Here is a 72,089-nt window from a genome sequence, read left to right as displayed (position 1 = left end):
CCTGGACTTGACTATCACGTCGTCCACGTACACCTCTATTTCCTGATGCATCATGTCATGAAAAATGGCAGTCATGGCCCTCATGTAAGTAGCCCCAGCATTCTTCAAACCAAATGGCATGACCCGATAACAGTAGGTGCCCCAAGGCGTGGTGAAGGCAGTTTTCTCGGCGTCCTCTTCATCCATCAATACCTGATGATACCCAGCGTAACAATCTACAAAAGACTGTATCTCGTGTTTGGCACAATTATCAACGAGGATGTGGATGTTGGGCAGCGGGAAATTATCTTTAGGACTTGCTCTGTTCAGATCTCGGTAATCTACACATACTCGAGTTTTCCCGTCCTTTTTTGGTACTGGAACCACATTCTCCAACCATGTTGTATATTGGACTACCCGAATCACTCCCGTTTTCAGTTGTTTGGTGATCTCCTCCTTGATCTTGTCACTGACCTCAGTTTTGAACTTTCGTTGCTTTTGTTGAACTGGAGGACAATCAGGATGAATCGGCAATTTATGAACCACTAGATCAACACCTAGTCCCGGCATGTCATCGTATGACCAAGCAAACACGTCTTTAAATTCAAAAAGAAGTTGAATTATCGCCTCTCGCATTTTCTTGTCCGTGTGAATGCTTATCTTGGTCTCCCGGATTTTTTCAGGAGTTCCTAAATTAACCGGTTCAGTGTCATTCAGATTTGGCTTAGGTTTATTCTCAAAATATTCCAACTCTCGGTTTATTTCCCTAAAAGCTTCTTCCGCATCATATTCTGGTTCTGGGTTCATTAATTCGCATTTAAATAGCTCATTGTGATCTGGGCGTGAAATCCGCAAGCATGTCATATTTAAAGCCGCATTATTATAACTGAAAGGAAAGATAAAAGGAAAAATAACAAAAATCAGAACAAAAGAAAAAATGGGAAAAACAACGATGATGATTTTTTTTTTCTTTGGGAAGTTGGAAAACAACACTGTTCACAACTTAGGAATTCAAAACAACAATTGAAAGGAAGAAAACGTTCAAGTTATGTCCTGGAGATAACTTGCGACACAGGAAAGGTGGCAGGACAGGTCTACCCGGACTTCCGTCTAGTCGGGAATGGCGTGGCCTCCCAGTTTTGAAGTTTGGCGTTCGGCCCTACGTACATCATCTCAGCAATGCTTGTGCCTTCACCTGGTTGAACCATGTGGACCTCGTAGAGCATCTCTCTCATCGCCCCACATATCTCCTCGATTTCCTCAGCTGTGAAGACCTCATCATCTTCTTCTTCAATGCACCTTGGCCTGATGAAAGTTGCATATAAATCCGGCAATGGTCGAGGTAACTTCCAACCCTCATTTTTCCTTTTCTTTGCCCACTCTTCGTCTGCTGGAGTAGGTTTGAAGCCTAGTCCAAAAGATTTCTTGGTGACTGGCAAGGTAATGGGTTCTGTTATTCCCTGAAGGGTTCGTCCAAGCCCTTTCCCTGGCCTAAATCCGTGCCGGATCATCTCTTTGGCCACCATAACCGAGGCGTTAGACAAGAAAGGCTGGGGGCAGGGTATTCCCTCTTCGTGCTGCTCTGCCAGTACAATCTCGAAAGCTTGATAGACCGTATGTTCGCTCCCTTCTCTCGGTTCAAGATATGGGATGGATGGGTCCCGATAGATAGCATGCTCGTCTTCCCCATGGACCACGATCTCTCGGTCTTCATACTCGAACTTCACCATCTGGTGAAGAGTGGAAGGCACAGCTCCTGCCGCATGGATCCAAGGTCTGCCGAGGAGGAAATTGTAGGATGTATCCATGTCGAGCACCTGAAAGGTTACTTCAAACTCGACTGGTCCTATGACCAACAACATGTCTATTTCCCCCATGGTATCTCTCTTGATGCCGTCGAAAGCCCTTACGCAGACATTGTTGGGTCGGATTCTTCCGGTCCCAATTTCCATTCTTTGTAGCGTGGAGAGCGGGCAAATGTCAACACCTGATCCCCCATCCAGCATTACCCGCTTGACATAGTAGTCCTCGCATTTAACTGTTAAGTGCAAGGCCTTGTTGTGTGCTGCTCCTTCCGGGGGTAAATCGTTTCTGTTGAAAGAGATTTGATTGACGACGAAGAATCTTTCTGTCATCCGCTCTAGTTGCTCCACCGAGGTTTTGACCGGTACATATGCTTCATTCAGGGTTTTCAGCAGGATCTTTTGATGCTCGGTTGACCTCATTAATAATGACAGCATGGATACTTGCTCAGGGTGCTTGCGCAACTGATCTATCACTTCGTAATCCGGCATCTTCATCTGTTGGAAGAACACTTCCGCTTCTTCAACACTCACGGGCTCCTTTGGAGGGAAGCGCCTTTGTGTGGCGTTGTTCAGTTCTTGGGTTTTTGAGTACCCTCCAACGAAAGTATTTTCTGGAAGTTCTTCCATGACCTCCTTACCTTTGTACGTTACCAAAGTCTTTTGATAATTCCACGGCACTGTGGATGGGTTGGTCATTGGCTTTTGTGGCACGCGTCCGATAACCACTGGCTCATTCAGCCGAGGTGGTTGAATCGTCCCCCGGACCACATAGGCCCCTTTTGGCACGTACATAGGTTTTGTCTTTTTGATCCCGAAGTTCTGCGTCTTCTTGGCTTGACCTCGCGGTATGTAAAGAACTCCACCCTTTGCTGGTACCACTTTCTTCTCCACCTTCTTTTCAGGCTTGCTTTCTGCAGCCTTGGCCTCCTCCCCCCTTTCTGATTTCTGGTCTATTTCAGGCCTCCTCCCCGTGTCGACAATGGCGATTATAGCTTTTAAAGCAGGATCGAACTCTTTGTCTTCACAAATCATTCCGATCAGCGGCCCATTATTGTGAGCAGGTAATGGGTTGTTAGTTACGTTCGGGACTTCCTCGTCCCTTAGCACTATTTTCCCTTGCTCGATCAAATTTTCGACCACTCTCTTCAATGACCAGCAGTCATTTGTATCATGTCCCTCGGCCCCTGAATGATAGGCGCATCTGACTCCGGCTTTGTAAGAAGGAGATGTCGGGTTTTGCCTCGTTTGGGGAATTGGTTGCAAAAAACCCAACTGGACTAGCTTAGGGAACAATGTAGAGTATTGTTCACCGATGGGCGTGAAAGTCCGCCGTCGAGGTGGCTCCTGGGGGCGGTAGTTATTCTGCGGGGGTTGTGGGTTATAGTGGTTGCGGTAAGGAGGCTGATTTCTGGGAGGTGGAGCTGGGCCTCGGTTGGTTTGTTGTGGTGGATGGTTATAAGGTTGGGCATTCATGACCATGTAAGGTTGATGAGGATATGCCAAATTTGAGTGGGGGTAGTAGTGGCGCGGGGCTCTTTCCGGAAAATGGGGCCTGGGATGACGATACTCCCTTGCTTCAGAGGCTGCCATAGTCGTTTCTTCTTTCTTCTTCCCCCTTGTCGTTTCTCCAGACCCGCTTTGGACGGCCTGAGAGGTTGCCCTTATGGCTGCTTGACTCAAAATCCTTCCCGTCTTCAAACCATTTTCCACCATCTCTCCAATCTTGATCGCTTCCGCGAATGGCTTACCCATGGCCGACATCATGTTTTGGAAATAGTCAGACTCTTGAGCCTGGAGAAAGGTAGTGACCATTTCCACTTCATCCATGGGAGGCTTCACTCTCGACGCCTGTTCACGCCACTTAATAGCATACTCTCTAAAGCTTTCCGAAGGCTTCTTCTTCAAATTAGACAGAGAGTTTCGGTCTGGCGCAATGTCGATGTTATACTGGAATTGCTTTACAAAATCTCGGGCGAGATCATCCCATATATGCCATCGGGACATTTCCTGATCCATATACCATTCCGAAGCTATCCCTACTAAGCTTTCCCCAAAATATGCCATTAGCAGTTCTTCTTTTCCGCCGGCTCCCCGCAATTGGTTGCAGTATTTCTTAAGATGTGCGATGGGGTCACCGTGCCCATCGTATTTCTCAAACTTGGGGGTCTTGAAACCCATTGGCAGGTGCACGTGAGGAAACATGCACAGGTCGGCGTAAGAGGCGCTCTTTTGCCCGCTCAATCCTTGCATATTCTTCAGACTTTGTTCAAGGCTTCTCATCCTTTTGGCAATCTCATTTTGTTCTGCAAATTTGGAGTTCTGATCCTGCCCGGGTGCAAGCTCGCACTGAGGCGGTAGAGGATTAGTGTTGGTAAGGAACCTGGTTGGTTCCATTGAGAACGATGGTGCTTGGAATGTAAAAGAGGATGAGTCAAAGCTTGGCTTGTATGTGGCAGGCTGTGCCGTAGCTGGGCAAGGCGATGCAGTAAAGATGTTCATGCTTGCATCAGTGGCCGACATTCGGGGATGAGGCTCAGAAGGCGATCCTGCGGAGAAGGCGGAGGTGGTTGGGTACCCAAATGGGTAGCAGGGTAATTTATGGGGACATTAGAAGTCCCACTTGACCTGGAGAATAATTCAGGGAATCCGGGGACGACACTTGGCAGCTCTTTCCCATTGTTCTAGTCATCCAGCATTTCCAACATGCGGAGCCGTAGGATTCTATTTTCTTCCGCAGTCGTGGATTCAGGTGTGAGGATGGCTGAGATTGAGCTTTCCTCGGAGACGGGGACTGTTTGCAATGGAATTTCCGAAGACATTTCCACACTTCCTTTTGACCTGGTGAAGTAAGTGTGAGTACTGCTTCTGGTCCTAACAACAGGTAGTTGAACACCTTTCCTTGACCTTGTGAAGTATGAGTGCGAGGCCAGACTTTCACCAAACCAAACCGTCTTTTCAAAAACCCTGGAAAAATGCTCAGTGACAAACGCACGGTTAATTTGCAGCAAATAACAGATAGTTAATCTCACGTTGGGCATGATGCACCTATACAGTTAAGTGGATTACTATATGTCTGCTACGAGAGCATGCATCATTCCGGTATTTTTCCTCTTATTTCCCTCTTTTTCTTTTCTTTTCTTTTCTTTTTCTCTTTTGTTTTCCTTTTATTTTATTTATTATTTTTTTTTGTAGTAAAAGAAAATGCGACCGGATCCGATGAGGATTGCCTACGAATCACGATGCTTACGTGAATCAGATCATTACGTAGTTCGAAAAACACAAATGAGCGTAAAAGAAACAAACTCTTTATTATTGAAGCAGTCTATTACAAACTACATTTTGCAAAAGAAAAAAGTAAACTTTGAAAATAAACCTAGACTCAAAAAAATAGACTAAGAATCACCCTGATGAAAAAACAGGCAGAAGATGCTAAAATACAGATTTGACCTATGAATGCATTATGGTTTTAAAAATTGGTTTCCGCGGGGCATCGTTCGGCCTCGCCGCGGTCCTAGGCGTGAGATCCCTCTCAAGTTGCTCCAGCTCGTGCATAGTCTGCTTGACATAACCCATTACTGTTGAGAGGACGGTAGTGCTGGGCATGTTCTCACATCGTAGACATCGTCTGGTGATGGCACGGGCAATGGTCTTGATCCTATCTCTGGTTTGCTTCTTCTCTATGAGTAGGTGCCTTATCTGATCACTGCTCGTCTTGAATACCTGTGAGTCCTGTATGTGCTGATCCCTCAGCTGCCGCACTTCTTCCTTCATTTGGGCCAACAAGTCGTAACAGTATCTACTCTCCATTTGGAAATCCCTGGCCTGCTTAACTGCTTTAAACTCAAGTGTAGCCATCTCCCTCTTTATTTTAGAGACAGCCTTCTCGTGGTCATGTTTCAATTGGTTCAAACATCGGCGATGCTTATCTACTCTTGTTTCCCACCGTGCCTTGAACCCTGTCATGACCTTTTCGGATTCTTCTAACCTTTCTCGCCATTCCGTGATATCTCTTTTCAAACCCTTTATCAACCGCTGGTCTGATTGACTTCTGGGTTGCTCATCAAGAGACAATCTCAATTTTTGGACTTGGGCCTTAAGTTCTTCATTCTCTTGGATCAACCTATTCTTTTCGCTTCGATCCGCCGCGATTTGTACGCTGTTATCGAATTTCAAACTATCTATTTGTAGCTTCAAATAGCCAATCTCTGCTCGATAACCCTTCTCTTTTGCTAACCAGTTCCATTGCCCTTGGGATGATTCTACGAAATCTTTGAGATGCGGCCTCTTAGCCGGTCTTTCGTAAGACAGGCTACCTCTAAACCAAGCGTGATATCCTGGGGCGACTTCCCCTTTTGCCGTATCGATCACACAAGTGTTTGCTGTCAGATGTTGGCATTCACTCCAGATTTGGCGAACTTCTTCTTCAGGTAACTGGCCGTTCGGACTGATTTCAATCACCTGGGTACTCAAATCTTCATCTTTCGGTACCACTTGGTACCTCCCAAGTTGCCTCAAAACTCGATACGGTGCATAGAGTTGGATACTTTTCAGTCCCATCAATAGAAAGTGAGGCCGGGTTGCCGGCATGTATATGATTTCCTCGATAGGTGACCATCCGAGCGTCCATTGGATTTGGCTGGCAGTGAGAGTTCGGAGAAATGAGGTCCATGATGTGACTCCCTCAGGTAAATTGAGCCCTTTGATTCTCGTGTAGAACTCTCCAATACAAGTCTTCTCTGGCGAACCATAACCCAAAAGTGAGGAGCGATGACATAAATGATCGGTCATCCACACTTGCAACAGTAGGTTACATCCTTCGAAAAAGTCACCCCTGGCTCGACAAACAGTGAGAGCCCGGAAAATGTCAGCCATAATCATAGGTGCCAGAGTACTTTTTTTCTTGGGCAAGCAAAGTACTGACAACCGCAGTTATTCTTAGATCGATGTGGTCGTCCTTCCTTGGGAACACTATAAGACCTAAGAAGGCCGTCATGAAAGCCGACTGCCTGTGTTCGTCCCATTTTTGTCGGTTGCCTTTACTACATAGTTTGAAATCCGGCTTATTGAACCCGCCCTCATGACCGTATCTAGCATACATGAGATGGAGACTGCAGAAACCTTTGGCAAGATCTGGATGGTGAAATGTTCGGGGTATTTTCAGAAAATCCAAAAATCGGTGTACCGTGACGGCCCTAGGTGCAATCAAGTACTTGAATCTTAACGGAGCTTCATCATTCCCAATGTATCCCTCTATTTCCTCCAACGTCGGGGTGAGTTCGAAGTCTAAAAAATGGAATACATTGTGCGCCGAATCCCAGTAAGTGACCAATGATCTGATAATATCACCCCGCGGTTGAATGTCTAGTAAATCCGGGAGATTTTTCAGATATTTCCTCACTTTGCCTTGCCCTTCTTTGCCTAAGTCGTTCCACCATAATCGCAACTCAAAAGGGATCTTGGTCATTATTGAAAACGATTCATTTTGTATCGTGCTCATCCTGCACATTTATTTAAGGCGATAAACTTTATTAGACTCAAAAATTAAAATTATCTAGAGATTTTTTTTTTATATATATAAAAACGGGAGGTTGGACCCGCCGAGGGTTGCCTACGTATCTCACCCCGCGCGAGAATCAAACCGGCGTAGTTCGGTCATATCGTGAATAGAGAAAATCAAATAAACCTAGCAATCAAGAATAAGTGTTATTTTTGGAGAAAGATAAATACTAAAAAAATATATATATTTTTTTTTTGTTTTTTGCAATATTTGGACTATTAGTCCGAAATTTATAAAAGGGTACTACAAAAGAGACAACACATTTTTTGAATTATGAGTTTTCCATTTTTTTTTAAAAATAAATACCCCCTTTTTCTTAAAAAGAAAAGAACAATTTTTATATGTTTTTTTTTAATGAATCAAACTAGAAGACAACTTTTGGTTTTATATATTTTTTATTTTTTTTAGAAAAATTCCGACGAGGTTTCGACACTACTTGGACATTGGTTTTATTTTTCCAAAATAAGTAATTATCTTCCTACTCTGCTATTTTTCCCTTTTTTTTTAGAAACCGGTCAGCATGCGGAACCGAAGCAAATAAATGCGCAAAACAAATAGGATGCAGCAGGGTGGTCTTTTCATTTCAGGTTGCTTGTCCTAGACGGACCCAACCCCTGTGTTGAGCCCCCTAAGTCAAATGCAACATGATGCAAATAAGCGTTCCTACTAGGGATCCGGCATGAAGTCGAGTTATACTAGGTTTAAACCTTGGTATTTGTTCTAGACTGTGTACCCGAGCGGACAACTCGAGTCGAGGAGGGGCAACTTACCGGGAACCAAAAGGCCGTCCGGCTTCGTAACTTATCCGTCCTCTTTCTTATTTCGGGCATTGACACTAACAGAATAGGGAGTCTCGACCAGCGAGCTTCTCCCCGGAGGTAAGAAGAGAAGGGTTTCGGCACAGTTTATATACAGTTCAGATAATATCAAAGCGGTAAAAGACAACATTTAGCAGGTTATGCAAAAACATGTAATAAAGATCAGATAATAAAGCCAAATATAACAATTATTCTAAGCTCGAATTCTTGAACCCTGAACCATGTGGTCGTGGGTTCGCTCCCCAGCGGAGTCACCAGTGCTGTCACACCTCCTTTTTGCGCGCCCCGCCCCGAAGGGTTAGATGCGCGGGTGGAGTTTTTCCAATTTAAGTGACAATATTCGAAATGGGATTACTTATTTAATTCAGAGTCGCCACTTGGGAAAGGTTTGGCTTTTGGTGTCCCAAGTCACCGGTTTATCTTGAATCCCAAATCGAGGAAATTTTCGACTTTTCCAAATGAAGTCTGCGAACCAGAAATTCTAAGTAAGGAATTCTGTTGACCCGAGGGAAGGTGTTAGGAACCCTCGAATCCCATGGTTCTAGCACGGTCGCTTAAATTGTTATAATGGCTAAATATCTGATTTAAATACATGTTGTGACTTATGTGCTTTTATTAAGTTTAAACCGCTTTTATTATTATCACTTATTTTTTATAGAATTGCAACGTCGGAAAAATGCATCTCGAACCACGTCACAATCAATGCACCCGTGATCGTCGACACATTTGGACTTCGTTGAGATTCGAATTTGGGTCACATCAATGTGCACCCGAATTTAAGAATGTGATTTAATTAAGCCGCGCCAACAGAGTCTAACACGTTATTATCTTTGTAGAAGGCCATGAAATTTATTAAATGGCCTATCTTGAATTCTAAATAATTATCATTAGTTGTTGAGGGCCCCGCAATTGGTATTTTTTTTATTTGGCGAGGCTCGTCTCATTATTTTTAGAAGGGTATCCTACAGTGACTACATTTCTATTATTTTTATTTCCAGAGATAGAAGAAAGGAAAGTGTGTGTGCTAATTGAAGTATATACTTCAACTTAAACCAAACTCCTAACAATTTTTGATTGATTACTTTTAAAGTAAAAAAAACGTCATGCCTTTTACGAAAATGATTTGGTCGAATAAAAGATTACATATGAGATAGATGAAATGCAATACTTAATCCGAACATTTCTTAATTTGAACTTAACTGAACTTATTTGAACTAGGTTAAAGGATAACTGGCGAAGTAAAATGCTTTAATTTGACAAGGAATCATATACGAGTTAGCGAAATACAACGTTTAGTCTGAGCATTTCTTGTATTGAACTTAACTAAACTTGTATGGACTAGTCTTACTAAAAAACTAAATGAAACAGAAAACAGTATTGTGTAAAGTCGAAATATGCATGCTTATACTAACAGACAATTGTCGAGCTCAAATACAAAGGGGTGAAACTCAGTCGGCTATCAGTACACTCTTTTGAACTATTGAAACATAAACTAAATCAATTTCCACAAGGCCTGTTAATGTACTATGAATATCACAACGAATGCTTGAACATCTTCACCCTTTTTCATTTCATGCTTTCAAACTATTTCAGTTACATCAATATGGGACTTGAAATGTGTACCTGGAAATGCTGAAAATGCAAAGGAGAAGAAGAGGAAGATGTGGGAATCAGCAGCCAAAAGAAACAGGACTAGCAAATAGCAGCAGGACAAGGCAGCAGCAAACAAAGCGAACAGCAGAAAAGGCTCAAGTGCAGAAATGTAACTATGGCCAATAGAAAGAAATAGCCAAATGAGAGCAACACCCAGTGGAGTAGAATCAGAACTCCAAAGCAGACCAAACCAGTAGTAAATCAATGGAAAACACTTGACTAAATAGACACCACTGGAACTTCAAAGAATCAGAATCGATTTCAACAAGTTGAAACAACTGAAAACCCAAATAACAAATAGGAAGAAGCAATTTCTGATTGTTGGTTGTATAGTTTCTATCCCTTAAACTCTCTCTATCTGTGTTTGTGTTTTTCCTTTTCAGCTCTCAAGGTTCCCTTCTCTTTCTGTATGTCTATCCCCCTTTTTATAAGCCTCTATCCTACTCTTTTTAACAGCCTGTTTTCAGAAATCACAGTACCCTTCCCATGTGCCTTCTATTTTCAATTCCAAACTTTAGCTAATTAAGTATTAAACCCCATCAACATTCCCTGGCAGATTTCACTTTTAAAAGGTTTAAATACTTCTTTAAACTAAAGCCAAGTATGGGCAGTGGAATGTATCTGACAGCATATGCTGTCAAATTGTTTAAAACTTAACAAAAGCCTTTATGCAGGCCACCGGCTGTGCACAAAGAACATGAGATGCACCAATGCACATGCTGTGCACGAGTGCACATGCCTTCCAATTCAGAATCTAAACACAAACAATCCAACAGCTATAAGTGAACTAAACTGGCTCTTAATTGATTTAGGCAAATATTCAATAGAAGCAAATCGATTTAACTTTGTTCAGACAGTTGAGACTAATTGACGACACATGTCGACTCGACTATATTAGCATTAACATACACAAACGTAGCCAAATCAGTCATTCAAAAGCATGGGACACATGACTCGACTTATACTGATTAAGCAGGATTATACTTTGAGGAATCAGTTAGTCAGTACAAATTTGGAATACAACCAATACACATGTCTTATCAGAATAGGAGGGGTTCAAACAAAGTGGACAAACAAAAGTTGATAAAATTAAAACAAATATGAACAGTCTTTTAAAACAAATCACACGGGCTAAAAACAAATAAAGGAAAAGAAAGCAGACTCACCTTAAACTTGAAAAGTTAAAAGTTTGAACCCGGATTTGGACAGACCTATCTTAAGGCTGAACGGACTTTAATCGAAGTGTTTCTCAGATGAGAAACACTTCGATTAAGGTCCATTAGACCTTAATCTCTTTGGTTTGAATCGTTTTGAACCAATGACGAGGGACCTTGTGGTTTCAAAACTCAGATCTAATATTCGTGCTTCCCTGGTTAGATTCGGACCAAACCAAGTATGGTTTGGTCACGAGGAGGGTCCGGGGAGTGTATGGTATGAAGATGGGGTTGGTTGGTGTAGATCGAGTTTTGACTCGAATCTTCAAATGAAGATTCGAGGACCTGGGGGTGATTCGAAGTGTGTGGTTGGTAGATTTAGGTTCAGGATGGCATGGGGGTTCTATGGTGTTCAGGGGAAGGTCACTGGCATCCATGCCGCCGGCTTTCATGGCGGAAATACGCAGGGGCGGCTAGGGTTTTAGGGTTGTTTGTTTGGAGACGAAGGCTGGGGTTCAGATAGGGGGGCAAGGTATGGTGAAGGGCTTATATAGTTAGTGGGTGGGTGAACCTCGACCGTTAGATCAATCTAGATCTACGGTCTGGATCTGAAGGCTTAAATGGAACAGTGTCGTTTTGAGGGTTTGGGTTTGGTCCGGGTGAGATGGGTCGGGTTTGTTAGTGGGTACGGGGTGTGAGATCTTGGCCGTTGGATCAGTTTGATTTGAATGGTTGAGATGGATCGGCCTTGAAACGACGTAGTTTTGGTGTTAAACTACGTCGTTTTGTGTCCTGGGGGTGGGCTGTTCGGACTGGGGGTTTGGGCTGTTCAATTGGGCTCCAAATTTTGAAATGGACACGGCCCAAATTCATTTTACAACAAATTTTGTCTTCTTTTTCTTTATTTCTAATTTCCTAAATACACAAACTAATTAAATAAAACCAAGCACCACTAATTAACACTTAACATATTTATTTCACGTGGATAAAATGTTAAAGGTAGGCAAAAATTAAACACAGCAACAAATCAGAAAAAAAAAAGAAAAAATGCGTATTTTTTGTAATTTTCCATCTAACAAACGGGTCATGGTTTAAATTACGCATGACACATACATTTTTTAATTCTTTTGGAGCGATTGTCGCGTAAAACAAAAATCACGTGCTCACAGTGTGTTTGTCCATACCCTGATGGTGTGATTACTCTTTATTACGCATGTACTATCTTCTACCTTTTCTTTTCTGCTATGCATGTTACTCCTATTAATCCCTGCTTAGTTTTCTTTACTCTTTTACTATGTGTGTTTACCGTTAAGTTATTTGATCTTGTTTACTGGACTCTGTTCATGTTCTTACATGCTTCATCTACTTGTGTTCACGTTTGTATTATCTCCTTCTTCTGAACTTGTTTAGCTTCCGAGTTTTCTCAAATATGTTCTTCATGATTTTTCTTCCTTTGTCATTCAAACATGCTATCATATCTGTTTTTTTGAGACTCTGAAACAAATGACTTGCTTTCTCACTTCCATGTCTGATTCAATTTTGAAACCCTAGGATATGGGGGGTTTCCTTTGACAATTTTAATTTTTGTGTTCGAGTTAAGGCTCCACTTTGGGACCCTGAACTCTCAGACTCACTATGAGTCTGCTAATTGAACCTGTATCTTTTTGCTTATGATTCTGAACTTCTCTTCGATTAAACTCTCTTCTAAATAATTTGACAGCCTCTTCTTGATTCATATATTTGTGTGCTTTATATATAAGAACTCTTCTTTCAAAAGGTTTTTCCAACTACTAATTGATTCCGAATTCCTTTAATGGTGTTTACTTGATTGTTACTGATTTTCCCTAATTGAACCTTTCTTTACCCTTTTTCTGACTTGGTTCATTCGAACAAAGCTTGCAGCTTTGATTTTACTGGCTATTTGATTGATTCCCTTTCCTTATTTTTCACAAACCATGTACCATTGGACTTTTGCCTTAAATAAACCCTGTGTATTTACCCTTATTATGTTACTTTGGAAAAGGTTTTAATCAAATTCTTTCCTTAATTGTCTTATGCCCGTTCGAAATCAGAATCCCTTAACCAAAGGGAGACTTTATGTGATTGATTGCAAACTATTTCCTTACCTTTTCTTACTTGTTTTCTGCACTATAAAAGGGGACTACCCTTCTGCACTTGAACACACTTTGAATTGCATACTCTTACACATACACTCTCAATTACAATACTCTTTCAATTCTCTACTCTCTTCTGAGATCTTTTGTACTGCTTGCTTGCAATTTGGCTTACAAGACTTCTTCTTTCACTTATTTGTTTCCCTGAAACTGGTATGTCCTAATTTTGATTCCAGCATCATCCCTATGTGTTTACTTTACAGTTGCTACACTCTTGGCTACTTTCCTGTCCATGTTCTGTATTGAATATGCTACTCTCTCTTTGCATCTGCTGTTTGTTGTGAATTCCCCATACCTCTACTCCATTTTATGTGTTTGAGTTAAGGTTTATGGCCTGGCAGTATCCAAATTGCTGCTCAGGTCTGAACCTGATCCTCAATGGATCTTAACTCCTAAAATGTGGCCTAGTAGACTGGTTAGGGTATGTCAGCACTCCTTATTGTTGGGTATGACCACCAGTTTACGCTGGACTTCCCCTAATTCCCCTCTATTGCACTTGCACTTACTCATAGCCTCTAAGTTCTGCCCCCTCCTATGAGCCTTGCCTTGGGACTTTGAGTTCCATCTGAGCTTGGACTTTTGAAGGCTGGCCCTTCCACACTGCACTATAATCTGATTCTGCAATGATATTTGGGGGTGTAAGCATTGCCTGGAGTTCTTGAAGCTCCTTGGAACTTTGACACATCCCAAATAAGAGAAAGGCTTTAGAAATCTGATCTTTGGCAGTTGGTTTATTTCATATTTCAGACCTGGGGTCTGAATTAGGCTCTCCTTGGTAAGAATCTTTAATTTCTGATATATTTATTATCTTTTTCTTATTCATTCTAGTCTGTAATAATCTTGTAATAAACTGCTGGGGTGTTAGTGAAAAAGGGAGGGTCAGTCCTGCATGCAAAGGGGTAGATACCATGTTCATAAGGAATTACTATACTTCTGAAATTCTGCATCTCATGTAGATACCATGTTCATAGGGAATTCCTATACTTCTGAAATTCTGCATTTCATGTAGATACCATGTTCATAGGTTTTTCTGCACTTCATATAGATACCATGTCTATAAGTCATTTTTGAAATTCTGCATATCATATAGATAATATGCCTATAGGACTTCCTGCATTTTGCATATGCATCTGTCACTAGGCAAACCTGTTTATAAGATTTAAATAACTAACTGCATATAGATGACCTGCCTATATTATTTCTGCATGACAATAACAACGCTTAAAACCAGTAACGCCTAGAAAGCATGCCTATAGGAGCTATCAACCAAACCTGAATCGTCAACTCGCTTATAAGCCTAAAATCAGTAGCAATAATGTTTAACGCCTGCAGATCTTATGTCCCTGTAATTGACAATTCTTTTTTCTGCAATCAGTTTACTTCTTTATTTCTGAAACTAATAGATATCATGCCTATAGGTTCCGTTTAGCACCTAGGCAAGTTTTACGGTAAAAACTATAATTGCATCAGTCTTTGATAATTACAACCAGCAGGCAAGCCTAATTCGGACTTCTTATCTGAAAATATGTGATAAATCAGCCTGCCTTAATGTTTAAGTTTAATTCAGACCTAAGCAGTACGTGTAAGACATGCTAAACTATATGATTTTCTCTGATTTAAAAGGTTTATTTGAGCCATATCTGCTTACTTGCTTTCCCAATACTTGCTGTATATGTTTTGAATGTCGCCTTAGAATTTTTTACTTTTTAAAAAAATGCAAAAGCCCCAGATCCCTCCCCTTTAGGATTAATAGTCCCATATGCCTCCGAGACTGATAGGATTGGGACGGGTAATAGCATGCAATAAGTAATGATACTATTCCGCGCTTTAATACCTTAATGGGGTGGGAATGGTAGATATGGAGATGATGACCGATGTGCTAATATCACGTGCGACCCCTCTTTTTTGAGGAGTGATTGCTGGGTATTGCATTGAAGTGATCCATATTAATCGTAAACTTAGGACCCCCTCCCCTTATTTGCTTTCATCTTTTCTCGTGAAACCATTCAAATCTTTTTTTTCATAAATTTCTATCCTCTCTACTTACCTTCAAAAATTTTCAACCTAATTGCAATGTTGTATGCAAGTCCTTATTTGAGCCTTGATTGTTTACTTGTAAAGTCACAATTGTAACATGGCCGAGACCACACTAGTGGATCTTGAGGGGTGCATAACACCTTTCCCTCAAGATAATTTCTAGCCCTTACCCGAACTCTGGTTTTCCCCAACTCAAACCTTTCTTAAAGTGTCCTAATGCACTATAATCATTAGGTGGCGACTCTTCAAAATTCCAAAACCCAATTCTCGAAAGGGAATAGAGTTGTCCTCCCAATGTTGTATACCCGATTTCGACCCATAGAAAAAGGGGGCGTCGACAGCATGGCAACTCTGCTGGGGAACGTCTTTAGGCTTTTACCATTGCATGTTGCTTGTGACTTTACTATCTCATTAATTGCTTTATTTACTGTCTTTTATTCTTTCACTACGAAACTGACTTGGCTCTTCATGTCTTTTCTTTCCTTTAACTGCTTTCCTTTACTCCTTTATTTCAATACTGTTGTGATTACTGCAATTATTGTAATCATTTATCTTATGAACGTGGAAATACATGCCAATTTGTTTCATTCTTGTAAACTGCATCTTCAACATCATATTCCACTCGTGCCAAACAAATACCATAGCGACGCTTATAATGAGTGGTTGCGCTCTTCCAATATTATCACCCTTTAAAGTTGGCAAAGGCGTATTTGCGGTAAAACCAGTCGATCAGCGGTGCAGTCGACGGTTCCGTGCCTTTCCCTCTTGAGTTGTCCGCTCAAGGGTACCTGTCTAATACCCCAGTAGAAACCTTACTCTGTTTAATTATACATGCATCATGGTCAAACCTAGCCGAGTCAGTTATGTTGTCCGCATAACGACTCATTAAGATAACCTTGTCCAAAGTCCATCGGGTTTCCCTGAAACCCAAACGGACACCACCATATTCTGTACATTTATTTGGAGAACTAAATGCTTTTTATGCTGATTATTGGTATTAAATAGTCGAGTCCGGTGGGGGTGAGGTTTTAACCCTTTTATTTTGCAGAAAATGAATGACAAAGTTCCTGACTTCGGTATGGTAAACATACCTTCACTCTTGCAGACTTGGTGGAGAAACCTCCCACCGAGCAACAAAATCAACGAATGGAAAGAGAGAGTCATCAAGGCTAGTGAGAAGCTAGAATACCTGGAGTACAACTTGCTGGAATTGGAAGGGAAAGTGAGGAAAAGAGTTATCGACTGTCAAAATGCTGAGGAAGGCAAAGGAGAACGTCTGGCGATAGCATTTTTACTGGAAAATCTGCGCGAACTGGAGGACTTGATCAACGAGAACATTCAACCTGAAGAAGGTCCTTCTGGGACCAAGTAGTTAGGAGTCTTTCTTTTCGCTTTTAATGTAATAAGGCCAGTGGCCATTATTGACATTTTTACTTCCCGCTATTTTTGTGTCGTTTTGGGATTCGTCTTATTTTTGTTAATAAAATGAGCCATTTAGCATTATAAGTTCTTAAAATTAACTTGTCGCTAGGCCTACCTCGGGCACAACGAGGCACCCAAATTAGGACACGATTTATATTCTTGCACAATATGTTTAAATATTACAACATTTTTCTTCATAATCCGCACTAACTTGTTACCTTTTTTGCTTTTCTTTTCTTTTATTCTTCCCCTCCCTAAAGGTTAGTTCGTGTATTCTGGCACCATTATCATACAGTACAAGATCCAAGGGACCTCTACCTCCTCCTCCTCTGAGTCCTATCCGGAGCAAGAACAAAGGTAGAATGGGAGATTCAAGCGCCAGAAAGGAAATTAAAAGAATTGAGATTCCTCAGGGTACCCCAATTTCTAAGGAAACTGTTGCCCAACTTGAGTAGAAATTATTGAGGTTTCGAGAAGAACTGGACCAAGTTCGGAACTTGGAAAATTTATCATTCTCTCTCACCGCTCCTGATGTCAACTTTCCAAATGTTTAAAATCCCGCACCTCCATAGAACACCCAACAACCACAGATGCAACCCACTCATGCTCAACACTGCAACACATGCCACACTCCAAAAAACACTCCATTAATTCCTGAACCACTGAACACCACAAATGACCACCTCCACAACACTCCCATCTACGTATATACCGTACCATATTACACTTAACCAATCTCAAGTGCACCTGAGTCTGATGACAAGGACTCTCTTATCAGAAACTTGGCAGCATAACTCAAGAAGTTGACCAGCCGAGTCCAGGGCATGGAAGGAAACAAAGGTATAGAGGGGCTAAATTATGAGGACCTCTGCATTCAGCCAGATGTTGAACTTCCGGAAGGGTACAAACCTCCCAAGTTCGAAATGTTCGATGGCATAGGAGATCCCAGAGTCCATTTGAGGACATATTGTGATAAGCTGGTCGGAGTCGGAATGAATGAGAAAATCCGTATGAAACTCTTCATGAGAAATCTGAAGGGGGATGTTTTATCCTGGTACATCAGTCAGGACCCCAAGAAATGGACAAGCTGGGTAGGTATGGCATCAGATTTGGATAGGTTCCGATTCAATACAGAGAATGCATCGGATGTATTCTACATCCAGATTTGAAGAAGAAGACTACCAAGACATTCCGCGAGTATGCTACTCGTTGGAGATCAGAGGCTTCTAAGGTCAGGCCAGCCTTAGAAGAGGAATAGATGAACAGATTCTTCGTCTGGGCTCAGGATCCACAATATTATGAGAGGTTGATGTTGATCGAGGGAGATCAAGCTGGGAGAAAGAATTAAGGAAGACATTAAGAATGGTATGGTTACTAATCTTGAAGCATTGCAGGCCACCAACAAGTCTTTACAGTCTGGTGGCACATCTAAGAAGAAGGATGTGAGTGTCGTCATGGTCGCACAAGGAGCCAAATCACCACTAAAATACCACAATTACCCATCACCTCCACTTACATATCAGCCTATCCCGAATTACCAAACACCCGCACCCTCTTACCAAAATTCACCACCCGTTTATCAATCATCTCCACCTCCCACATATCAACCCACTTCACCCAGATAGTCTCAACTTGCACCTATTTACCAAGCTTATAATGCCCAACCCTCTCACTACCAATCACCTCCCACTCGCCAAAAGTTCCCTAGACCCAGACCAAATTTTGACCGCAGACCTCCCAAACAATATACAACCATCACTGAGCCAATTGACCAGCTGTATGAGAAACTTAAAGCTGCTGGTTACGTCTCCCCTATCCCTGCCATAACTTTAGAAAATCCTTCCCAGTGGGTCAACCCTAATAAGACTTGTGCATACCACTCCGACATGAAGGGACATACCATTGATGCGTGCCGCTCGTTGAAGGACAAGATTCAAACTCTGATCGACAATAAAGTTATCGTAGCAAAGGAGCCTGCTCCTAATGTTCGCAACAACCCTCTACCTGATCACAAAGGTGGAGACATTCACATGATCGAGATCGAAGATGACTGGGACCCCAAGGGGTCAATAGGATTGATTGCTGAGGGCGATGAGCCAAAGAAACCGGCGGTCACACTTAACCCAATTGTTGTGCAGAATCATCCCTCTAAAGGCAATAAAGTAAATATGTCTATACCTATCAAATTTGAAGCACCTTCTTCTACAAAGGTGCCCGGACCAATTAAGGTTGAGTTTGGAGTCCTGAAGGTACCTGCACCTTTCGAAGTTGCTGTGTTACCACCAAGGGTACCTATTCCTGTAGCAATGTCAGACATAACACCATTCCACTCAAATGCCATACCATGGGGTTACACAGCTGAAACAAGGAGGAAAGAGAAGACCAGGACGGGAGAAGTAATTGCTGCGCAGGGTATGACCAGAATAGGCAGGGTTTACACTCCAAAGCACCTAGCTGAGTCCAGTAAGCAAGCCTCTGTACGAACTACTGAAACTTGGCCCGATGATCTTTGGAGGAAAATACAAGCTAAGGAGTATTCGACCGTTGAGCAGTTGAACAAAGCACCAGCGCAGATCTCCATCCTAGCTCTTCTGCAGAGCTCTGACGCACACAAAAATGCCTTGATGAAGATATTGAGCGAAGCTTATATGCCCAGCAACATAACTGGAGGCGAAATGGCAAATATGGTAGGGCAAATACTGGAAAGCCAGAAAATCACCTTCCACGAAGATGAGCTGCCACCGGAAGGACTGAGTCACAACAAGGCTCTGCACATCACCGTGCAATACGAGGATTACTTCATCACTAGAGTCCTGATCGACAGAGGATCCAGCCTCAACATCTATCTGATGTTCACTCTTAGAACATTGGGAAAGAGCTTGCACGAGATCAAAGATGGAACCATCAATGTCAAAGCCTTCGATGGGTCCCAAAGGTATACTATTGGAGAGATTAGCCTATGCCTGCAAATGGGACCAACTTGGTTCGACGTTGACTTTCAAGTGATAGATGTCCCAGCATCCTACAACTTGCTGTTGGGACGACCATGGATCCATGCCGCTGGAGCTGTAGCATCGACCCTGCATCAGGCAGTGAAGTTCGAATGAAATCACCAAAAGGTGATTATTCATGGCGATGGTAGCAACCCCATATATAGTCACCAGACCATCCCAATAATTGGAGGCAGAAGGAGAATAGGCGGAGAAACATACCACCACATTGAAAGGGTCAACGCTGTAGACAAGGATAAATGGTGGGATAACAAGATTGAAAGTATCTTGAATTGGTGTGGGTACGAACCTGGAAAGGGACTCGGCAAAAACCTCCAGGGAATCACCAAACCCATCAAGCTGAAGAAACATGGTACTACATTTGGATTGGGGTATGAATACACTTGGAAGGAGTTCAATGACTGGTCGCCACCATGGCGTGGTCCCTACTATCCACTGGAGCATCCGATACCTCGCCTGGAGCAGACTTTCCAACCAGCAGACATCATATATGGATCAAAGGAAGATGAAGCATTGGTAGCCATGAAGAATCTGTTTCTGGAAGACGATGATATGGACTGATGTGTTATTTTCGAGGAGAAAGGGGAGGAAGACCCTTCTATACAAGCTGTGAACCAAGGAGAATGCCTCAGCAATTGGTAAATCAGAACCACCAGGGCCCGGAAAGCTTCGGGGTAGCAAGGCTGAACAAAAGCACCATGCATCACATTTTTACTTTTTACTAGCTGATTTTATTTCCGCATTGTCTTTAATTTTGAAAAGAGCTCTGATATTCAAAACAATTATGAATTCAATCGAAGTATTTCAGTTTATTATATATCTCGCTCTTATTATTTTTTCTATCATTCACTTTATTTTACACAACATTTCTATTACTTACCTTGACGTTGAACCAACGATTGTGACTTGCAATGAGACAACGCAACAAACGGATATGGATTCAGAAGAGGATGATATACCAGAAGAGGTCGTCAGAGAGGTTGAGAATTTTGAGAATATGCCTAAGTCTAACTTGGACAAAACTGAGGTCGTTAATCTGGGAGATACAGAGAATGTCAAAGAAATGCGCATTAGTGTTCACCTGTCACCATTAGAAAAGAAAGAGTACACGGAATTCCTAAAGGAATATGAAGACATATTCACCTGGTCGAATGATGATATGACTGGTCTCAATACATCCATTGTAGCTTACAAACTGCCAACAGATCCAACATGTCCGCCGATAAAGCAGAAGCTCAGGAAATTCAAACCCGACATGAGTTTGAAAATCAAAGAAGAGGTTACCAAGCAAGTCAAAGCCAAGGTTCTCAGGGTAGTAGAGTATCCGACATGGTTAGCCAACATCGTGCCAGTGCCAAAAAAGGATGGGAAAGTTAGAGTTTGTGTTGACTACCGTGATCTTAACAGGGCCAGTCCTAAAGACGACTTCCCCTTGCCGAACATACACATTATAATTGGCAACTGCGCCAAGCATAAGTTACAGACTTTCATTGATTGTTTCGCTGGGCATCATCAGATATGGATGGACGAGGAAGATGCAGAGAAAACGGCTTTCATCACGCCATGGGGAATGTACTGTTACAAAATGATGCCATTCGGTTTGAAGAATGCTGGTGCCACCTACATGAGAGCCATGACTACCATCTTTCATGGCATGATACACAAGGAGATCAAGGTATATGTGGATGACATCATCATCAAATCCAAGAAAGCGAGGGATCACATGGAAGACCTAAGAAAGTTCTTCAATAGACTGAGGAGGTACAATCTGAAACTGAATCCCGCCAAGTGTGCATGCGGGGTTCCTGCTGGTAAATTATTGGGTTTCATCGTGAGTCGTCGAGGAATAGAATTGGATCTGTCAAAGGTCAAAGCTATTCAACAATTGCCACCGCCAAAGAATAAGAAGGACGTGATGAGTTTCCTGGGGAGACTCAACTATATCAGCCGGTTCATAGCTCAGTCCATGGTCATTTATGAACCTATCTTTAAAATGTTGAAAAAGGACGCTGCCACCAAGTGGACTGATGATTGTCAGAAAGCTTTTCACAGAATTAAGGAATACCTATCAACGCCACCGGTCTTGGTTCCACCTGAGCCAGGAAGACCCCTATTGCTTTACCTTGCGGTGTTGGATGGAGCATTCAGTTGTGTTCTAGAACAACATGATGAAACAGGGAGAAAGGAGCAAGCCATCTACTATCTCAGTAAGAGGTTCACACCGTACGAGGCCCGGTATTCTCTTTTAGAACGCACTTGTTGTGCTCTAACTTGGGTCGCGCAGAAGTTGAGGCATTACTTCTATGCTTACACTACTTATCTCATATCCAAAATGGACCATTTGAAGTATATCTTCCAGAAACCCATGCCCACCGGCAAGCTCGCCAAGTGGAAAATCTTGCTAAGTGAATTCGACATTGTTTATGTGATCTAGAAAGCAATCAAAGGGCAAGCCTTGGTGGACCATCTCGCCGAAAATCCCATAGACGAAGAATACGAGCCCCTAAAAACGTATTTTCCCGATGAAGAGGTATCTTTCATAGGAGAAGATATTGCAGAATCCTATGATAGTTGGAGGTTGTTTTTCGACGGAGCTGCAAATTTCAAAGGAGTTGGCATAGGAGCAATCCTAGTATTAGAAACCGGCCAGCACTACCCGGTATCCGCCAAGTTCAGGTTCCCTTGCACCAATAATATGGCCGAATATGAAGCCTGCATCTTGGGGCTCAAAATGGCCATTGACATGAACGTTCAGGAGTTGCTAGTGATCGGAGATTCAGACTTGCTCATACATCAGGTTCGAGAAGAGTGGACAACCAAGAACTCTAAGATATTTCCCTACTTGCATCACATACAGGAGTTGAGGAAAAGGTTCACAAAGACAGAATTTCAGCACGTCCCTAGAGTCCAGAACGAGTTTGCTGATGCATTAACTACTTTATCCTCCATCATCCAGCATCCAGATACAAATTTCATTGATCCCATCCTAGTAAAGATTCATGATCAGCCAACTTATTGCGCCCACATTGAGGAAGAAGCGGATGGAAAACCATGGTTCCATGACATCAAGGAGAACCTGACAACAGGGGAATATCCAGAACTTGCCAACGCTACTCAGAAGCGCACACTTCGTAGGTTATCCAGCAACTTCTTTCACAATGGAGGAATCCTATATAGGAGGACTCCCGATTTGGGTTTACTAAGGTGTGTCGAAGAAAAAGAAGCATCCCAGCTATAGGACAAAGTACATGTAGGGACCTGCGGGCCGCACATGAATGGTTTTGTCTTACCAAAGAAGATACTCCAAGTAATGTATTTTTGGATGACTATGGAAACATACTGTATCCGGTATGTTCGAAAATTCCATCGCTGTCAGATACATGTAGATATGATAAAGGTGCCTCCAAATGAGCTTACTGCAACAAGCTCACCATGGTCATTCGCCGGTTGGTGAATGGATGTTATCGGACCTATCGAGCCTACCGCATCAAATGGGCACAGGTTCATCTTAGTGGCAATCGATTATTTTACAAAATGGGTCGAAGCAGCATCATACAAGGCGGTCACTAAGAAGGTTATGGCAGATTTTGTCCACGGCCGCATTGTTTGTCGGTTCAGAATTCCGGAATCAATCATCACCGATAATGGTTCCAATATCAACAGCGACTTGATGAAAGCAATGTGTGAAACATTCAAGATCAAACACAAAAACTCTACAGCCTACAGGCATCAGATGAATGGAGTTGTGGAGGCAGCCAACATGAATATCAAGAAGATACCAAGGAAGATGGTCGAAAGGCACAAACAATGGCATGAGAAATTATCATTTGCCTTATTGGGATACCGCACCACAGTCCGCACATCGACTGGAGCAACTCCCTACATGCTGGTTTATGGTACAGAGGCGGTCATCCCCGCCGAGGTAGAAATTCCCTCCTTAAGGATCATACAAGAAGCAGTGTTGGATGATGCAGAATGGGTAAAAGGTCGCTACAAGCAGTTAGCCCTTATAGATGGGAAAAGAATGAATGCAGTTTGCCACGGTCAGTTGTATCAGAACAGAATGTCCAGAGCCTTCAACAAAAGAGTTAAGCCAAGGAGGTTTACACCGGGGTAGCTGGTGTTGAAGAAAATATTCCCACATCAAGATGAAGCCAAGGGGAAGTTCTCTCCCAATTGGCAGGGTCCGTACATGGTTCACCGGGTTCTAACTGGAGGAGCCCTTATTCTTGCAGAAATGGACGGAGAAGTCTGGCCAAAGCCGATCAATTCAGATACAGTAAAACGATATTATGTGTAACCACTTATGATTCCCTCTATGATGTAATTTGAACTACACCTGACCTGATTCCCGTTTAAGAGGGGATACGTAGGCAGCCCTATGGTTTCGGTCACAATTTAATAAAAATTCCATTTTTCCCGCTATTGGAACTGGGGCAGAATTTTGAGAAGGACCCTTAAAATTCCGAAGTTGATTTTAGTCCATGCATCGCTAGAAGCGCCAGCCCAGTAAACTGGGGCAGATTTTTGAAAAGGACCCTCAAAATTCCGAAGAAGATTTTTTTAGTCATTCAGCATAGCCGTCAGAAATGTCCGCTCAGCAAACTGGGGCAGAATTTTGAGGAGGACCCTCAAAATTCCGGAGCGAAAGAGGTTGAAATGTTTTGAACCACGTCGCAGTCGTTGGTTCATCTAAAGAAAACTATTTTCGATTATATACTTAAGTTATATTTACTAAATCATGCATAACTATTATCTGAATTGCTGTTGTTTAGCGACGCTACCCCAATGACACACAACGTCAAGAGCTCGGGGAAGACGAACTAACCTTTTCCCCTTACAGAACTCACGATTTTTCTTTGGATGCAGGCACTCGACTTTTAGTATCGTTAAGTATATTTATGTACGCATACATTCCCAAGAATGAAACTTCTCAGAATCATCACTTACCCGCAATTGCTATCCGTACACAATCTCCCCAGCAGTCATATTGTCATAATCGGCTATCAGCTAAGAGATCTTACTACTAATCGTCCTTTTACATTCTTGCACTGCATAAGGCTACTTATTTGCCTTTCGATACTAAGCTCTGTCTCCATCTGCATTTTGCCTAAGGCTAATTTTCTGCCTTCCAAGGTTAAGCTCTACCTCCATCATCATCTGCATAAGGCTACTTATCTGCCTTTCGAGACTAAGCCCTGTCTCCATCTGCATTTTGCATAAGGCTACTTTTCTGCCTTCCAAGGTTAAGCTCTACCTCCATCATCATCTGCATAAGGCTACTTTTATGCCTTCTGAAGTTAAGCTCTACCACCCTCATCATCTGCATATGGCTACTTATCTGCCTTTCGAGACTAAGCCCTGTCTCAATCTGCATTTTGCATAAGGCTACTTTTCTACCTTTCGAGGTTAAGCTCTACCTCCATCATCATCTGCATAAGGCTACTTATCTGCCTTTCGAGTCTAAGACCTGTATCCATCTGCATTTTGCATAAGACTACTTTTCTGCCTTCCGAGGTTAAGCTCTACCTCCATCATCATCTGCATAAGGCTACTTTTATGCCTTTCGAGACTAAGCCCTGTCTCCATTTGCATTTTGCATAAGGCTACATTTATGCCTTCCGAGGTTAAGCTTTATCTCCATCATCATCTACATAAGGCTACGTATATGCCTTTCGAGACTAATCCCTGTCTCCATCTGCATTTTGCATAAGGCTACTTTTCTGCCTTCCGAGGTTAAGCTCTACCTCCATCATCATCTGCATAAGGCTACTTTTCTGCATTCCGAGGTTAAGCTCTACCTCCCTCATCATCTGCATAAGGCTACTTATCTGCCTTTTGAGACTAAGCCATGTCTCCATCTGCATTTTGCATAAGGCTACGTTTTTGCTTTCCGAGGTTAAGATCTACCTCCATCATCATCTGCATAAGGCTACTCTTCTGCCTTTCGAGACTAAGCCCTGTATCCATCTGCATTTTGCATAAGGCTACTTTTCTGCCTTCCGAGGTTTAGCTCTACCTCCATCATCATCTGCATAAGGCTACTTTTCTGCCTTCCGAGGTTAAGCCCTGTCTTCATCTGCATAAGGCTACTCTATCTACCTTTCGAGACTAAGAATTGTCTCCATAATGCATGGCTAAAATATCGCCTCTTTACTTTTCTCGCACGGCTGCAACATCGCCACCTTCATTTAAATTCTATACCGGCTGAAAGATCGCCACCTTTTGCATTTCATGGGCTGAAAGATCGCCAACCTATTCAAAGGCATCATAGTTCGGAGGCACCATCTACATGGCCCGAGAACATCATTTCACGGCCTGCGAATTTTTATTTACGCTCTTCATAGCCCGGGACGTCATGGTCCAAGGACGTCATCCTAACCGTCCAAAGACAGCATTCATGGTCCAATGAGAACTTGCATCACGTTTAAATTTATGTACAATCTATGCTGTATTTCCCACTTGCAGGTACACCGGCTAGCAAACGGCCGTCTCAGTAGAAGCGATCCCGCTCCAGTTCTTGCAGCCTATCAAACTTCAACTATCCTTCTGAACTTAGGCATCGCGTCCGTTCCTTTCAATAACTCTATCGGCATATTTCGCCGATGGATCCTGAACTACATATGGCCTGATTCCTGTAAGACCAGGGATATGTAGGTAGCTCAAGAGCTGGAGCTCGGTCAGAATTCTTTGCAAATCGTCTCTTTCGGTCAAAATTGGCCATCATATCTTTACCCGACAACTTTCATCCTTCCCGGGTAAAGAGGGGCAGTTGTTGATACCCAATTTTTCCCTATGTATTTCTTTTACGTGCATATACTTTCAAATATCATATACATACATATATAAGTATGTTCAAGTGTTTTGGTGTTTTTTCAAATTTTTAAAAGATTTTTAAATTGATTTATTGCTCAATAATTATTCCCAAAATTATCACTTTGCTGAATAACTTATTTTATTCTCATATTTATACCAAAATATAGGTAGGTAACTTTTCATATATGTTTACAAATTAATTTGGTATTTTAAAAGCTAAATTGCTTATACTTGCACTTTTAGCCTGCTTTAAGATTTAATAGCATTTTATAATTATGAAACTGGTTCCAATATTTTTAAATTAATATTTATATACTATTAACGGATCCAGTGCTTTTAATTTTCTTTCAAAATCATTTTTTACTATTTTTATAAAATAAAAAGGGAAAACTGGCTATTTAAATTTTGGCCTCAGTTCGTTTCAATTGTAGCCCCATTATATTTCGATTTTAGGCTAAAATTGACCCAATTTCAAATTCAAATTCGGACTAGCCCAATTCCTTTTGACCCAACCCCTAACCCAACTCAAACGACCTAACCCGGTTCCCCACCTACCTTCTTAAATCTAGGTCGTTGATCATTCGGATCAACGGCCACTATTCGACCTACCATAGTTAAACACAGGTGACTACCCTAATCCCTCATTCTCACCTGGCCCTTCGCCTTTGAATCCCAAACCCTCTCAAACCCTCTCAAAAACTCTCCGAAATCCTAGCCTCCTCCTACCCCCTTTTCAACCACCGGTCACCGGAATCCATGGCTTCTCAGGCCATGGATAGTTGGTACTCACCTATCTTCACCAGTAAGCCAGGGTTGTTCGAAGCTTTGAGGCCTGACCTCGATAATTCCCTCTCCGATCTTCTCAGACTTTTGATTTCATGGCTCCTCCGGCCATGCTTCGGCATATTCAAGACTCAGGAGCCTGATTCTTGACCTCTCTGACTCAAGATCGGACCTGTTTCCAAGCCTTTCTCATTTCTAGGGTTTCTCCGAAACCCTAAGCTATTCAAGTTCCTTTCACCATTATTTGCTTAGATCTATACTGTATCTATGCTTTTCTTGTCATCTAAAGTGTTTTCCCCAAAAAGTTTCTTTTCAAAATCGTTTCTCTTCGATTTTAGGGTTTCTGAAAGGATTTTTTGGGAAAAATCTTTCTGATTTTTCTTCTTCTTTACTTTATGTGTGTTTGTCCATACCCTTCTGGTGTGATTACTCTTTATTACGCATGTACTGTCTTCTACCTTTTCTTTTCTGCTATGCATGTTACTCCTGTTAATCCCTGCTTAGTTTTTTTACTCTTTTACTATGTGTGTTTACCGTTAAGTTATTTGATCTTGTTTACTAGACTCTGTTCATGTTCTTACATGCTTCATCTACTTGTGTTCACGTTTGTATTATCTCCTTCTTCTGAACATGTTTAGCTTCCGAGTTTTCTCAAATATGTTCTTCATGATTTTTCTTCCTTTGTCATTTAAACATGCTATCATATCTGTTTTGTTGAGACTCTGAAACAAATGACTTGCTTTCTCACTTCCATGTCTGATTCAATTTGAAACCCTAGGATTTGGGGGGTTTCCTTTGACAATTTTGATTTTTGTGTTCGATTTAAGGCTCCACTTTGGGACCCTGAACTCTCAGACTCACTATGAGTCTGTAAATTGAACCTGTATCTTTTTGCTTATGATTCTGAACTTCTCTTCGATTAAACTCTCTTCTAAATAATTTGATAACCTCTTCTTGATTCACATATTTGTGTGCTTTATATATGAGAACTCTTCTTTCAAAAGGTTTTGCCAACTACCAATTGATTCCGAATTCCTTTAATGGTGTTTACTTGATTGTTACTGATTTTCCCTAATTGAACCTTTCTTTACCCTTTTTCTGACTTAATTCATTCAAACAAAGCTTGCAGCTTTGATTTTACTAGTTGTTTGATTGATTCCCTTTCCTTATTTTTCACAAACCATGTACCATTGGACTTTTTCCTTAAATAAACCCTGTGTATTTACCCTTATTATGTTACTTTGGAAAAGGTTTTAATCAAATTCTTTCCTTAATTGTCTTATGCCCGTTCGAAATCAGAATCCCTTAACCAAAGGGAGACTTTATGTGATTGATTGCAAACTATTTCCTTACCTTTTCTTACTTGTTTTCTGCACTATAAAAGGGGACTACCGTTCTTCACTTGAACACACTTTGAATTGCATACTCTTACATATACACTCTCAATTACAATACTCTTTCAATTCTCTACTCTCTTCTGAGATCTTTGTACTGCATGCTTGCAATTTGGCTTACAAGACTTCTGCATTCACTTATTTGTTTCCCTGAAACTGGTATGTCCTAATTTTGATTCCAGCATCATCCCTATGTGTTTACTTTACAGTTGCTACGCTCTTGGCTACTTTCTTGTCCATGTTCTGTATTGAATATGCTACTCTCTCTTTGCATCTGTTGTTTGTTGTTAATTCCCCATACCCCTACTCACTTCTATGTGTTTGAGTTAAGGTTTATGGCCTGGCAGTATCCAAATTGCTACTCAGGTCTGAACCTGATCCTCAATGGATCTTAACTCCCAAAATGTGGCCTTGTAGACTGGTTAGGGTGTGCCAGCACTCCTTATTGTTGGGTATGACCACCAGTTTACACTGGACTTCCCCTAATTCCCCTCTATTGCACTTGCACTTACTCATAGCCTTTAAGTTCTGCCCCTCTCCTATGAGCCTTGCCTTTGGACTTTGAGTTCCCTCTGAGCTTGGACATTTGAAGGTTGGCCCTTCCACACTGCACTATAATCTGATTCTGTAATGATATTTGGGGGTGTATGCATTGCCTGAAGTTCTTGAAACTCCTTGGAACTTTGACACATCCCAAATAAGAGAAAGGCTTTAGAAATCTGATCTTTGGAAGTTGGTTTATTTCATATTTCATACCTGGGGTCTGAATTAGGCTCTCCTTGGTTGGAATCTTTAATTTCTGATATATTTCTTATCTTTTTCTTATTCATTATGGTCTGTAATAATCTTGTAATAAACTGCTGGGAAGTTAGTGAAAAAGGGAGGGTCAGTCCTGCATGCAAAGGGGTAGATACCATGTTCATAGGGAATTACTATACTTCTGAAATTCTGCATCTCATGTAAATACCATGTTCATAGGGAATTACTATACTTCTGAAATTCTGCATCTCATGTAGATACCATGTTCATAGGGAATTCCTATACTTCTGAAATTCTGCATTTCATGTAGATACCATGTTCATAGGTTTTTCTGCACTTCATATAGATACCATGTCTATAAGTCATTTTTGAAATTCTGCATATCATATAGATAATATGCCTATAGGACTTCCTGCATTTTGCATATGCATCTGTCACTAGGCAAACCTGTTTATAAGATTTAAATAACTAACTGCATATAGATGACCTGCCTATAGGATTTCTGCATGACAATAACAGCGCTTAAAATCAGTAACGCCTAGAAAGCATGCATATAGGAGTTGTCAACCAAACCTGAATCGTCAACTCGCTTATAAGCCTAAAATCAGTAGCAATAATGTTTAACACCTGCAGATCTTATGTCCCTGTAATTGACAATTCTTTTTTCTGCAATCAGTTTACTTCTTTATTTCTGAAACTAATAGATATCATGCCTATAGGTTCCGTTTAACACCTAGGCAAGCTTTAGGGTAAAAACTATAATTGTATCAGTCTTTGATAATTACAACCAGCAAGCAGGCCTAATTCATACTTCTTATCTAAAATATGTGATAAATCAACCTGCCTTGATGTTTAAGTTTAATTCAGACCTAATCAGTACGTGTAAGACATGCTAAACTATATGATTTTCTCTGATTTAAAGAGGTTTATTTGAGCCATATCTGCTTACTTGCTTTCCCAATACTTGTTGTATATGTTTTGAATGTCGCCTTAGAATTTTATCCTTTTTAAAAAAATGCAAAAGCCCCAGCTTCCTCCCCTTAAGGATTAGTAGTCTCATATGCCTCCGGGACTGATAGGATTGGGACGGGTAATAGCATGCAATAAGTAACGATACTATTTCGCGCTTTAATACCTTAACGGGGCGGGAATGGTAGATATGGAGATGATGACCGATGCGCTAATATCACGTGCGACCCCTCTTTTTTGAGGAGTGATTGCTGGGTATTGCATTGAAGTGATCCATATTAATCGTAAACCTAGGACCCCCATCCCCTTATTTGCTTTCATCTCTTCTCGTGAAACCATTCAAATCTTTTTTTCATAAATTTCTGTCCTCTCTACTTACCTTCAAAAATTTTCAACCTAATTACAATGTTGTATGCAAGTCCTTATTTGAGCCTTGATTGTTTACTTGTAAAGTCACAATTGTAACATGGCCGGGACAACACTAGTGGATCTTGAGGGGTGCCTAAAACCTTTCCCTTGAGATAATTTCTAGCCCTTACCCGAACTCTGGTTTTTTCCAACTCAAACCTTTCTTAAAGTGTCCTAACGCACTATAATCATTAGGTGGCGACACTTCAAAATTCCAAAACCCAATTCTCGAAAGGGAATAGAGTTGTCCTCCCAATGTCGTATACCCGATTTCGACCCATAGAAAAAGGGGGCGTCGACAACACAGCAACTCTGCTGGGGAACTTCTTTAGGCTTTTACCATTGAATGTTGCTTGTGACTTTACTATCTCATTAATTGCTTTATTTACTGTCTTTTATTCTTTCACTACGAAATTGATTTGGCTCTTCATATCTTTTCTTTCCTTTACTCCTTTATTTCAATACTGTTGTGATTACTGCAATTATTGTAATCATTTATCTTATGAACGTGGAAATACATGTCAATTTATTTCATTCTTGTAAACTGCATCTTCAACATCATATTCCACTCGTGCCAAACAAATACCATAGCGATGCTTATTATGAGTGGTTGCGCTCTTCCAATATTATCACCCTTTAAAGTTGGCAAAAGCGTATTTGCGGTAAAATCAGTCGATCAGCGGTGCAGTCGACGGTTCCGTGCCTTTCCCTCTTGAGGTGTCCGCTCAAGGGTACCTGTCTAATACCCAATAAAAACCTTACTCTGTTTAATTGTACATGTATCATGGTCAAAACTAGCCAAGCCAGTTATGTTTTCCGCATAACGACTCATTAAGATAACCTTGTCCAAAGTCCATCGGGTTTCCCTGAAACCCAAACGGACACCACCATATTCTGTACATTTATTTGGAGAACTAAATGCTTTTTATGCTGATTATTGGTATTAAATAGTCGAGTCCGGTGGGGGTGAGGTCTTAACCCTTTTGTTTTGCAGAAAATGAATGACAAAGTTCCTGACTTCGGTATGGTAAACATACCTTCACTCTTGCAGACTTGGTGGAGAAACCTCCCACCGAGCAACCAAATCAACGAATGGAAAGAGAGAGTCACCAAGGCTAGTGAGAAGCTAGAATAACTGGAGTACAGCTTGCTGGAATTGGAAGGGAAAGTGAAGAAAAGAGTCATCGACTGTCAAAATGTTAAGGAAGGCAAAGGAGAACGTCTGGCGATAACATTTTTACTAGAAAATCTGCGTTAGCTGGAGGACTTGATCAACAAGAATATTCAACCTGAAGAAGGTCCTTCTAGGACCAAGTAGTTAGGAGTCTTTCTTTTCGCTTTTAATGTAATAAGGCCAGTGGCCATTAGTGACATTTTTACTTCCCGCTATTTTAGTGTCGTTTTGGGATTCGTCTTATTTTTATCAATAAAATGAGGCATTTAGCATTATAAGTTCTCCAAATTAACTTGTCGCTAGGCCTACCTCGGGCACAACGAGGCACCCAAATTAGGACATGATTTATATTCTTGCACAATATGTTTAAATATTGCAACATTTTTTCTTCATAATCCGCACTAACTTGTTACCATTTTTGCTTTTCTTTTCTTTTATTATTCCCCTCCCCAAAGGTTAGTTCGTGCATTTTGGCACCATTATCATATAGTACAAGATCCAAGGGCCCTCTACCTCCTCCTCCTTTGAGTCCTATCCGGAACAAGAACAAAGGTAGAATGGGAGATTCAAGCGCCCGAAAAGAAATTGAAAGAATTGAGATTCCTCAGGGTACCCCGATTTCTAAGGAAACTGCTGCCCAACTTGAGTAGAAATTATTGAGGTTTCGAGAAGAACTGGACCAAGTTTGGAACTTGGCAAATTTATCATTCTCTCTCACCGCTCCTGATGTCAACTTTTCAAATGCTCAAAATCCCGCACCTCCACAAAACACTCCACAACCACAAATGCAACCTACTCATGCTCAACACTGCAACACATGCCACACTCCAAACAACACTCCACTACTCATTCCTGAACCAATGAACACCACAAACGACCACCTCCACAACACTCCCATCTACGTAGATACAGTACCCCACTTCACTCAACCAATCTCAAGTGCACCTGAGTCTAATGACAAGGACTCTCTTATCAGAAACTTGGCAGCAGAACTCAAGAAGTTGACCAGCCGAGTCCAGGGCATGGAAGGAAACAAAGGTATAGAGGGGCTGAATTATGAGGACCTCTGCATTCAGCCAAATGTTGAACTTCCGGAGGGGTACAAACCTCCCAAGTTTGAAATGTTCAATGGCACGGGAGATCCCAGAGTCCATTAGAGGACATACTGTGATAAGCTGGTCAGAGTCGGAAGGAATGAGAAAATCCATATGAAACTCTTCATGAGAAGTCTGAAGGGGGATGTTTTATCCTGGTACATCAGTCAGGACCCCAAGAAATGGACAAGCTGGGTAGGTATGGCATCAGATTTCATGGATAGGTTCCGATTCAATACAGAGAATGCACCGAATGTATTCTACATCCAGAATTTGAAGAAGAAGCCTACCGAGACATTCCGCGAGTATGCTACTCGTTGGAGATCAAAGGCTGCTAAGATCAGGCCAGCCTTAGAAGAGTAACAGATGAACAGATTCTTTGTCTCGGCTCAGGATCCATAATATTATGAGAGGTTGATGCTGATCGAGGGCCAAAAATTCTTCGATATCATCAAGCTGGGAGAAAGAATTTAGGAAGGCATTAAGAATGGTATGGTTACTAATCTTGAAGCATTGCATGCCACCAATAAGGCTTTAAAGTCTGGTGGCACGTCCAAGAAGAAGGATGTGAGTGCCGTGATAGTCGCATAAGGAGCCAAATCACCACTAAAATACCACACTTACCCATCACCTCCACTTACATATCAGCCTATCCCGAATTACCAAGCACCCGCACCCTCTTACCAAAATCCACCACCTGTTTACCAATCATCTCCACCTCCCACATATCAACCCACTTCACCCAGATACTCTCAACTTGCACCTATTTACCAAGCTTATAATGCCCAACCCTCTCACTACCAATCACCTCCCACTCGCCAAAATTTCCCTAGACCCAGACCAAATTTTGACCGCAGACCTCCCAGACAATATACAGCCATCGCTGAGCCAATTGACCAGCTGTATGAGAAACTTAAAGTTGCTGGTTACGTCTCCCCTATCCCTGCCATAACTTTAGAAAATCCTTCCCAGTGGGTCAACCCTAATAAGACCTATGCGTACCACTCCGGCATGAAGGGACATACCTTTGACGAGTGTCGCTCGTTGAAGGACAAGATTCAAACTCTGATCGACAATAAAGTTATCGTAGCAAAGGAGCATGCTCCTAATATCCGCAACAACCCTCTGCCTGATCACAAAAGTGGAGACATTCACATGATCGAGATCGAAGATGACTGGGACCCCAAGGGGTCGATAGGATTGATTGCTGAGGGCGATGAGCCAAAGAAACCGACGGTCACATTTAACCCAATTGTTGTGCAGAATCAGCCCTCCAAGGGTGATAAAGTAAATATGTCTATACCTCTCGAATTTGAAGCAACTTCTTCTGCAAAGGCGCCCGGACCAATTAAGGTTGAGTTTGGAGTTCTGAAGGCACCTGCACCTTTCGAAGTTGCTGTGTTACCACCAAGGGTACCTATTCCTGTAGCAATGTCAGACATAATACCGTTCCACTCAAATGACATACCATGGGGTTACACAACTAAAGCAAAGAGGAAAGGGAAGACCAGGACGGGAGAAGCAATTGCTGCACAGGGTATGACCAGAACAGGCAGGGTTTACACTCTAGAGCACCTAGCTGAGTCCAGTAAGCAAGCCTTTGGACAGACTACTGAAATTGGGCTCGATGATCTTTGGAGGAAAATACAAGCTAAGGAGTATTCGGTCGTTGAGAAGTTTAACAAAACACCAGCGCAGATTTCTATCCTAGCTCTTCTGCAGAGCTCTAACGCACACAAAAATGCCTTGATGAAGATATTGAGCGAAGCTTATGTGCCCAGCAACATAACTGGAGGCGAAATGGCAAATATAGTAGGACAAATACTGGAAAGCCACAAAATCACCTTCCACAAAGATGAGCTGCCACCGGAAGTACTGAGTCAAAACAAGGCCCTGCATATCACCGTGCAATGCGAGGATTACTTCATCACTAAAGTCCTGATCGACGGAGGATCCAGCCTCTACATCTGTCCGCTGATCACTCTTAGAACATTGGGAAAGAGCCTACACGAGATCAAAGATGGAGCCATCAATGTCAAAGCATTCGATGGGTCCCAAAGGTCTACTATTGGAGAGATTAGCCTATGCCTGCAAATGGGACCAACTTGGTTCGACGTTGACTTTCAAGTGATAGATGTCCCAGCATCCTACAACTTGTTGTTGGGACGACCATGGATCCACGCCGCTAGAGCTGTAGCATCGACCCTGCATCAGGCAGTGAAGTTCGAATGGAATCACCAAGAGGTGATTATTCATGGCGATGGTAGCAACCCCATATATAGTCGCCAGACCATCCCGATAATTGGAGGCAGAAGGAGAATAGGCAGAGAAACATACCACCACATTGAAAGGGTCAATGCTGTAGACAAGGATAAATGGTGGGATAACAAGATTGAAAGTATCTTGAATTGGTGTGGGTACGAACCTGGAAAGGGACTCGGCAAAAACCTCCAAGGAATCACCAAACCCATCAAGCTGAAGAAACATGGTACTAAATTTGGTTTGGGGTATGAATACACTTGGAAGGAGTTCAATGACTGGTCGCCACCATGGCGCGGTCCCTACTATCCGCTGGAGTATCCGATACCTTGACTGGAGCAGACTTTCCAACCGGTAGACATCATATATGGATCAAAGGAAGATGAAGCATTGGCAGCCATGAAAAATCTATTTCTGGAAGACGATGATATGGACTGATGTGTTATTTTCGAGGAGGAAGGGGAGGAAGACCCTTCTATACAAGCTGTGAACCGAGGAGAACGCCTTAGCAATTGGTCAATCAGAACCACCAGGGCCCGGAAAGCTTCGGGGTAGCAAGGCTGAACAAAAGCACCATGCATCACATTTTTACTTTTTACTAGCTGATTTTATTTCCGCATTATCTTTAATTTTGAAAAGAACTCTGATATTCAAAACAATTATGAATTCAATCAAAGTATTTCAGTTTATTATATATCTTGCTCTTATTATTTTTTCTATCATTCACTTTATTTTACACAGCATTACTATTACTTGCCTTGACGATAAACCAACGATTGTGACTTGCAACGAGACAACGCAACAAAGGGATATAGATTCAGAAGAGGATGATATACCAGAAGAGGTCGTCGGAGAGGTTGAGAATTTTGAGAATAGGCCTAAGTCTAACTTGGACGAAACTGAGGTTGTTAATCTGGGAGATACAGAGAATGTCAAAGAAATGCGCATCAGTGTTCACTTGTCACCATCAGAAAAGAAAGAGTACACAGAGTTCCTAAAGGAATATGAAGACATATTCGCCAGGTCATATGATGATATGACTAGTCTCAGTACATCCATTGTAGCTCACAAACTGCCAACAGATCCAACATGTCCGCCAGCAAAGCAGAAGCTCAGGAAATTCAAACCTGACATGAGTTTGAAAATCAAAGAAGAGGTTACCAAGCAAGTCAAAGCCAAGGTTCTCATGGTAGTAAAGTATCCGACATGGTTAGCCAACAACGTGCCAGTGCCAAAAAAGGATGGGAAAGTTAGAGTTTGTGTTGACTACCGGGATCTTAACCGGGCCAGTCCTAAAGACGACTTCCCCTTGCCGAACATACACATTCTAATTGACAACTGCGCCAAGCATGAGTTACAGTCTTTCGTTGATTGTTTCGCTGGGTATCATCAGATATGGATGGATGAGGAAGATGCAGAGAAAACGGCCTTCATCACGCCATGGGGAATGTACTGTTACAAAATGATGCCATTCGGTTTGAAGAATGCTGGTGCCACCTACATGAGAGCCATGACTACCATCTTTCATGACATGATACACAAGGAGATTGAGGTATATGTGGATGACATCATCATCAAATCTAAGAAAGCGAGGGATCACATGGAAGACCAAAGAAAGTTCTTCAACAGACTGAGGAGGTACAATCTGAAACTGAATCCCGCCAAGTGTGCATTTGGGGTTCCTGCTGGTAAATTATTGGGTTTCATCGTGAGTCATCGAGGAATAGAATTGGATCCGTCAAAGGTCAAAGCTATCCAAGAATTGTCGCCGCCAAAGAATAAGAAGGACGTAATGAGTTTCCTGGGGAGACTCAACTATATCAGCCGGTTCATAGCTCAGTCCACGGTCATTTGTGAACCTATCTTTAAAATGTTGAAAAAGGACGCTGCCACCAAGTGGACTGATGATTGTTAGAAAGCTTTTGACAGAATTAAGGAATACCTATCAATGCCACCGGTCTTGGTTCCGCCTGAGCCAGGAAGACCCCTATTGCTTTACTTTGCGGTATTGGATGGAGCATTTGGTTGTGTTCTGGGATAACATGATGAAACAGGGAGAAAGGAGCAAGCCATCTACTATCTCAGTAAGAGGTTCACACCGTACGAGGCCCGGTATTCTCTTTTAGAACGCACTTGTTGTTCTCTAACTTGGGTCGCGCAGAAGTTGAGGCATTACTTCTGTGCTTACACTACTTATCTCATATCCAGAATGGACCCTTTGAAGTATATCTTCAGAAACCCATGCCCACTGGCAAGCTCGCCAAGTGGCAAATCCTGCTAAGTGAATTTAACATTATTTATGTGATCCAAAAAGCAATCAAAGGGCAAGCCTTGGCAGATCATCTCGCCGAGAATCTTGTGGACGGAGAATACGAGCCCCTAAAAACGTATTTTCCCGATGAAGAGGTATCTTTCATAGGAGAAGATATTGCAGAATCCTATGATGGTTGGAGGTTGTTTTTCGACGGAGCTGCAAATTTCAAAGGAGTTGACATAGGAGCAGTCCTAGTATCAGAAACCAGCTAGCACTACTCGGTATCCGCCAAGCTCAGGTTCCCTTGCACCAATAAGATGGCTGAATATGAAGCCTACATCTTGGGGCTCAAAATGGCCATTGACATGAACGTTCAGGAGTTGCTAGTGATCGGGGATTCAGACTTGCTCATACATCAGGTTCGAGAAGAGTGGGCAACCAAGAACTCTAAGATACTTCCCTACTTGCATCACATACAGGAGCTGAGGAAAAGGTTCACAAAGACAGAATTTCAGCACGTCCCCAGAGTCCAGAACGCGTTTGTTGATGCATTAGCTACTTTATCGTCCATGATCCAGCATCCAGATACAAATTTCATTGATCCCATCCCAGTAAAGATTCATGATAAGCCAGCTTATTGCGCCCACGTTGAGGAAGAAGCGGATGGAAAACCATGGTTCCATGACATCAAGGAGTACCTGACAATAGGGGAATATCCAGAACTTGCCAACGCTACTCAGAAGCGCACACTTCATAGGTTATCCAACAACTTCTTTCACAGTGGAGAAATCCTGTACAGGAGACTCCCGATTTGGGTTTACTAAGGTGTGTCGAAGCAAAAGAAGCATCCAGGCTATTGGACGAAGTGCATGCAGGGACCTGCAGACCGCACATGAATGGTTTTGTCTTAGCAAAGAAGATACTCCGAGCAGGGTATTTTTGGATGACTATGGAAACAGACTGTATCTGGTATGTTCGCAAATGCCATCGCTGTCAGATACATGCAGATATGATAAAGGTGCCTCCAAACGAGCTTACTACAACAAGCTCGCCATGGCCATTCGCCGCTTGGGGAATGGATGTTATCAGACCTATCGAGCCTACCGCATCAAATGGGCACAGGTTCATCTTAGTGGCAATCGATTATTTTACCAAATGGGTCAAAGCAGCATCATACAAGGCGGTCACTAAGAAGGTTGTGGCAGATTTCGTCCGCGACCACATTGTTTGTTGGTTCGGAATTCCGGAATCAATCATCACCGATAATGGTTCCAATCTCAATAGCGACTTGATGAAAGAAATGTGTGAAACATTCAAGATCAAACACAAAAATTCTACAGCCTACAGGCCTCAAATGAATGGAGCTGTGGAGGCAGCCAACAAGAATATCAAGAAGATACTAAGGAAGATGGTCGAAAGGCACAAACAATGGCATGAGAAATTATCATTCGCCTTATTGGGATACCGCACCATAGTCCGCACATCGACCGGAGCAACTCCCTACATGCTGGTTTATAGTACAGAGGCGGTAATCCCCGCCGAGGTAGAAATTCCCTCCTTAAGGATCATACAAGAAGCAAAGTTGGATGATGCAGAATGGGTAAAAGGTCGCTACGAGTAGTTAGCCCTTATAGATGGGAAAAGGATGAATGCAGTTTGCCACGGTCAGTTGTATCAGAACAGAATGTCCAGAGTCTTCAACAAAAGAGTTAAGCCAAGGAAGTTTACACCGGGGTAGCTGGTGTTGAAGAAAATATTCCCACATCAAGATGAAGCCAAGGGGAAGTTCTCTCCCAATTGGCAAGGTCCGTACATGGTTCACCGGGTTCTAACTGGAGGAGCCCTTATTCTTGCAGAAATGGACGGAGAAGTCTGGCCAAAGTCGATCAATTGAGATGCAGTAAAACGATATTATGTGTAACCACTTATGATTCCCTCTATGATATAATTTGAACTACGCCTAACCTGATTCCCGTTTAGGAGGGGATACATAGGCAGCCCTATGGGTTGGGTCACAATTTAATAAAAATTCCATTTTTCCCGCTATTGGAACTGGGGCAGAATTTTGAGGAGCACCCTTAAAATTCCGAAGTTGATTTTAGTCCATGCATTGCCAGAAGCTCCAGCCCAGTAAACTGGGGCAGATTTTTGAATAGGACCATTCCGAAAATGATTTTTTTAGTCATTCAGCACAGCCGTCAGAAATGTCCGCTCAGCAAACTGGGGCAGAATTTTGAGGAGGACCCTCAAAATTCCGGAGTGAAAAAGGTTGCAGTGTCTTGAACCACGTCACAGTCGTTGGTTCATCTAAATTAAACTATTTTCGATTATATACTTACGTTATATTTAATAAATCATGCATAACTATTATCCGAATTGTTGTTGTTTTGCAACGCTACCCCAATGACACACAACGTCAAGAGCCCGGGGAAGACGAACTAACCTTTTCCCCTTACAGAACTCACAATTTTTCTTTGGATGTAGGCACTCGACTTGCAGTATCGTTAAGTATATTTATGTACGCATACTTTCCCAAGAATGAAACTTTTCAGAATCATCACTTGCCCGCAATTGCTATCCGTACACAATCTCCCCAGCAGTCATATTGTCGTAATCGGCTATCAGTTAAGAGATCTTACTACTAATCGTCCTTTTACATTCTTGCACTGCATAAGCCTACTTATTTGCCTTTCGAGACTTAACTAACTTATCCATCTGCATTTTGCATAAGGCTACTTTTCTGCCTTCTGAGGTTAAGCTCTACCTCCATCATCATCTGCATAAGGTTACTTTTATGCCTTTCGAGACTAAGCCCTGTCTCCATTTGCATTTTTCATAAGGCTACTTTTCTGTCTTTCGAGGTTAAGCTCTACCTCCATCATCATATGCATAAGGCTACTTATTTGCCTTTCGAGACTAAGCCCTGTCTATATCTGCATTTTGCATAAGGCTACTTTTCTACCTTCCGAGGTTAAGCTCTACCTCCATCATCATCTGCATAAGGCTACTTTTCTGCCTTCCGAGGTTAAGCTCTCCCTCCCTATTCATCTGCATAAGGCTACTTATCTGCCTTTCGAGACTAAGCCCTGTCTCCATCTGCATTTTGCATAAGGCTACTTTTCTGCCTTCCGAGGTTAAACTCTACCTCCATCATCATATGCATAAGGCTACTTATCTGCCTTTCGAGACTAAGCCCTGTCTCCATCTGCATTTTGCATAAGGTTACTTTTCTGCCTTCCGAGGTTAAGCTCTACCTCCATCATCATCTGCATAAGGCTACTTTTCTGCCTTTCAAGACTAAGCCATGTCTCTATTTGCATTTTGCATAAGGCTACTTTTCTGCCTTCCGAGGTTAAGCTCTACCTCCATCATCATCTGTATAAGGCTACTTATCTGCCTTTCGAGACTAAGCCCTGTCTCCATCTGCATTTTGCATAAGGCTACTTTTCTGCCTTCCGAGGTTAAGCTCTACCTCCATCATCATTTGCATAAGGTTACTTTTCTGCCTTCCGAGGTTAAGCTCTACCTCCATCATCATCTGCATAAGGCTACTTTTCTGCCTTTCAAGACTAAGCCCTGTCTCTATTTGCATTTTTCAAAAGGCTACTTTTTCTGCCTTCCGAGGTTAAGCTCTACCTCCATCATCATTTGTATAAGGCTACTTATCTGCCTTTCGAGACTAAGCCCTGTCTCCATCTGCATTTTGCATAAGGCTACTTTTCTGCCTTCCGAGGTTAAGCTCTACCTCCATCATCATCTGCATAAGGCTTACTTTTCTGCCTTCCGAGGTTAAGCTCTACCTCCCTCATCATCTGCATAAGGCTACTTATCTGCCTTTCGAGACTAAGCCCTATCTCCATCTGCATTTTGCATAAGGCTACTTTTCTACTTTCCGAGGTTAAGCTCTACCTCCATCATCATCTGCATAAGGCTACTCTTCTGCCTTTCGAGACTAAGCCCTGTCTCCATCTGCATTTTGCATAAGGCTACTTTTCTGCCTTCCGAGGTTAAGCTCTACCTCCATCATCATCTGCATAAGGCTACTTATCTACCTTTCGAGACTAAGCTCTGTCTACATCTGCATAAGGCTACTCTATCTGCCTTTCGAGACTAAGTATTTTCTCCATCATGCATGGCTGAAATATCGCCTCTTTACTTTTCTCGCACGGCTGCATCATCGCCACCTTCATTTAAATTCTGTACCGGCTGAAAAATCGCCACCTTTTGCATTTCATGGGCTGAAAGATCGCCAACCTATTCAAAGGCATCATAGTTCGGAGGCACCATCTACATGGCCTGAGAACATCATTTCATGGCCTGCGAATTTTTATTTACGCTCTTCATAGCCCGGGACATCATGGTCCAAGGACGTCATCCTAACCGTCCAAAGACAGCATTCATGGTCCAATGGGAACTTGCATCACGTTTAAATTTATGTATAATGTATGTTGTATTGCCTACTTGCAGGTACACCGGCTAGCAAACGGCCGTCTCAGTAGTAGCAATCTTGCTCCGGTTCTCGCAGCCTATCAGACTTCAACTATCCTTCTCAACTTAGGCATCGCGTCCGTTCCTTTCAATAACTCTATCGGCATATTTCGCCGATGGATCCTGAACTACATATGGCCTGATTCCTATAAGACCAGGGATATCTAGGTAGCTCAAGAGCCAGAGCTCGGTCAGAATTCTTTGCAAATCGTCTCTTTCGGTCAAAATTGGCCATCATATCTTTACCCAACAACTCTTTCGTCCTTTACGGGTAAAGAGGGGCAGCTGTTGATACCTAATTTTTCCCTATGAATTTCTTTTACATGCAAATACTTTCAAATATCATATACATACATATATAAGTATGTCCAAGTGTTTTAGTATTTTTCCAATTTTTTAAAAGATTTTTAAATTGATTTATTGCTCAATAATTATTCCCAAAATTATCACTTTGGTGAATAACTTATTTTATTCTCATATTTATACCAAAATATAGGTAGGTTACTTTTCATATATTTTTACAAATTAATTTGGTATTTTAAAAGCTAAATTGCATATAATTGCAATTTTAGTCTGCTTTAAGATTTAATAGCATTTTATAATTATGAAACTGGTTCCATTATTTTTAAATTAATATTTATATACTATTAACGGATCCAGTGCTTTTAATTTGCTTTCAAAATCATTTTTTACTATTTTTATAAAATAAAAAGGGAAAACTGGCTATTTAAATTTTGGCCTCAGTTCGTTTCAATTGTAGCCCCATTACATTTCGATTTTAGCCTAAAATTGATTCAATTTCAAACTCAAATTCGAACCAGCCCAATTCCTTTTGACCCAACCCCTAACCCAACTCAAACGACCCAACCCGGTTCCCCACCTACCTTCTTAAATCTAGGCCGTTGATCATTCGGATCAACGGCCACTATTCGACCTACCATAATTAAACACAGGTGACTACCCTAATCCCTCATTCTCACCTGGCCCGCCGCCTTTGAATCCCAAACCCTCTCAAAAACTCTCCGAAACCCTAGCCTCCTCCTACCCCCTTTTCAACCACCGGTCACCGGAATCCATGGCTTCTCAGGCCATGGATAGTTGGTACTCACCTATCTTCACCAGTAAGCCAGGGTTGTTCGAAGCTTCGAGGCCTGACCTCGACGATTCCCTCTCCGATCTTCTCAGACCTTTGATTTCATGGCTCCTCCGGCCATGCTCCGGCATATTCAAGACTCAGGAGCCTGATTCTTGACCTCTCCGACTCAAGATCGGACCTGTTTCCAAGCCTTTCTCATTTCTAGGGTTTCTCCAAAACCCTAAGCTATTCAAGGTCCTTTCACCGTTATTTTCATAGATCTATACTGCATCTATGCTTTTCTTGCCATCTAAGGTGTTTTCCCCAAAAGTTTCTTTTCAAAATCGTTTCTCTTCGATTTTAGGGTTTCTGAAAGGATTTTCCCCACCGCTATTCTACCTTTTCTTTTCTGCTATGCATGTTACTCCTGTTAATCCCTGCTTAGTTTTCTTTACTCTTTTACTATGTGTGTTTACCGTTAAGTTATTTGATCTTGTTTACTGGACTATGTTCATGTTCTTACATGCTTCATCTACTTGTGTTCACGTTTGTATTATCTCCTTCTTCTGAACTTGTTTAGCTTCCGAGTTTTCTCAAATGTGTTCTTCATGATTTTTCTTCCTTTGTCATTCAAACATGCTATCATATTTGTTTTGTTGAGACTCTGAAACAAATGACTTGTTTTCTCACTTCATTGTCTGATTCAATTTTGAAACCCTAGGATTTGGGGGGTTTCCTTTGACGATTTTGATTTTTGTGTTGGAGTTAAGGCTCCACTTTGGGACCTTGAACTCTCAGACTCACTATGAGTCTGCAAATTGAACCTGTATCTTTTTGCTTATGATTCTGAACTTCTCTTCGAGTAAACTCTCTTCTAAATAATTTGACAGCCTCTTCTTGATTCACATATTTGTGTGCTTTATATATGAGAACTCTTCTTTCAAAAGGTTTTGCAAACTACTAATTGATTCTGAATTCCTTTAATGGTGTTTACTTGATTGTTACTAATTTCCCCTAATTGAACCTTTCTTTACCCTTTTTCTGACTTGGTTCATTCGAACAAAGCTTCAACCATGTACCACTGGACTTTTGCCTTAAATAAACCCTGTGTATTTACCCTTATTATGTTACTTTGGAAAAGGTTTTAAACAAATTCTTTCCTTAATTGTCTTACGCCCGTTCGAAATCAGAATCCCTTAACCAAAGGGAGACTTTATGTGATTGATTGCAAACTATTTCCTTTTCTTTTCTTACTTGTTTTCTGCACTATAAAAGGGGACTACCCTTCTGCACTTGAACACACTTTGAATTGCATACTCTTACACACACTCTGTCAATTACAATACTCTTTCAATTCTCTACTCTCTTCTGAGATCTTTTGTACTGCTTGCTTGCTATTTGGCTTACAAGACTTCTGCTTTCACTTATTTGTTTCCCTGAAACTGGTATGTCCTAATTTTGATTCCAGCATCATCCCTATATGTTTACTTTACAGTTGTTACACTCTTGGCTACTTTCTTGTTCATGTTCTATATTGAATATGCTACTCTCTCTTTGCATCTGCTGTTTGTTGTGAATTCCCCATACCCCTACTCCCTTCTATGTGTTTGAGTTAAGGTTTATGGCCTGGCAGTATCCAAATTGCTGCTCAGGTCTGAACCTGATCCTCAATGGATCTTAACTCCCAAAATGTGGCCTAGTAGACTGGTTAGGGTGTGCCAACACTCCTTATTGTTGGGTATGACCACCAGTTTACGATGGACTTCCCCTAATTCCCCTCTACTGCACTTGCACTTACTCCTAGCCTCTAAGTTCTGACCCCCCCCCCCCTTCTATGAGTCTTGCCTTGGGACTTTGAGTTCCCTCTGAGCTTGGACATTTGAAGGTTGGCCCTTCCACACTGCACTATAATCTGATTCTTCAATGATATTTGGGGGTGTAAGCATTTCCTGGAGTTCTTAAAGCTCCTTGGAACTTTGACACATCCCAAATAAGAGAATGGATTTAGAAATCTGATCTTTGGAAGTTGGTTTATTTCATATTTCAGGCTTGGGGTCTGAACTAGGCCCTCCTTGGTTGGAATCTTTAATTTCTGATATATTTCTTATCTTTTTCTTATTCATTCTGGTCTGTAATAATCTTGTAATAAACTGCTGGGGTGTTAGTGAAAAAAGGAGGGTCAGTCCTGCATGTAAATGGGTAGATACCATGTTCATAGGGAATTACTATACTTCTGAAATTCTGCATCTCATGTAGATACCATGTTCATAGGGAATTAATATACTTCTGAAATTCTGCATCTCATGTAGATACCATGTTCATAAGGAATTCCTATACTTCTGAAATTCTGAATTTCATGTAGATACCATGTTCATAGGTTTTTCTGCACTTCATATAGATACCATGTCTATAAGTCGTTTTTGAAATTTTTCATATCATATAGAAAATATGCCTATAGGACTTCATGCATTTTTCATATGCATCTGTCACTAGGCAAACCTGTTTATAAGATTTAAATAACTAACTACATATAGATGACCTGCCTATAGGATTTCTGCATGACAATAATAGCGCTTAAAACCAGTACCGCCTAGAAAGCATGCCTATAGGAGCTATCAACCAAACCTGAATCGTCAACTCGCTTATAAGCCTAAAATCAGTAGCAATAATGTTTAATGCCTGCAGATCTTATGTCCCTGTAATTGACAATTCTTTTTTCTGCAATCAGTTTACTTCTTTATTTCTGAAACTAATAGATATCATGCCTATAGGTTACGTTTAACAACTAGGCAAGCTTTAGGGTAAAAACTATAATTGCATCAGTCTTTGATAATTACAACCAGCAGGCAGGCCTAATTTGGACTTCTTATCTGAAAATATGTGATAAATCAGCCTGCCTTAATGTTTAAGTTTAATTCAGACCTAATCAGTACGTGTAAGACATGCTAAACTGTATGATTTTCTCTGATTTAATGAGGTTTATTTGAGCCATATCTACTTACTTGCTTTCCCAATACTTGCTGTATATGTTTTGAATGTTGCCTTAGAATTTTATCCTTTTTAAAAAATTGCAAAATCCCTCCCTCCCCTTTAGGATTAGTAGTCCCATATACCTCCGGGACTGATAGGATTGGGACGGGTAATAGCATGCAATAAGTAACGATACTATTCCGCGCTTTAATACCTTAACGGAGTGGGAAGGGTAGATATGGAGATAATGACCGATGTGCTAATATCATGTGCGACCCCTCTTTTTTGAGGAGTGATTGCTGGGTATTGCATTGAAGTGATACATATTAATCGTAAACCTAGGACCCTCCTCCCCTTATTTGCTTTCATCTCTTCTCGTGAAACCATTCAAATCTTTTTTTTCATAAATTTTTGTCCTCTCTACTTACCTTCAAAAGTTTTCAACCTAATTGCAATGTTGTATGCAAGTCCTTATTTGAGCCTTGATTGTTTACTTGTAAAGTCACAATTGTAACATGGCCGGGACCACACTAGTGGATCTTGAGGGGTGCCTAACACCTTCCCCTCGAGATAATTTCTAGCCCTTACCCGAACTCTGGTTTTTCCAACTCAAACCTTTCTTAAAGTGTCCTAATGCACTATAATCATTAGGTGGCGACTCTTCAAAATTCCAAAACCCAATTCTCGAAAGGGAATAGAGTTGTCCTCCCAATGTCGTATACCTGGTTTTGACTCGTAGAAAAAGGGGGCGTCGACACGTGTAACGATGGTGTTATGTGAGTAGGATGGCTTTCGAGATTCGGATCATATATCGCACCTCAGTTGTGCTTGGGTTTTGTAGCATATAGCACTATCTGTCTCCCCAAGGATGGTATTGTGGCCGATATTCGAGTATTTTGCAGTAATGAGCTTTCTAGCTCGGTAAGTATCTCCTTATATAGATTTTATGTGTGGATCGGGTGGCACGCCACCATGGGTATGTTGTTTGGATTGGGTTGCATGCCGCAATGGTATTATGTATGGATTGGGTGCACGCCGCAATACTGTGATGTTGAGTACAGTCCCCTATATCTATTCTTGCATGTTTTGTTTCCCATTTCTGAGGAAGGTTCATAACACCTTCTAGGTTGTCTAATTAGTTACGTGGGTTGAGTAGTCCTTTCCAGAGTCTATTTTCCTTATGTATCACATTCGAGATGGTAGCTGGTTGGCACATTGTGGCATCATTTGAGACTTTTGTTCGTGTCTGAAGTGGCTTACTGCTTGAGGAGCTTGTACTGGGTGAGACAATATTATTGGATATGGGATCAGTGCGATCGGATTATATGGAGCATATTAAAGAGAAAATACCAATATCTGGTTCATAATGGAGTGATAATTCTAGTTAAGAGAAAAGATTCAATGATTTGTTGACTTGGTAGTTGGATATGAATTTCTACACATCTCTTTCGTTATGGAGGTATTGCCAGAGTTGAAACAAGACTTATATATGTCATGAGGTGCATTATGAGCATCAGATTCATGAAATTTGGTTATTGTTATTAGAGGATGTTATTATGGTCATGTGAGTTATACAGTAGTGTGGATTCAGAAAAGGTATGCAATCATGTATTGGTACATCGCATAGAGATTGATACGGTGTTTGTATGATAGAAGCGCGCCTGGCAGAGAATTTCGGATGTTGGAATTGGGCTCTAAGGATTATTTGGCTAAGTAAAAAGAGGAAGAATCTTCAGAGTTGCTCAAGCATATGTGCTCAACTGAGTTGTGGTAGCATGGGTAGGTGCACGAGGTGTTAAACAACAATTTCAGACAACTCCAGCATAGTTCTTATCATGTTCGAGGATAAACGTATGTTTAAGTGGGAGAGAATGTAATGACCCGACCGGTTGTTTTGAGCTCTAGCACGTCATTCAGCGGTTTGAGGCCATGAGTAGCTTCACTTCAGGTGTTATGACTTGTACGCATGGTCGGGATTGAATTTCAGGAAGCTCGGAGTTGACTGGAGAGAGAAAATTCTCATTTCGGAAGCTTTAAAATGGAAGAATTGACTAAGGTTGGATTTTTTAGTAAAAGACCTCGGAATCGAGATTTGAACATTTCAACTGGTTTGTATAATAATTTTGGACTTGGGCGTATGTCCGCATCGGATTTTGGTTAACCCGGGAGCATTTCGGCGCCTATTATGGAAGATAGCATTTTTGGAAGAATTTCATAAATTTGGGTTGAAGTGCATTTCAAAGTAATCAATGTCCATTTGGGATTTCGAGTCAGGGAATATCTCCGTATGGTGAGTTTGGTATTGAGAGCGCGTCCGGAAGTATATTTGGAGGTCCGTAGGTCATTTTGGAGTCGTTTGGTGAAAGTTAGAAATCGGAAGGTTTTCGAGAAGTTTGACCAGAAGTGGATCTTTTGATATCGGGGTCGAATTCCGATTTCAAATGTTAGAGTAGGTCTGTGATGTCGAATGTGACTTGTGTGCAAAATTTGAGGTCAATCGAACGTGATTTGATGGGGTTCGGCATCGAATGTAGAAATTGAAGTTTCAAGTTCTTTATGTTTGAATAGGAGGGTGATTAGTGATTTTAACGATGTTTGATATGATTTGAGTGCTTGACTAAGTTTGTATGGTATTTTAGGACTTATGTTTAGTTGAGGTCCCGGGGGCCTCGGGTTGATTTCGGATGGTTAACGGATCAAGGTTTGAAGTTGAAGAGCTGCTAAAGTTTGAGAACTGCTGGTGTAACCGCATCTGCAAAGTGGGCACCGCAGGTACGAGCCCGCAGAAGAGGGAATGAAACCGCAAATGCGGGCAAGGCTTGGAGGACCAGGGGGTTCACAAGTACGAAGATTTTCCCGCACCTGCGAGACCACAGGTGCGGCTTAAGGGTCGCATAAGCGAAATTGGACTGGGTTTGGCTAGGGAGCATGTGCGACATAGCTCCCATAGAAGCGAGACCACAGGAGCGGTCGAGGCTCCACAAAAGTGAACCCTAGGAGCGGATTCAGCCTGCAAAAGCGAACGTGGTCAAGTTTAGTTGAGACCCTACATGCGATGGGAATTTCCGCATGTGCGGAGCCGCAGAAGCGGCTGGTGCTGGTGGACCGCAGGTACGAGAACTCAGGTTGGGCAGTGTGTTTTATAAAAAGGGGTTTTTGACTCATTTTTCTCACATTCACTTTGGTTGGGCAATTTTTGAAGCCTTTGAATAGGGGATTTCATCATCTATTATGAGGTAAGTAATTCTCGCACATAGTGAGTTAAATACATAGCTTGTATATGGATTTATACATGTAAAGTTTGTGGAACTTTGGGGTTTATTTAGAAACCTAGAAATATGTATTTTTAGATTTTAACCACGAATTTGAAATGGAATTTGGAATAAATGGTATATTTGAGTTTGTAATATTTTTTTTGGTCGAAAAGATATAGTTATATTATAGATAATCAAACACTTACAGGAGAGCTGTTAAGAAGATGCATCAGCGGCATCAGATTTACAAAAGTATAGTTTGGCACCAAGGCCCCCATATGGGAACCATTACTAGTAATAAAGGTAGAACTAGGTAAAACACTACTATTAATACTAGCTACAGTACCAGTTAAAACAGTACTATTACACAAAGTATTTGAAATAGAGAGTGATTGTGTTGAAGTGGTGGACTTAGTTTTAATCAGCCTTCTTTGTAGTGTGTCATTTTGATCTTGTTGGTAAGAAGGTTTGGCAAAAGGTGGTGGACTTCCAAAAAGTAGATAGCTCTCTTGTGCATGCATGACTCCATATTTAGCTAAACTATTTGCAACACAATTTTTCTCTCTGTAGATGCTTTGGAGAGGAGGACTATCCAGCTGTAGGAGTAATAACCTGCCATCATTAATAACATTAGTGTATTGCATTGTAGTTGAGTTAAACATGCCGAATATTGCATGTGCATCTGTCTCAATGATGAGTGGTTTGAGGTGTTGTTGTACAGCAATTTTCAGCCCCATGAGCAGTGCTAGAAGTTTTGTCTGAACACTTGTCACGTGTTTTGATGTTTCTGCAAATCCTATAATCCAGTTGCCTTGGTGATTTCGAAAAATACCACCAATACCATTATTGCTCTGATTAGAGGAGCAAGACCCATCAATATTTAGCTTATAAGTGTTATGGTTTGGGGGATGCCATTTTATATATAAAGTTGTTAGAGAATGATTTTTTGATATTGGATTTGTTAGAAAATAAAATTCCGCAGCCTTTTGTAATATAAAAGGTATATTTAAAGTGAGTTTTTGATGGTATGATAGTGGTATATGGAATTTTATGAGGGGTTAATAGTAACTGTGTATGTATAGGTTGGTATAACCAACTTATATTATCATTTTGGGATATAGAAGAATTGGTATGTGTAGATGAGACCTTAAGTATAGTCCAAAGTTGAATGGCATTAGGACATTCTAGAAAGAGATGGGTTATTGTTTCAGGGGCCATATTACACTCTGGACATATAAATGAATTAAGAATACCTAATCTTGCAAGATACACAGCCGTTGAGAGTTTGTCATGACAAAGTAACCATAAGAAAAAGAATATTTTTGGTGGAATATGAAGTTTTTAAATCCACTTATAGGAGTATAGTGGATTTGTTGTTATTGGATTTATAGAATATATTATAGAATTGTACATTGATTTTACAGAGAATATACCATTTGTTGTAAGAGCCCAATATTTGATCATATGATGTGGGAACAATAGCCATATAAATATCTGTGATTGTGGATTGTAAATGAGTTGGCAGTGTGAATGGTAATGTGTCTAGATGCCATTTATGATTGTAATAGTAATTTGAAACAAGTTTTGTTTCCTCATATTGTGGGAAGGGTCTATTTATGCAGTTACGAATTAAGTAATATTGGTTGAGCCAAGGATCATTCCAAAATTTTACATGTTGGCCGGTAGTAAGATTTCATTTATACCTTAAACAACATTAGGACCACCCTCTCATAATATTACGCCAAGTAGAGGAAAGTTATTTTTTGATCAGTTGTAGTGGTCTTAAATAACTATGTAGTAACACTTGTGCCCACAGTTGATGTGGATTTTGAAACAACCTCCATGCAAGGCTTGATTTTTAGTACTTAGGTTCTGTATTCAAAAACCTCCTTGATCTAAAGGTTGTGTGATTGTAAACCACTTAATTAAATGTAATTTTTTCTTCTGTTGAGTTGTTCCCCATAGAAAATTACGTTGATATCGATTAAGGTAGGAAAGTATATAATTAGGTATTTTAATGTATTGCATAAGGTGATTAGGAAGGTTGTTTAAAGTTGATCGAATTAAAGTTGTCCTTCCTGCCGTTCATAAGAAATTTGTTTTCCAACCTGCCAATTTATTTTTGAAATTATCAATTAACAATTGGTAATCCCTTTTGGAAGGTTTTTTGATAAATATAGGGAATTTTAAGTATTTACCAAAAATAAATTCCTTCATTCATGTGGAAGATTTGTAGGATAGTTGTTCTTATAGTGGGTGAGAAATATTTGTAAAAAAAAATTGATTTCGCAAAATTGATAGTTTATCCAGATTGATGTGTAAGTTGATTAATAGTATTAACAATAGATTGATAGGTGTTAGCTGTAATTTTTTATGTGAGAATAATATCGTCAGCAAAAAATAAAAGGGACAACTGAGGTCCCTTTTTGCAAGTGAAATTGGTAACCAAGCATGACAATCAACTGATGTATTTATTTTTCTCGAAAGCATTTTCAAGCATAGAATAAACAGATAAGGTGATAACGGGTCTCCTTGTCTAATGCCTCTCGTGGGTGAAAAGTAGTCTGTAGGGTTGCCATTAATCAGAATTGAAGTAGTAGCAGTTGTTATGCATGACATAATTAATTTAGTAAAAGTTGGAGGAAAATTTAAGGTGATTAAGGTATTATGTATAAACGACCATTCTAATTTGTCAAATGCTTTTTCAAGATCCAACTTTAGAAGCATATTTAAATTGTTACCCTTCATTTTTTGAAATCTGGTAATGATTTCCTGTACAATAATAGCATTATCTGCCGCTCTTTTATTTTTCTGAAAACTAGATTGAGTTGGAGGAATAATATGTTCCAGAATTGGTTTTAGTCTGTTTACAATTATTTTTGTAATAATCTTGTAAATAGTATTACAAAGACTAATAGGTCGATATTGTGATATTGTTGATGCATTATTATTCTTAGGAATTAGGCAAAGGAAGGTTGTATTAATAGAAGGATCGATCTGATGGTCAAAGAAAACTTTATGACAAAAATATTTAACAGAGTTACCTATAATGTCCCAATATTTTTGATAAAATAATGGGTGAAGACCACTAGTCCAGGTGTTTTTGAGGTTTAAAGGATTTGATTGCATTTATAATTTCATAATCTTGTAAGGATTTTGTTAGACAAGACTGATCATTTGGTGTTAATACATTAAAAGTCTGTAAAAAACTTTTTAAGTAGAAGCAGTTTTTTGAGTTGCGAAAAGATGTTGGTAGTACTGTGTAATATTATCCTTAATGTGATGAGGGTCAGTTATCCAATTTTCCCCTTGATCTTGAATCGCAGTTATACGATTATGTCTCCTATGATTTAGAATAGTAAGGTGAAAAAATTTTGTATTTGCATCGCCATCATTTAACCAATCAATACGTAACTTTAATTTTCAAAAATCCTCCTCAAGCTTAAGAATTTTATTAAATTCCATTGTTAATGTATATTCCAGATTATGTAAAAAGTGCTAGTTGGATAATTGAGAGAAGATTGAAGACCACCTAAACGAGCCAGTATTTTATTTTTACGTTTAAAAATATTACCAAAAGTTAATTTATTCCATTCTTGGACTGTCAGTAAATTGATTAATAGCTGGTAGTAATTGTAAATTATCCAGCCATGCTTTTTCAACTATAGACGGGAATGAAGGGTGTGTAGTCTATATAGTTCAAATCTAAAAAATATTTTACGAGGTAGTGGGCAGTGTTGGAGTTCTAGTTTAATGGGAGGCAAAATACATAATATACCACCTGAACTTGTCCCCAAATCCCTGTTACACACCTATTGAACATGAAAATATTTTTACACACCAAACCTTTTATAAGTGTATCGATTACACACCACTTTCGTGTTTGACCAGTTTCACAAAATGTATGTGCATCACGCACCAATATGCTCGTGACATGTGTCATTAACTTTAAAAAATAAAAAAAAACACTTAAAATTACATATATACCCCCTTCTTCATCTTCCCGACCATGATTTCCATTATTATTGTTCGCGAGAAAGTTTTCCAGCAAGATCCAAAAAACAAAGAAAACTTAGAATCAAAGTACCAAAAAAAGAACTTTTAAAACCTCTGTAATTAGTATTCCTTTCTGGATCGAGTCACAAATGGGAAGAAATTATCAAATAGCGTCTTAATTGGATTTTCAATACTCTACCACAAATTGGAAGATATTACCAAGTAACCTTAACTAGTCAATCAAAATAGAGTTACAACTTCAGTTCAACAATCCAAAATTAACAAGATCCAGTTGAATTTTCAAGCTTTTTCAATAGCTCAACAATGGTGATTCCTGAATTTTCCACCCAACCTTCGCAAAACCTGTGATAAACTTTTAAATCTAGCACAAATAAATAATTTTCAAAAATTCCAGTTGGATATGGATGCTGCATTACTTTGATAATGAAAGACAAGAGAGTGCAAGGGGATTAGTTGCAGGACGGGCTCTGGCGAGTTGTGTGTATGTGGTTGAGGATGTGCTTTAGTGGGGGGAGGGGGGAGGTGGTTTGGGACAGGGAAGAAGACGAGAGTGGAAGAGGTTATTTTCTTTTTCTTAAATTGGTGTAAAATGGAAACAATAAAAAGAGAAAAAAATGATTTTTTTTTTGTGAAGCTTTGACTTTTTTATTTGCGTATTCACGCGCCTATGTTAAGTGAAGAACACGCGGGTTCCACGTAGTTAAAATAGTGTGTAATAGACACACTTCTAAAAGATTTAGTGTATAAAATTATTTTCATAATGAACAGGTGTGTAAGAGAGATTTGACTACAAGGTCAGGTGTCATTCTATATATTTTGCCTTAATGGGACAATGATCTGAATGAGTACGGGAGAGGTGTGTGACAAGTGCATCAGGGTATTTATTTATCCAGTCATAATTAGCCATAATACGGTCAATACATTCAAGTATATTAAAATTATTATGCCTTCCATTTGTCCAAGTATAACGACTTCCTTTATAACCTAAATTAGTTAGATGAAAATAGTTTATACAATCTAATAATTTATTTGATCGTGAATTATTAATTTATAATACACCAAATTTATCATTTGCATGTATTATTTCATTAAAATCGCCACCTATGAGCCATGGGCCCTTATAATTATCATATACACACATTAGATTTTGCCATAATGACTATCTATTTTCTAAATCAGTACTAGCATATATGGTAGTGAATAAACACTAAAAAGGAAAATGATGCACCTGAATATGGCAATGGATTTCTTGTGTAGTGGTTGCCACTGGTTCAACATTAAGCACATCAGAAAGCCATAATATAACGATTCCTAAAGACTGACCTATAGCAGCCACCTCGATCGTACCAGTAAAATTGAAGTCTTCCTTCAATATTTGATGGCTTTGACAGTGGATTTCTAACAGAACAACCAAAGATGTGCGATTGTAATCAAGTAGTGAGCGAAATTTTCTTTGAAAATCAGATGATTGAGCTCCTCTGAAATTCCAAATAATGAAATTCATATGACTATTGAGTGGTTCGAGCAGTTGACTGCTCCTTGTATTCCTCTGATTGTTGTTGGTCTCTCCTGGACGTAGACGTAATGTGGGAAGTAGAAGCATTGCATACTTTCCCACATCTGGGTTTGTTGTTAGCCTTAGTCGAAAGGATGTTGTCATTAGATTTGGAGGACACCTTATGAATATTTTTCTTTCGTACTCCTCCTTCTAGACAAAGACCTTGATTACATCGAGATATGCATGAAATGGACATATTTCCCTGTTGTAAACGACTGCTGCTTTGAGTTCTACCTGAAATATCATATCTTGTTCGAGTGGATTGGGATGATGAGGTGGTGACTGGGGTGGTGATAAAGTTGGGGTTGGAGGTGTTACTGGTTCCAATAGTGATGTGTGTGGTTGTGGAACCATGTAGGGTTGAATCCAAGGTGTGGCAGGAGTGGGAGTAGGGTAGAAAGGCATTTGAAGAATATGTGAGTGAAGGTGAATGGGATCCCAATATGGTGTTGGGGATGTAGAGGGTGGTATGGTGCAAGATAAGGTGCTTGCATCATAGACTAGTGGTATCTTCCAAATATATTTGTCCCTAGTTGCATGCCTGCATCATAGACTAGTGGTATCTTCCAAATATATTTTTCCCTAATTGCATGACCTCCACTACTATTTGCGCAAGATCCCCCGGATTGTTGATGAGAATTGTTACCTCTTGGTGGTTGACCTCTGTTGTGAAGGTTAGAGCATGATTCTGGAGGCCTATCTGGAGCCAAGATGCTAGATGTGTTGATGCATGTGGTGTTTGAGCAGTGTAGATGATTGTGTTTGGCTCCATTATCAGATGTGAGGGAATAAGTGAGTATAGAGTTTGATTGTGGTGTAGTCGATGATTGTTCTGCCTGTTTGGGTTTTGTTGTCTGCGTAAGTGATTGAAATTATGTGGAAACATCTTATAAATTGATAGGAAGTGGTATGGGTTTGAGTGAAATAATTTGTTCTGGATTTGAATGATGAACTAGAGAGGAAACTATATCAGTGGTAGATATGGGCGGTTGGATTGACAGATTTGGAGTTTGTATGTTAGATAGAATTGTAGAAGTGGAGATATAATCATGAGCTAGTTGCATGAGAGCTACAGTAGGGTTGCTCGAAGGTGATGGTATGCCGGTATTCAAAATATGCATTGGATGATTGAATAGGTTGTGGAGTAGGTTTTCTTGGGTTGCTGAGTAAGGTATGTTTGGGCATTGTAGTATGTTTTGCATGTGGGGTAGGGTAACGTGTCTATTTGCATGGGTTTTGATAGGTATTGGGGTTTGAGGGTTTTCTAATTGGGTCGAGTGGCTTATTGGTCGTAGTGGTACTTGAGTGGAAATTATAGGGTGTAATGAGCTCTTTCCAGCAAGACTATTTAGTGAATTAACATTATTAGAGTCATTAGAAAATAGGGTAAATTTATTATTATTAAAAGAAGGAGTTGGGGATGTTTTAGGAATAATATTATGAGTAATAAGAGGGTTAATATTAGTAATAGTTAAATTAGTGAAAGGAAGAGTGTTAGGAGTTGTTGACATGTCTAGACTATTCACATGCATAACTGAATGTCGTGTACGATTAGCAGTTGAAGCTGGCACTTTTTGGAATTGATTTGCTTTGTAATAGTTCATTTTCATGATTGCTTTTTTGGGAAATTGAACAGTCTTCCATTCTTCAGTAGATGGAAGTGGGTTGTTAGAATTGTTAGGGTTAGTATTGGTTGATCGGTTCGTGCTAGAGATATCAGTAGGATGGTTGTCTTGAATTTGATAAATACAAATTCTTTGATTATGGACTATCTGACCACACTTAATGCATAGCAAATTTAAGCCTTCATACATGATATTTTGCTTATGATTTTCTATGTAAATGTGTGTCCGTAATGGTTGATCCAAAGGTACTTCAACACATAACCTTGCACATCTTCCTCTTGTTGTTGAAGAAGTGCAAGTATCAACAGTTAATAATTTCCTAATTTTATTTCCCAGTTTCTGAAGAATCTGGAAATCATAAGATTCAGTAAGTAATTCAAGTAAACGTAACCATATAGCAGAGTAAGTGATTTTCGTTTCAGAAGCCATAAACTTTGGTTCCCATTTACGAACAGAAAGAAAATGATTTAAGATAAACTAAGGTCCATCTTGTAATGCATGAAGCTGATTTTCCTCTTTTTGAAATATAATAAGGAAATAATCTGACCTAAATCGATAAGAGGTAGATTTTCAGTTGGTTTCCATAAGGCATATATTTTTTGCCTAAGTATTTGATATCCAATATGTAATGACCCGGCCAGTTGTTTTAAGAATTTATGCCATGATCCCCTATTAACTGCTTTTCCCATATTTGTTTCTGCTATTTTGAGTTGCCGGGAGAAATTATTTGGAGTTTCGGAGATTTTTGGGACACTTAGTCCCTAAATGAGAGCTTAAGTTTTGGAAATTTGACCATAGTCGAAACAGTGTGAAGACGGCCTTGTAATGGAATTTTGATGGTTCTGTTAGCTTCGTTGGGTGATTTCGGGTTTAGGAGTGTGTTCGGATTGTGTTTTGGAGGTCCGTAGCTAATTTAGGCTTGAAATGCCGAAAGTTGAATTTTTGAAGTTTCTGGTTCGATAGCGAGATTTTGATCCGAGGGTCGGAATGGAACTTCAGAAGTTAGAGTAGCTCCGCAGTGTTGAATGTGACGTGTGTGAAAAATTTTAGGTCATTCGGACGAGGTTTGATAGACTTTTTGATCGAAAGCGTATTTTTAGAGTTTTGAAGTTCTTAGGCTTGAATCCGATGCTAATTGGTTGATTTTATGTTGTTAGAGGTGTTGTGGAGATTTGTATAAGTTTGGACAGTGGTAAATAACTTGTCTATGTTTTTGGTTGAGGAACCGGGGGCCTCGGGATGATTTCGGGTGGTTAACGGGAAGTTTGGAGTTGAGAGTTTGTAGCTGAAGTTTCAAATCAGCTGTCATAACCGCACCTGCGACTTGGGGACCGCAGGTGTGAGACCGCAAAAGTAGTTTGAGGCAAAAAGGGAGTTGACCGCAGATGCGGGCAGGGCACCGCAGAAGCGGCCCGCATCTGCGGTAACGAAGGCGCAGATGCGAAAAATCCCCCTTTAATGAAATGTCGCAGATGCGACCTGGTCTTCGCAGAAGCGGGACCGTAGGTGCGGTCCTGGTACCGTATATGCGGTTTCACTGGTTAGAAAAAAGGGACAGAATCGAGGGTTTAGTTCAAGAACTTGGAAAAATTAAATTGGAACTCGGGAGAGGGTGATTTTGGGAGGAAATTGAAGAGAAAATCAGTGGGTAACAATTCCTTAACCCTTTCTAGTTGTATTCCATTAATCTAATGTTAGTTTTGTCATTTAATTTCGGATTGGAGGTGAAAATTTGGGAAAAATTGGAAGAAAATTTTTAGACCTAGAATTCCAGTTTTGATTGAGAATTTGACCTTGGATTTGGATAATTTTGGTATGCATGAACTCGTGAGAATATGAGGATTCTGAAAATATAAATTTTACCCGATTCCGAGACGTGGGCTCGAGGGGCATTTTGATAATTTTTACTTAATTTCGCGTATTAGCTTAGAATTTATTTGTAGAATCAGTTACTTGAAGTGTTATTTAGATTATACAATTGGATTGAATAGATTCGGGCCATTTGGAGTCAAGTACTCGTGGCAAGAACGTGGTTTCGGATTGATTTTGAGCTGGTTCGAGGTAAGTGGCTTGTCTAACTTTGTGTGGGGGATTTTCCCCTTAGGGCTGGTATTGTGATAATTGAAATGCCTTGTACGTGAGGTGACGAGTGCGTACTTGTGCTAATTGTTGAAAATCATGTTTTCACTAAAATAGCTTAATTTGTGTTTTTCCTTGCCTACTTGTACTACTTGGAATTTAAGCCTGCTGTTAGTTTATAGAAGTATGTCTAATTGACTTAATTGCTTTATTTGCTTTAACTGCCTTATTTGTATTACGTGAAGCATGCTAGGTTAGAATTGCATGTGTTACATTGGTATGAAGTTCAGTTTAATTGAGTATTCTTTGTGCCATTGTTGTGTGTTTTACTTTAGGACTACGGGACGGCATCCCGGGAGATCCCCTATACGTATTTATGATTTGAGCTGAAGTGCGGGATACCGAGAGATCCCCAGCACATATATTGAGGATACCAAGAGATCCCTACTCCGTTCTGTGGACGGAAGAGTGTGAGGCGAGCTTTCAGAAGCTCAAGATAGCTTTGACTACAGCCCTAGTTTTGATATTGCCTACAGGTTCGGGGTCTTACACTGTCTATTGTGATGCCTCAAGGATTAGCCTTGGAGCGGTTTTGATGCAGGACAGTAGGGTGATTGCCTACTCATCAATATAGTTGAAGATGCATGAGAAGAATTATCATGTCTATGATCTTGAGTTAGCTGCCATTGTTCACGCCCTGAAGATCTGGCACCATTAGTTTTACAGTGTTCCTTGTGAGATTTATATTGATCATCGGAGCTTACAGCAGCTGTTCAAGCAAAAGGATCTAAACTTGCGCCAGAGGAGGTGGTTAGAGTTGCTGAAGGACTATGATATCACTATTTTGTATCACCCGGGCAAGGCCAATGTGGTGGCTGATGCCTTGAGTCGCCGGGCAGAGAGTTTGGGGAGTTTGGCTTATTTACCAGCAGCAGAGAGGCGCATAGCGATGGATGTTCAGGCCTTAGCCAGCCAGTTTGTGATATTGGACTTCGGAGCCCAATCGAGTTCTAGCTTGCGTGGTTTCTCAGTCTTCATTATTGGATCGTATCAGGAAGCATCAGTATGATAACCCTCATTTGCTTGTCCTCAAGGACAAGGTTCAGCATGGTGATGCCAGAGAAGTGACTATTGGTAATGACGGGGTATTGAGGATGCAGAGTCGGATTTGTGTACACAATGTTTATGGGCTTATAGAGTTGATTTTAGAGGAGGCCCATAGCTCGCGGTATTCCATTCATCCGGGTGCCGTGAAGACGTACTAGGATTTGAGGCAGCACTATTGGTGGAGGCAGATGAAGAAATATATAGTTGGATTTGTAGCTCAATGTCTCAATTATCAATAGGTGAAGTACGAGTACCAGAGACCGGATGGGTTGCTTCAGCAGATAGAGATTCCGGAGTGAAAGTGGGAACGGATCACTATGGATTTTGTAGTTGGACTCCCACGGATTTTGAGGAAGTTCGATGCCATTTGGGTGATTGTGGATCGACTGACCAAGTCCGCACACTTCATTCTTATGTGTACTACATATTCTTCGGAGAGTCAAGCGTAGATTTATATCCTGGAGAATGTTCGTCTATATGGTATTCTAGTTTCCATCATTTTAGATAGAGGTACTCAGTTTACATCACGGTTCTGGAGGGCCATTCAGCATGAGTTGGGTACTCGGGTGGAGTTGAGTACAACATTTCACCCTCAGATGGATGGACAGTCCGAGCGCACAATTCAGATTCTTGAGGATATGCTCCGTGCGTGTGTGATTGAGTTTGGAGGGTCTTGGGATCAGTTCTTGCCATTGGCAGAGTTTGCCTACAGCAATAGCTATCAGTCCAGCATTCAGATGGCACCGTATGAGGCTTTATATGGTAGGCAATGTAGATCCCCGGTGGGTTGGTTTGAGCCGGGTGAGGCTAGATTATTGGGCACAAACTTGGTTCAGGATGCTTTGGAGAAGGTTAAGGTGATTCAGGATAGACTCCGTACAGCCCAGCCCAAACAGAAGAGTTATGCGGACCGAAAGGTTCGTGATGTTTCCTATATGGTTGGAGAGCGGGTTCTACTTCGGGTTTCGCCTATGAAGGGTGTTATGAGATTTGGGAAGAAAGGGAAGTTGAGTCCGAGGTTTATTGGCCCTTTTGAGATATTGAGGCGTGTTGGGGAGGTTGCTTATGAGCTTGCTTTACCTCCCAACTTGGCAGGAGTTCCTTCGGTATTTCATGTTTCGATGATCCAGAGGTATAATGGTGATCCGTCGCACGTGTTGGATTTCAGTTCAGTCCAGTTGGACAAGGATCTATCTTATGTTGAGGAGCCAGTGGCGATATTGGACAGGCAAGTTCGAAAGTTGGGGTCAAAGAACATTGCATCAGTAAAGGTTCGGTGGCGGGGTCAACCGGTCGAGGAGGCAACCTGGGAGACCGAGCAGGATATGCGCAGTCGTTACCCTCATCTTTTCACTACTTCAAGTATGTCTTTATGCTCGTTCGAGGACGAACGAATGTTTAAGTGTGGGAGGATGTAACGACCCGACCAGTCATTTTAAGAATTTACGTCCTAATCCCCTATTAACTGCTTTCCCTATGTTTGTTTCTGCTATTGTGAGTTGCCAGGAGGAATTATTTGGAGTTTCGGAGGGTTTTAGGATACTTAGTCCCTAAATGAGAGCTTAAGTTTTGGAAATTTGAGCATAGTCGGAACAGTGTAAAGACGACCTCAGAATGGAATTCTGATGGTTCCGTTAGCTCCGTTGGGTGATTTTGGGTTTAGGAGCATGTTCGGATTGTGTTTTGGAGGTCCGTAGCTAATTTAGGCTTGAAATGCCGAAAGTTGAATTTTTAAAGTTTCCGGTTCGATAGTGAGATTTTGATCCGAGGATCGGAATGGAATTCCGGAAGTTAGGGTAGCTCTGTAGTGTTGAATGTGACGTGTGTGCAAATTTCAGGTCATTCGGACGAGGTTTGATAGACTTTTTGATCGAAAGCGTATTTTGAGAGTTTTTGAAGTTCTTAGGCTTGAATCTGATGCTAATTGGTTGATTTGATGTTGTTTGAGGTGTTGTAGAGATTTGTATAAGCTTGGATAGTGGTAAATGACTTGTCTGTGTTTTTGGTTGAGGTCCCGGGGGCCTCGGGATAATTTCGGGTGGTTAACGGGAAGTTTGGAGTTGAGAGTTTGCAGCTGAAGTTTCAAATCTGCTATCATAACTGCACCTGCGGCTTGGGGACCGCAGGTGCGAGACTGCAGAAGCAGTTTGAGGCAAAAATGGAGTAGACCATAGATGCAGTCAGGGCACCGCAAAAGTGGCCCGCATCTGCGGTAAGGAAGGCGCAGGTGTGGAAAATCCCCTTTAATGAAATATCGCAGATACGACCCGGTCTTTGCAGAAACAGGACCATAGGTGCGGTCCTAGGACCGCAGATGCGGTTTCACTGGTCAGAAAAAGGGACAAAATCGAGGGTTTAGTTCAAAAACATGGAAAAATCAAATTGGAGCTCGGGAGAGGGCAATTTTGGGAGGAAATTAAAGAGGAAATCAGTGGGTAACAATTCCTTAACCCATTCTAGTTGTATTCTATTAATCTATTGTTAGTTTTGTCATTTAATTTCGGATTGGAGGTGAAAATTTGGGAAAAATTGGAAGAAAGTTCTTAGACTTATAATTCGAATTTTGATTGGGAATTTGACCTTGGATTTGGATAATTTTGGTATGCATGAACTCGTGAGAGTATGATGATTCTGAAAATATATATTTTTACCTGATTCTGAGACGTGGGCCCGAGGGAAATTTTGGTTACTTTTACCTAATTTCGCGTATTAGCTTAGAATTTATTTTGTAGAATGAGTTACTTGAAATTTTATTTACATTATGCAATTGGATTGAATAGATTCAGGCCATTTAGAGTCGAGTACTCGTGGCAAGAGCGTGGTTTCGGATTGATTTTGAGTTGGTTCGAGGTAAGTGGCTTGCCTAACCTTGTGTGGGGGATTTTCCTCTTAGGACTAGTATTGTGATAATTGAAATGCATTGTACGTGAGGTGACGAGTGCGTACTTGCGCTAATTGTTGAAAATCCTGTTTTTACTAAAATAGCTTAATTTGTGTTTTTCCTTGCCTACTTGTACTACTTGGAATTTAAGCATGCTGTTAGTTTCGAGAAACATGTTTAATTGACTTAATTGCTTTATTTGCTTTAAGTGCCTTATTTGTATTACGTGAAGCATGCTAGGTTAGAATTGCCTGTGTTACTTTGGTATGAAGTTGAGTTTAATTTAGTATTCTTTGTGCCATTGTTGTGTGTTTTACTTTGGGACTACGGGACAACATCTCGGGAGATCCTCTGTACGTATTTATGATTTGAGCTGAAGTCCAGGATACCGAGAGATCCCCAACACGTATATTGAGGATACCAAGAGATCCTCGGAATACCAAGAGATCCCTAGCATACATTGAGGATACCAAGAGATCTCTAGCATACATTGAGGATGCCAAGAGATCCTCGGGATACCAAGAGATCCCTGGCATATATTGAGGGTACTAAGATATCCTCGGGATACTGAGAGATCCCCGGTTATTATCCTTGTGAAGAGTGGTATTTCCTTGTAATTGTTTGTCTTTGTTTCAGTTGTTGTTATCCTCATTGTCCTGTATTAATTCATATTTTTAGCTTTCAACTTAACTGTTTATCTTATTATGTTATACCTTATATTTTATTTATCTCAGTAGGGCCATGATCTTCCTCGTCACAACCCGGCCGAGGTTAGGCTTGGCACTTACTGAGTATCGTTGTGGTGTACTAATGCCCTTTCTGCACATGTTTTTCATGTGTAGATCCAGGTACTTCCATTCAGACTTATTACTCGTAAGGCGAGGCGCTTGTACAGACTCCGAGGTATATCTGCCGCATCCGCAGACTGAAGAGTCCCTTTCTACTCCCCTTTTTTCTATTAGCCATTCTGTACTTTCGTTTCCTTGTTAGATATTATGGAGTTAGATGCTTGTAGACATTCAAAGGTTTGTGATCATGAGATTCCAGGTTTTGGAAAAATTATTAGTTTTCGAGAGTTGATATTGTCTATGTCGAGCGGCACTTTAAAATACTGATTTGTTTTACTATTTCGGTTTTTAACTATTTCTTCCGCATATTGGTTTATTTTCCGCAGTGTTAGGCTTACCTAGTTGTAGCGACTAGGTGTCGTCACGATGGTTCACGGAGGGCGAACCAGGGTCGTGACATAATCTTGCGACCATATACCTTGATAATTACTGCATGTTGCCATGGTTTGTAAATCTTGTTTTTTTCTTCAAGAGAGAGTGGAATGAAAATGGAGGGGTCAGAGGGTGCCTCCGTTTCATCATTAATCACCAAACGAAGGTTTAGTGGTTCATTTTGGGTAGACGGTGAAGAGGTAATATTATGAGAGATTAGGGTATTTAGGTACGTTTGTTGACAAATTGAGAAGGAGTTGATATAGTTTCATGCGTATCAATGTTCACATTGCTATCTGGGCTGACGGAGGAGGTGGTTAGTGAAGGTTTTGATGATGTTGAAGCTGAATTCATGAGGATATCAGGTGGTTTGAGTGGTATGGAAGATGAAGATTCATATTGTTGGGATTTCGTAGAGAGAGATCTCTTTGGCATAGTTTGTAATGTTATGGGTACTGATTATCATCAAAAAATTTCAGAATCTGGGCACGTGGGCCCGAGGGTGATTTTTATCGACTTTCCGAACTGAGTTGGAAATTATTATAAATAGGATTATAATGAGTATGTGAGTAAATATTTATGGATTTTCTCATTTATTGACTAGTTTTGGAGCGTTGGGCCTCGATTGGAGTTGCTTGAATGACTTGGGAACCTGTTATGGAACTTCGGACCGAGGTAAATCTCTTTTCTAACCTTGTAAGAGAAAATTTACCCCATAGGTTAAAAAATTCAATATGTGCTTCTATTTGTGCGGGCTACGCACCCACAAGGTGACGAGCGTCCGTACGTAGTTACTATTCCTGCTTATGTTCGAGTAGTTTTAGGTTTACACCATACTTTGTGGACACCGTTATTTGATTATATTTGCTAATTGTGTCAAATGGAACTAAGTTGAGGATTTTTAAGCATCTAAAAGCTTCAAGTTGAATCGTCTTTATTTTGAATAGAATCAAGAAAATGTTATGATTTAATGATAAATTAATATTTGACCGCGTTGCAAGTATGATCTGCGAGCGGGGAAATTCCTTATATTTATATTTGACCGCATCGCAAGTATGATCCACGAGTAGGGTAATTCCTCCTACTACTCTCATGCGAGCGGGCCGATCGCCTCGGCAAATTAATAGATGAATCTATGGTTAGTGTCGTTCGACCGGTGCACAATTTACTTTTATGTTGGATCGGCCTGTACGACCTAGGCATGATTTGCGCATGACTAAATTTATTGTTTTGGAATTATTGATAATTGATATGGCCTCATTGGCCGGAGATATAAATTGTTAAAAGATGAAAATAAACTCTGAAATCTCCTATTAACAAAAGAATTTTTACCTGCTTCATGTTATTGAGTTTACAGTCGCCATATAAAATCCATAATTTAACATATTATCGGTATATTATTGTTGACCATAGTATGTGTCAGAGTCGACCTCTCGTCACTACTTCTTCGAGATTAGACTGGGTACGCGTTGTTTTCGTACTCATATTACACTTGTTGTACATTTTACTGTACATGCACATGTATGTCTAGTGGCCTTGTGGGCGCAGCGGCGTGGTTAATACGTGGACTTAGGTGAGCTGCATCTCATGAGATGATCCGCAACCAGCAGAGTCTTCTTTAAAGTACTTGTATTTTCTTTTCTGTCCAATTTGTATTCCGGGCAGTTATTGTATTGTATTTTAATTCCTAGTAAATGCTCATGCACTTGTGACGCCGGGTTCTGAGATGATTATGGGATATTCAGTATTGAAATTTGGAAAATATTAGTATTTATTCTGTAAAGTTCATCTTTTTACTAGTTAAATTGAAGGTAATTTTTTATTTGAAAAAAAATACTAAAATGAGAATTTAATTAACTTTTTAGTTTTATCTTGCCTGGCAGTGGTGTCCGGCATTATCACAACCTTTAACGGATTTTGGGTCGTGACACAAATTTAACGCAAAGTTGATGAAGATCAAAGGTTGCACATCCACACATCTCCTATGAAACAATTTTCTTGTAACTCACTTTCTCATATATAACAACTCAGTGTTTTTCTTTGAAGGTATCTAACAACTACTCATATTTTGTTATTTGTTAATTTATTTTTCTCAATTTTCCGTTATCTCTACATCCTGGCCCTTATTGAATAATATTCATTGACCATAAGTTATTTTGTTTCTTAGTTTGAGGTGATTGTCGAATTGATTTACTTTAGAGCTATGCTTAATGGTGCATGAAAGCTAGATATATATGTGTAGGTTATGTATTACAACATATGAAAACCTTTAGAGTCAACTACTAAGTTACTGGAATGGCAAATATTCTAACTTCAAAATGTTTTAATTAGAACATCTATGCATTTGGTATTTCCTTAAATATTGTCTTTTCCAATTCCATTTGCTTGTTTGGAATGTCTTTAAAGAGACTGATTTGTAATTTAATATGAATATGAGATGAATTTAGTGCATTATTTGTAAAATTGTTATTTTAATTCAACCAAGTTCTTTACCTAAATTTTAAAATGGATTGGCATTCTCAAAGTTGTATCGAGAATGCTCTCTATAAAGTATTCTAAACTTTAAAAGAGCTTTATTAAAAATAATTAACTCTTTAACCATAAAAAGAGCACAAAAGAAATTAGTACCGAATAGTTCTACTTTTTATAGGGAATTTGGTGGTAAAAAAATGAGCGTTGGAAGAAGAAAAAAGAAGTATGTTAGTAGAATAGATGCGTTGAAAGAAGAAAAATGTGTAATGAGAGAAAATGCCAGGCTTATTGGTGCTCCTTTGAGTTTAATAGAGTCCACTAGGACAAAACTTCAATATTTAATTTTTTTTATAGCTTTTCTCTTCTTTTTTTCTAATTACAAACATCAACCAACTATTTTCATAGCTTCTCAGAGCTGTCTAAGAATATTTCCTCACTCATTATAAAAATGTTGATTACAAAAATAATATAAAAAAATTCTAGATATATTATTATTTCATTTCAAACTTGTCCTTTCAAGCAATTTCCTCATAGAAGTAAAAAGGTCATGAAAGGACTGAGATACTATTGCAAACAATAAGACATGTGCTTTTTCTTTATTTAGTTAACTAAGTAGGATCATTATTGATCATTTTTAAAGACTTTCATTTCTTTCGTAATTTTTATTTTATGACTAATAGCATTTTTAAGTAATATTAAATTAATTTGTTATTATTAATATGGAACACATGTGCAACGTGCGTGCACGAAAACTAGTTGTGACGACCCGGTCAGTCGTCTCATGAGTTACTGCTCCGTTTTCCCCATTTCTGCTTCTTATTATTTTGTCTATCGGTTCTATATGTGACCGGGTTGGTTGGTTCGGGTTCGGAGAGGTTTTGGTAAGGTTTGAGACACTTAGTCTCTTTTGAGGAAGCTTAAGTTGGAAAAGTCAACCGGATGTTGACTTATATGTTAGAGGGCTCAGATGGGAGTTCTGATGGTTCAGATAGCTTCGGGAGGTGATTTGGGACTTAAGAGCGTGATCGGAATGAGTTTTGGAGGTTTGGAGTAGATTTAGGCTTGAATTGGCGAAGTTGGTATTTTGGTGGTTTCTGGTTGATATGTGAGATTTTGATATATGGGTCGGAATGGAATTCCGAGAGTTGCAGTAGTTCTATTGTCATTTGGGATGTGTGTGCAAAATTTATGGACATTCGGACGTGGTTTGGTTGGGTTTTTTATCAAAAGCGTAATTCGGAAGAAATTGAAAACTTAGGCTTGAAGCCGATGTGTTTTGGTTGATTCGATGTTGTTTGAGGTGTTTTGAATGTTGGTATAAGTTTGAATAAGGTTATGGGGTATGTTTGTATTTTTGGTTGAGGTCCCAGGGGGTCTCGGGGTGATTTTGGATGGTTGACAGAGAAGTTTGGAGTTTTGGTGAAGCTGCAGATTTGTTGCTTCTGTTGTTTCCGTACCTGCAGATTGGGGACCGCAGGTGTGATGCCGCAAATGCGGAAGATTGATCGCAGAAGCGGAATTAGGCTGGAAAGGCTGGAGCCGCAGAAGCGGTTCATGAGCCGCACCTGCGATGGCGCAGGTGCGGGCAACGCATCGCAGATACGGTTTTGGTGACTTAAGTGAGGACCGCAGATGCGGTGGTCTTGACCGCAGAAGCGGGAATATGGCCGCAGATGTGAAATCCCTGGGCCAGAAAGTATAAATTATTTCCTTCGCGATTTTTGAGCTATTCCACCATTTCTAAGTCGGCTTTGGAGCTTTTTGGACTATTTTGAAGAAGGATTTCAAGGGAACTTCATAGAGGTAAGGATTTTGGACCTAAAATCCGTTCCTATGGTAATGTTTTACGGATTAGAGCTATAATTAATGGAATTTAAGGGTTAAAATTGGGGAAACTAGGGCTTGGTATTGGAGACCTAGACTTGAGGATTTGAGGGATCATTTGTGGTCGGATTTTGGTCTTTTTAATATGAATGAACTCGTGGGGAGATGAGGAATTTATTGATGTGAATTTTATCGAATTCCGAGACGTGGGCCCGGGGGTTGGATTTTGGTAATTTCGGGATTTAAGTTGTAAATTGATTATTTTCGCTTAGGCTTCGTTCCCTTAGCATATTTTGACGCTGTGATTCTGATTTTGGATAGATTCGACGCGAGTAGAGGCCGATTTGAGGGGCAAAGGCATTGTGGGCTAGAGTTTGGACCGAATTGAAGTGAGTAATGATTGTAAATGATATCCTCAGGGTATGAAACCCCGGATTGCACATCGTTGTGCTATATTAAGGTGACGCACATGCTTGATTACGAACGTGGGGTCGTGCACTGTTGGGGATTGTGACTTAGTCCGTCCCGAATGACTATTTTACAACGTATTTGACTGAAATCTATTTGTGAACATCATGTTTTGGGCTGAACGCCATATTTGGGCCTCGTGCCAACTATTTGAACCCTTAGGGAATTTTTATTGATATTTTCTCACTGTTTTGACTTTACACTTGAACTCAGTCATGCTGTATTTTACTGTTTTCATACTTAGTCATGTTTACTCTGTTTTAACACTTAAATTATCTCTTAAATGATATTTTGGGCTGAGAATCATGTTTTACTATTGCCCGAGTGGTTTGTGAGGATTTTGACTGAGTAAGGCCGAGGGCCTATATTGTGAGGAAATACTGATTATGATTATGAGGCCGAGGGCCTGAGATATGTATGTCACGAGATGGCTTGATATTGCGCTTTGGCCGTAAAGAGCCCCTCCAGGAGTCTGCACATCCCCAGTGAGCGCGGGTACCCATTGTGATGTGAGATATAGCCCGAAGGGCTGGTATTGTTTTGAGATATTGCCCGAGGGGTGGATTTGTTGATCTTGTGCCCGAGGGGCGAACCTTTATGTTTTTATCTTTCTTATTTGTCTGTCGTTTACCTGTTTAATTGTTGAATAGGCATTTCATGAAGTTTAAACTGAACTCATATGATTTTACATATCTTTACTGAATTATTGTTCTTACCTGTTTCACTACTTCATTATAGCCGATAATGTGCCTTACGTGTTTTCATATCTCTTAGTCGTTTATTTATGATTATTACTCACTGAGTTGGAGTACTCACTTTACTCCCTGCACCCCGTGTGCAAATTCAGGCGTTGCTGATCCTGCTAGCGCGAGTTGAGAGCTCCTGGCAGACTTCGGAGTCCACGAGGTAGTTGCTTGGCGTCCGCAGTCCCGTGTTTCTCCCCCTTATCTCATTTCTATCTCTTTATCAGTTGTTCAGTAATAGTTTCGTAGGCATTTCACACTTGTAGCGTATTGTTAGATGCTCATGGCTAGTGACACCCCGGTATCGGGCTGTGTTGGGTTTATCTTCCGCAACTATATTGTTAACTGCTTGCTTTTGGATTATTTATCATGTTTCAAACTTAATTCGTAATGTTTAATTGCTTAAAACTGAAAAAGGTAAGTGTCGGCTGGCCTTGTCTTCACGAGAGACGCCATCACGATCGATTACGGATTTGGGGTCGTGACACTAGTATACATAAACAGCTACAAGTCCACCATTATGTTGCTGCCAAACAACAAGAAGAACCTCCTCCAACAAACCTACATCAATCTCCACCCAAACATACAAGGATCTCCAACCAAAACACAAACTAAACCATCCAAACACATTAAATCAAAACAACTTAAACATTCAAACTTGTTCTTGTCACTAACTCAAAATAACTTAAAATTTTAAAATGATTCACGCCAACTCAAAACTACAAAAATAGGTACGAATTACTTAAAATTAATATGAATATAGTTCCAGGAAGACTTAGCAAATCACAAGCATTATTCAAGGAGTGTTGCTTATCGTATCTCCTCAACACTTGAAGAACCTTCATCTACCACATGGGCAGAACGATCGTAATAAGGACGAGCGCCAGGCGATGACTCACGAGGCCAAGGCAATGAAAAAGCTTCAGACTCAAGGTGAGCTTTAATTGAGCCTGAAGCCTAACAACATGTTCATCTCTAAGCATATCTCTGGCCTTTGCTACTTGAAGAGCACTAGAAAGCTCTGCGACCTTCTTCTCCACAGCCGAATTAGTCTCCCTATCAAGTGTCTCGGCCCGTGTGAAAGTCCATATACCTTGCAATCCACACTTGTAACAGTAAAATGGTTTCTTAGGTAGGCCCTATGCTATCTTCTTACCTGGACCACCAACAATATCTAACTAAATTGTTTCAGTGTCCTTGTCCGAATGTTTTGATGGCTCGCCCGAATCAGCCATTGGCTGACTGCGAGGGAACTTCTTCAAGCTACTTTTATAATAGACCTATATTTATAATATAAAATTAGTATATAAATTATATTATAAACACAAATTATAACTCTCAGGAAATTTCGAAATTTACATAGGCAGTCTCAGTCCGGTCCTCGGCCTACTTATCTGGATCCAAGAGGTTCTTCTTCTGAATGCGGGTATCCTTGATAGCTCTTCTTGACTCATTTTTCTGCCATATTTTTTGCATGCAAACTAAATAAATTAAGTTGAAGGTAGTTAGAAAAATAAGATTGTAAGGCTTTAAAGAATTACTAGTCGCCTCTCTGATCGTCCTCATGCTGACAGCACCCCCACCATACAAAGAGCCACTCTTATCAGATGTTCGGAATTTCCTTCCTTGTTCACTTTCTTCTGAAATTCCTTAGTTTCTCATTGCCTCAATAATTCCTTCCATAAATGCTGGAGATACCATCCAGGTCTCTTGTTTATCTTGCGAGCAACCGTTTCTTACGGGCTTTAAACTCAAAATTGATAGCAATTGCCTCGTTATGGCAGGCATCCCATGCACATTTCATCTGCAAATCAAATGTCTAATGTCATATGTAAATATAACTAATATAATGCTTAAAATTGCTAAAAACTTCATTTGTACCTTAAACTCATTGAAAAATTGTTGTTTGAGCTCAAATGGAAAATTACTCCATGTCGTGTAGGCGCCATTATATAGCTTGGTGTATCTCTTGGTGAACCAACTCTAGTTGAACGTAGGAAACATAGAGCTTCTAATCACTTATTTAATTTAGTGATTAGATATAATTAAATATGAATATATCGAATGTCATATGTAAATATAATTAATATAACACTTAAAATTGCTAAAAACTACAATTGTACCTTAAACTCATTGAAAATTTGTTGTTTGAGCACAAATGGAAAATCACTCCACGTTGTGTAGGCACCATTATATAGCTTGGTGTATCTCTCGGTCAACCAATTCTAGTTGAACGTAGGAAATATTGAGCTTCTAATTACTTATTTAATTTAGCATTCATCGTTTTTAATTTAAGTAACATTATTGAGTGGATCCCTTGGTGAACTAATGATCTAGTAGAGCTTAGATTGAATCGGATAACAATTGAATTTATACGTGGTTTCAAGGTACGTGATGTAACTTGATACAAATTAAGAAAACAGATTAATATTGATATTAATGATAAGAAAATAAATACAAACGATACAAATTGAACAGCCTTAGCCTTTGAGTTTGATCACCCTCAAGCCAAGAAATGCCTCAACTGATGTTAGAACAGAATAACAAGATGATGAGAACTAGAAGTAACAGTATATTGCTTTTTGATGCATATTACAATGTGTTTTACAAATGATCAAACCCCCCTTAATATAGCAGGGGAGTGCTACTCTTGATACAATTCTATAAAAGATAACCAATCTTATGATTTTCTAATTAATCGGCCTCTCATCGATACGTGCCGAGATTTTCGCCGTGATTTTCAATCAATTCCGGATATTTCGACCTTCCATTATTTGGCTCGACAAAG

The sequence above is a fragment of the Nicotiana tabacum genome, chromosome 18, assembly GCF_000715075.1.
Source record: "Nicotiana tabacum cultivar K326 chromosome 18, ASM71507v2, whole genome shotgun sequence".
NCBI lineage: Eukaryota > Viridiplantae > Streptophyta > Magnoliopsida > Solanales > Solanaceae > Nicotiana > Nicotiana tabacum.
The sequence above is the reverse complement of the archived record's forward strand: the minus strand, read 5'-3'. Positions refer to the sequence as shown.